General features: G+C 37.4%; 1 protein-coding gene, 4 long non-coding RNA genes and 1 pseudogene across 5 annotated transcripts; 4 read left to right on the top strand and 2 right to left on the bottom strand.

Annotated features, from left to right (window-relative positions):
• Nucleotides 1-9,720: 9,720 nt before the first annotated feature.
• On the top strand, nt 9,721-11,657 carry LOC125193376 (tyrosine N-monooxygenase-like). Its single transcript, XM_048091151.1, has 2 exons — nt 9,721-10,675; nt 10,796-11,657. Exons 1-2 carry the CDS (start codon nt 9,731-9,733, stop codon nt 11,438-11,440), a joined length of 1,590 nt encoding a protein of 529 aa, XP_047947108.1. The 5' UTR covers nt 9,721-9,730; the 3' UTR covers nt 11,441-11,657.
• A 9,769-nt stretch (nt 11,658-21,426) lies between these two features.
• Nucleotides 21,427-22,630, bottom strand: LOC125193267 (uncharacterized). Its single transcript, XR_007171547.2, has 2 exons — nt 22,118-22,630; nt 21,427-21,974 (listed from the first exon to the last, which is right to left on the bottom strand). It is a non-coding gene; the product is annotated as an uncharacterized LOC125193267 (long non-coding RNA).
• A 13,357-nt stretch (nt 22,631-35,987) lies between these two features.
• On the bottom strand, nt 35,988-37,790 carry LOC125193170 (uncharacterized). Its single transcript, XR_007171540.2, has 2 exons — nt 36,386-37,790; nt 35,988-36,276 (listed from the first exon to the last, which is right to left on the bottom strand). It is a non-coding gene; the product is annotated as an uncharacterized LOC125193170 (long non-coding RNA).
• Nucleotides 36,875-39,065, top strand: LOC125193171 (uncharacterized). Its single transcript, XR_007171541.2, has 3 exons — nt 36,875-36,960; nt 38,323-38,389; nt 38,845-39,065. It is a non-coding gene; the product is annotated as an uncharacterized LOC125193171 (long non-coding RNA).
• A 6,285-nt stretch (nt 39,066-45,350) lies between these two features.
• Nucleotides 45,351-64,763, top strand: LOC148928420 (valine N-monooxygenase 1-like; annotated as a pseudogene).
• A 4,090-nt stretch (nt 64,764-68,853) lies between these two features.
• On the top strand, nt 68,854-70,479 carry LOC148928419 (uncharacterized). The gene is made up of 3 exons (XR_016137556.1): nt 68,854-69,106; nt 69,269-70,057; nt 70,134-70,479. It is a non-coding gene; the product is annotated as an uncharacterized LOC148928419 (long non-coding RNA).
• Nucleotides 70,480-72,089: the final 1,610 nt, after the last annotated feature.

Raw genomic sequence — 72,089 nt, 5'->3', positions numbered from 1 at the left:
CAGGTTAAGTATCAACAGCTCCGTCCATACAAAGCTTGTTAGTAAAAAATATTAGCGACGGAAAAATCGGGCACTAAAGTTACAATGACTAAAATCAAAGGAGACCGCCATGGTAAATTCTGATTAGTGACTGACTATTCTGTCACCAATTAGTGACTGACGCTGTTTAGTCACTTATCCGTCACTACTTCTTGATATTTCCGCCGCTGTCACTAATTCTGTCACTAATTTGCAGTTTTTTTGTAGTGAAGTAAGCAGTGTACGTGGATAGTGGACTCCACATCATTAATAGTGTAATGAAATGGTATACGTTGTAAATAAAATAATGTGTATGGGTAATGTGTTGTATAACTATTCCAAAATTAAAAATTCATACTTTTTAGGGACAGATTGATAATGAAATATTTCATACTTGTTTGAGGGATGGGGGAAACAAAATATAAAAAGATCTAGTGGGGTGGCGAATCATGTGTGTTGGGTCGTTATCGGGTCAAACTGTTAACGATCTGACCAAAAGCGGACAAACACGAACACGACATGTTAAGAAAACCCCAAACCCAAACACAAACCTGGCCTGCTACCCCTCAAACCCGAATATGACACGAACCACCTTAGGTCAACACGACACGATAACAACATGTGTGTGACACAACACTATAACAACACAACCTGATAACACGGTTAGAACCTAATAACACGGTAAGAACCTGATAACAACTGCTCTTCATTAACAAAAGTTACAAAACCTTGAATCTGATAATTAAGAATCTAATTAACACCATAAAATCTGATTACACAATCTGATCAGATGAACAATGGCATCATAGATTCATAGCAACAATATCCAACAATAAAAATATCATTTTTAAAACACTAAAATTTAATAATATTACTCCCTCCGTCCCCAAAGAGTATGAACAATGGGTTCGGCACGAGTTTTAATAAATAAGGAAAAATGTAATAGAGAGAGAGAAAGGGTAGTGGAAATAATGTTAGTAGAGGGTGGGATACACATTATTGTAATGATATAATTTGTTAATGGTAATGGTATATGTTGTAAATAAAATTATGTGTAAGGGTAGTATGTTGTTTGAATTTTTCAAAATTAGAAAGTTCATACTTTTAAGGGACGAACAAAAAAGGAAATAGTTCATACTCATTGGAGATGAAGGGAGTATAATATTATTTATTTCTTAACGGATATCCTGAACACGAACACGATACAAAATTTCTTGTTCTTATTGGATTGACCCGATAAGTATACGAACCCAAACCAATTAATTTCGTGCGAATTCATGTAGTCGCAAAAATTGCTAGCACTAAGATCTATCATTCAAACTCCACCATCTCGTTATTTTTACATTGATTTACTAATGATGTTGGTTAGGAAGGATCAATTAACATCGCCAAATGTGAATTACATGTAAAAACATATTTGTATAGCTTATTTGGTCAATCAATCTATATTACTTTAATGAAATCGCTAGGAAAGTGAAAATATAAAGAAAAAATGCACAAGTTGGATAGATGGAATCTCAAATTTTTAATTGGTGGCAATAATGCTGAAGTTGTATATGCATAGTCCTTTTTCATAAATGCCAAAGGCTGATGGGCCAATAAATTAAAACTTGTTTCTAAATAGTTGATTACCAGTTTTCATTGACCAATTATTTCGCCGATTACATCTGTAATTGATATGATTAAGTGACTTCGTACAGATACTAACTATTAACTAAACTACATGGATTTGATTATTGAAGTCTGATGTCACATCATTAATTTTTTGGTACCAAGTCTAAAGCTTATTAAAAAATTACTTAGTTTTCGGCAGATTTTCATGAATTATTAAACACATGTAAACTTCATTCAAAATCCTTCCGTTTACTTAATTAGATATTTCATTAGTCATAAGGAAGGTAATCAAATACAAATTTTAAATATAGTACAAAATTTAAATTATGATTTGAATCATTAGAAAAGGTCAACTAATGACAAAATAACATAAATAAAAAATATCAACACATTGTCAACAGTTGATGTTGTGTTGATATCAAAATCTTGAAATTTTAAAATGTGTTGACATTATGTTGAAGAGTGTAGAGTTTGTATAATATATAGAGTTTGTATTTTATCACTACCCTTAGATATGATAAGTCATGATAAGATTATGTTTTAGGGATGTATTAAGATGACAACGTTGATACACTCATATTTTGCATTATTTTAAGGCCATTTTTTGGTCAGTTTTGAGTGTCAAAGCTGCATTACATGTCCATTATTTGCATATTTTATCCATTTTGGTATTTTGACGTGTTTTGTGAGAAATATGCAAAATACAGCTGAAAAAGGGCATAAAAACGTCAAATCTGGAAGCTGGAACTGAAGCGTAACCTATCGGCTCGCTGGATCCATGCCAGCGATTGCATTCAACGAGTCCAGAGAGTTCTGGAGCTGTCCAGCGGCCCGCTGGGACTGTTTGCACACGACAGTCTCTGTTCAAACTCAATTTTTTGGAGATTCTAAAGTCTGATCAGGGCGTGCTGCATACCATTCTCTTTGCCTTTAAAAGATCTTCACGTTGGTACCTTGATCATATCAATCGGAGTTCTTTAGAGAAAGTTATGGCCGTTCTACCAAAATCGTGCAAAACTGTCAAGTGCAAAATTTAGGCGGAAATACATGGTAGAAAAGAAGACATTTACCTTGTGAAGCCAAATCTTTTCCTTAACCTATGGGGTACGAAAATTCCATATTTACTATTTCTTGGAGGAGACTTTTACCAAATTTAAATCCTTTTCAAGTCTATAAATACCCCATAACCTAATCCATAATATATACCCTTCCATAGCCCCCCAAAAGGGGAGCCTCCAAGGCTCCTCCCTCTCCACTCCTTAACCTAATTCTTCCATCATTCTTGGAGATTGAAGCAAGGCAAGAGGTGCATAAAGACTTTAAGATTCAACCTTGAGATTTGTTTGTTTATTTCATGTCTCGTACGTTAATTATTGTTTTAGTTCATCTGTCTATGGATTACTAAACAATAGAATTTTGAGGTTTGATAGTAATTCATTTTTATGTAGTTCTTTTTATGTTTAATGTTCAGAACTTGTTCCACTTGATTTTTCTTGAGCTTTTGCTTGACTAATTGTCTGTTACCTTGATTATTGTCAATCTTTGATCGGTGGTAGCTTTGATTGGTTTATCTTATATGTTCATACAATAATTGTGACACATGCGTATTGATGCATGATAGGAAGAAATCGTGGTAAAACTTGAGTCGGATGAACGTAAACTAATTAGGATAACTAAAGAGTTAGTGAAATCATTATTTTTGAAATTCCTCTATCTACCTAATTCTATCTTATTTGCTTTGTTTCTTTTATTTTATTTATTTTTGTTTAGTTTGTTCATTGAAAACTCAAAACTCTTGATTCACTAGATAGTATATGACGCTTAGTATATGATGGCTAGTTGCAATTATATTCCTTGTGTTCAATATCCCGGTACTGACCTTTAGCTATACTATTTTTACCATGTATACTTGCAAGTAGTTGTAGTGCTAAAAAATAGTGCATCAAGTTTTTGGCGACGTTGCCAGGGAATATTTTTGCTTTAAGGTGATATTATTGAAAGGTCGATAATACTAATTTAGAGTGTAATATTGTTTAATTTTAGTTTTTATTTTCTTTTGATTTTTTGAGGAGGACAAGGAGCGCAAAAACAGAGGTGTTCCAATATTACTCTAATTTTTTTATAGGTTTTAATCGTTTTTCTAAAAAAAAGTAATTTTTTTTTTGTTTAGTTTATTTTTGTTTTTTTAGAAACAAAAAAATAAAAAAAAAATCTTGTAGCAGCGACTGCTGAACTTCAGCCAGCGACCGCTAAGGCAGACGCGGCATTTTATGTAAGGTATGTTTCCACTCTTCATGCTTTCATTCCTCTTGCTTTCTAACATGCACGCACTTCCGCTCTCTCTTTAAATTCTATTTTCTCCACATTATTCACACACCCACACTTCAATTTCGCTCGCTTACTCAAATTCTTTGGCTCACCTACTCAAATTCTTTGGATTCTATCAAATTGTTCTTGTGCTCAACTGTCAACCAACACAAGGTACATTATTCTTATAATTTCTGAGTGTTGATCTTGAATTCTTTCATTGAATAACTTGTTTGTTGTTATAACTTTTGGTAGTTTAGATTGGAGTTTGATGTGGGATGATTCATTTTTGATAATTTGTTGGTGAATTTGTGAGTTGGATTTATTGGAATTAATTATTGTTGGGTGTGCTTGAATTAACTTCTTTTTGTGGATGAAATTTGAATACCCCGTTGACTTGTTTATTATTGTTGATATGCATAGTTCATGTTCATAGCATTGTGAGGTTATTTTATTTTGCATGACTTGTGTATATTTTTGAGCTTATATTGTTTTGCATGATCTTGGCCTATTATTGAAAATTCTTCCAAATTATTGAGGGATAGAGATCATGATGGGGGGATGATTTTTAAATCAAGGTAGATGAATTGGTCTTGCATATTGGGGGATTGCCAAATATTGTGTTGTATCCTACTATAAGTTTCTTTATTCTATGCTCACATTGTGAAATTGTAGGTACAAAGGCATCCCAATGGAATTCCTACGATGGTGATAAGTCATGAACTTCAAAGAACAACCTAAAGACGAAAAATAAGCACTTTTTGGGAGGTAACCCCCAACCATTTTTTTTCTAGTTTTTAAAGTACTTTTTGTGTTTAATATTTTTTGTTTTGGTTGAAATTTTTCGCAGGTTCTGGACTTCTCCCAGCGACCGTTGTGGTGCACGTAGCGGCCCATTGGGCAATTGCTGAAACATTCTGACTCGTCGTAGCGACCGCTGGCTAGCCACCAGCGACCGATGCCCAACTAAAGTTTTCCAACGGCAATTTTTCAATTTTTTTGAATTTTTGCTCCGTCCAGCCTCTACGCGAAAATTTCAAGGTATGTTTTCTGTTTTTCTAGTTTACTCACGTCCCTACCTACTCTACAAACTTATTTTACACTTTGTTGTAAATAAGTTTGGGGGGATGAAGTGGTGGATCGTGAGTTTAGGTTTTTTTTTTTTTTTTAAAAAACCCAAGGTGAATTGTGTCATGAGCATTACATGGAGAATTTTAGAAACACGCATGTGTAGGGACACATTAGACTGAGTTGCCTTTGATATTTAATTATTTCCATCTATGTTTAGGTATGACTTGACGTTTTGATATGATGATTTGGTGAAAATGTGCATAATTAGTGAATTGTTTGTTCGCCTTGAATCATGTTTATACCTTGTGAGATTTGAGTCTTAAATTCTTTCTTGTGTGATTTATCTGCATGCATGTATATGTTTCTAGAACTTGCTCCTAGTCTGCCTAAGTTTACATAGTGTTTAAGTTGATGAAGAAGGATGTCTTTTCATAGCCTACTTTTATATCCAAAATTTTAAACCATTTCTCAAAAATCTCTTTTATCCTTTGGAGCCAATTTTGAGCCTTTAAGCCTATCCTTTGGAAGTCAAATTAATGGGGACAACTCCTTGGATTAGTTGCTTAGAATTTTTATATCTTTTGTAGAGGAATTGGAGAGAAAATGAGGAAATTTATAAAAAGTAGTGTGCTTAAATGTAGAAAAGTGCATGTTGTAAAATAGAGAAATTCGAAGTATGCTTGAATTAAAAAGAATGCTGTAGTATTAAAAAAACAAGAAGGAAAAAAAAAGAAAAAAAAGAAAGGAAGGTTGAGTAGCAAAGAAAGGAAAATTAAAGGAATTTGGGAAGTGAGAAGAAATATAGACAAAGTCTAGAGTTTACTGAGATTTGAATTGTTGGTTGGGTGCTAAGTTTGATGTGGTAGAAATTGATCACTTTTGCTATGTTTAGGTTTAGTCACTTTTGATGCTTAATCACATCAAGTAGAGGAGGGATTAGACTTTGAGCAAGCCTATGGTAAACTTTGCATGATGCATGATTTGAATGCTTATACATTTTACCTAATACACTTTGAGAGTGAGAGATAAATACACTTCCCATCTTAGGAAGTTTGCCACATGTGATTGCATTAATTCAAGGTGTTCGACGAGTTAGTAATGAAAGTGCACTAATAAGTCTTGCTTGATTTGATTGCGTTAATTCATGCTTAATCTATCTTCTCCATAATTTGAGGCAATTATGGCGTCTAGTCCGTATGCAATCCGTGCGTCTATATATGCTTCTTCTTGTTTTGATTGAGGACAAAAAATATTCAAGTTTAGGGGTATGATACGCTCGGATTTTGCACTATTTTAAAGCATTTTTTGGTCCGTTTTGAGTATCAAAGTTGCATTACATGTCCATTATTTGCATATTTTATTCATTTTGGTATTTTAGTGTGTTTTGTGAGAAATGTGCAAAATAAAGCAGAAAAAGAGCATAAAAAGGTCAAAAGTCAGAACTGAAGCGCAACCATTCCAGAGCGTTCAAGAGCTGTCCAGCGGCCCGCAGGGCCCAGTCGCGCACGACAACCTGTGTTCAAACTCAATTTGCCGGTGATCCTGAAGTCCGATCAGGGCGTGCTACATACCATTCTCTTTGCATTTGAAAGAGCTTCACGTTGGAACCTTGATCATCTCAATCGGAGTTCTATAGAAAACGTTATGGCCGCTCTACCAAAGTCACGCAAAACTGTCAAGTGCAAAATTTAGGCGAAAATTAAAGGAAGGAAAGAAGACATTACCTTGTGAAGCCAAATATTTTCCTTAACCTATGTGGCACGAAAATTCCATATTTACTATTTCTTGGAGGAGACTTTTTAACAAGTTTAAATCGGTTTCAAGTCTATAAATACTCGATAACCTAATTCATAATATTAACCCTTCCATTGCCCCCAAAAGGGGAGCCTCCAAGACTCCTCCCTCTCCACTCCTTAACCTAATTCTTCCATCATTCTTGGTGATTGAAGCAAGACAAGAGGAGCAAGACTTTAAGATTCAACCTTGAGTTTTGTTTGTTTATTTCATGTCTCGTACTTTAATTATTGTTTTAGTTCATCTGTCGATGGATTACTAAACAATAGAATTTTGAGGTTTGATAGTAATTGATTTTTAGTTCATAAATAATTCAATTAATAGTGGGTATTACCAAAACTTGAAGCATTACAACCCTACCTTGTTGTTGACTTGAACTGGACAGTCGTTACACGAATGGAGTGAGGTTTTGACTGTGAAATGGCGGCTAGGGTTTCGAAATGGGGTGGAATTAGGGGAGACGAATTTCAATCGTGGATTTGAGGAGTGAGATGGTTGGAGTGAGAGAGAGAGAGAGAGAGAGAAGGTCTATGAAAATCCAGCATAATTCTCGTTCCTTCCATTTTAATTCATTGTTGTTTTACAATTATACCCATATAATGTACAAAAATGAACCTAATAATGCAACACGGAATGATTTTGTGAGGCTTCATCTAGTCCGTCCATCCTTTTAATCTAATGGTTGATATTAAGAATGAACTTAACACTAAAGGGGGCAATAGGACCTTAATGTTCCCCTACATTTGTGAAATATCTTTTGTTGCTAACTCCCAAAGGAAAAACTATTATGGGAAAAGAGTGCTGATTTTCTACGAAGAGGAACGCACCGAATGCACTGTTGAGCGCACATATTATATGATCCGAGCCCACTTTGAGAATGTCAGTCAACAAATCTCAAACAACTGTGCTATAAGTAACAATTCAGACACTAATGTGGAAGCAGATGGAGCAAGACTAATATACTCGAGGAGGCAACATTGCAATATAAAATGAGGACCCCCCTCAAGTACTGCCTGGTTTGGAAGAAGGTGCAACAATACAAAAGAAATAGGGGGAGCATAAGGTTGAAACAAGTGATCAAAGAGATCATAGATGCTTCCGAAGATGCGTCTAAGGATATGAAGGTGAGCTAAGAGCCAAATAGAAGTCGTCCAACGGGATAGAAGGCAGAGAAAGAAAAGAGAATAGGTAAGTTGATAACCACATTTTTGACTCTGTAGTCCGAGAATATAAGTGTGTAATGACTATGAAAATGAAACGAGCCAATGATTCCAACTTCTGGCTTTGTTATTACTAGGACATGACCATAGACTTATCCAACCTTAACAAATAGCATATGGAGTAACTCAAGAAGTTTGTTATAGAATCAATCACCAGGATAATATTTTAAAATTGTTTAATTTTTTTAAATTTTAGTTTTTATTAATAAATTAATAATATTTTTATAATGCAAAATATAATCAAAATAGTAAATACTCTCTCTGTCCCATTAGAAATGAAACGTTTTCTTTTTTAGTTTGTCTTATTAAAAATGAAACGTTTCTTAAAATGGAAAAATCTCTATCTCTACTTTTTTATCTCTCTTTCCTTACTCTCTCTTCGTTAACTCACAAAACAACACTACATAAAAACCCATACCGATTCTCAAATATTGCATATTTAATGGAACGGAGGGAGTATAAATTAAAAATAATTAAACGTGAATAGCATTAACCATGTAAAATTTAATTTATTTTGCATACTAAGAGCTGTTGAAAATAGAGATAAACACTTGAATAGTAACCGGTAAAGATATACTACTCCCTCCGTCTCAAGGAAGATGACTCATTTCTTGGGCGGCACGGGATTTTATGCAAATTTATTTTGATTGTTGAGACGAGAGAGTAAAGTAAGAGAGAGGGAATAAAGTAGAGATAAATGTGTTTCCATTTTAAGTAATGGATCATCTTAGTTGGGACAAACTAAAAAGAAAAGTGGATTATCTTCAATGGGATGGAGTGGGATGGAGGAAGTACTAGATACTAACTTTTGGCACAAGACGTCAATGACTTTATGAAAGATGATATACATACCCTTATCTACTCGAATTAATAGTACTAATGATTATCCAATACTTCACATTAAAAACAAAATAAGATAGATTTTTTTCAAATCTATTGACATAGTAATTTTTTATTTGTTCTGCAATGACGTATCTAATTCTAGTTAAGAACAATTTTTCTGGTATAGTTATAAGAGGGAGTACAATAGATAAAAACATATCATTTGCCCTGTCATCTTAAATTAAATATACTAGTTATAATAAGGGTTGTGATATACAAAACTCAATCTAATTATTGCATAATATAGAATCAAACCACGGAGATCATTTTTCGATAATACGAAGATTATTTTTTGTTCGTTTTAGAAAAGATGTTTAACGATCTAAATATGATATTTGTATTTTTAAAATCCAAATTATCTAACATGAACTAAAAAGAAGATTTGTGTTATCTAAATAGGATAGTTCGCAATAAGATATGGTTCAACTTTGATCACAAATATAATAAACAGCCCAAATTTATAAAACATTTATAAGGCATGCATATTTTTAACGTGTAATAAAGGTGCATACATATTTAATCCAAGTAGCTTATTTTTTTTAAAAGAGAATACTGATTAAGACGCAATAGTGAGTTAAATAATGGTTACACACTTAACTTACACCTGATCAGGATTCATTATGCAAGTCATAGTATAATACATTGAAAAGGGTCAAACGTTATGATCTACACTATATAATAGGAGTATTATTTTACGCAAGTTGCAATGTGCTCGTGTTTTTTATGGTAGATTATTGAAGTAGATATCTATCAAATTTCCACTATAAAACGCATGAACAGATCAGAAGCTAAACACATCCAAACCAATTCAAACAAACAGAGAAATGGAAACAATATCTAATTTCGGCATCACAACGTTCCTAGCAACATGCTTACTTTCACTAATCTTCTTCAAACTCATATCCATTAAGAAAAGATCGCCAGCGGCGCCGCCACTTCCACCAGGTCCGAGGGCCTTCCCTTTAGTTGGCAGCCTTCCGCAAATGCTGACAAACAAGCCTGTTTCCCGATGGATACACAATCTCATGCAACAACTCAACACAGAGATCGCCTGCATCAAACTCGGCGGCGTCCACGTCATCTCCGTCACTTCTCCAGAACTCTCTAGAGAGTTCTTGAAGAAGCACGACGCCGTCTTCGCCTCCAGGCCAAACGCCCTTGCTGCCCGCCTTGTCAGCGATGGGTACCTGACGTTGGCCCTTTCGCCATCCGGTGATCAGTGGAAGAAAATGAGGAGAGTTATGGCATCAGAGGTGCTCACCTCGGGTGTGTTCAGGCGGCTCCACGCAAAGAGATGTGAGGAGGCCGACCATCTCGTAAAATATGTCTTCAACCAGTGGAAGAATCCAGGCATCAATGGGGTGGTGAACTTGAGAGATGCAACCCAACATTATTGTGGCAATGTGACTAGGAAAATGGTGTTTGGTGAGAGGTTTTTCGGGCCGGGAATGGAGGATGGGGGCCCGGGAATTGAAGAGAGAGAACATGTGGATGGATTGTTCACAATTCTTTCTTGTCTCTATGCGTTCGGTGTTGCTGATTTTGTACCGTGGTTGGAGGTTCTCGATTTGGATGGACACAAAAGGATTGTAAGGAACGCCATTGAGAATGTCAGAAAGTACCAAGATCCGGCGATCGATAAAAGAATGGAAATGTGGAATCTAGGGCTGAAGAGTGAAGGAGATGATATTCTTGATATTCTTATTAACCTCAAGAACTCAGAAAACGAACCCCTCTTGTCAATTCGAGAGATAAAAGCTCTAATTGTGGTAAGTATTTCGTGTTCTAGATGCTAAATTAAATTGTACTGGAGCCTTTGAGTGAAAACTTGTGTGGACTCAAAATTTCATAATAAGTGTTTTGATTGTGTAGTGATATCGGTTTTGCAGGAAATAATGATTGAGGCAGTTGACAATCCATCTAATGCAGCTGAGTGGGCTATGGCAGAGATGATCAATCAACCAGACCTTCTTGCTAAGGCATGTGAAGAGTTAGACCGTGTTGTAGGCAAGAATAGGTTAGTCCAGGAATCGGATATGCCTAAACTAAATTATATCAAAGCTTGTTTGAAAGAGTCGTTCAGGTTACATCCATTAGCACCGTTTAATGTCCCTCACATTTCGAGCAAAGATACTATTGTGGGTGGCTACTCGATCCCAAAGAAGAGCTATGTGGTCCTTAGTCGACGTGGCTTGGGACGGAACCCTAGGATTTGGGATGAGCCTCTCAAATTCAAGCCTGAGCGGCACATTGTTGACGGAGGATCTGAAGTTGTGCTTTCTGATCATGACTTGCGAATCTTATCATTTAGTACTGGAAGGCGCGGATGCCCTGGAATTGTTCTTGGTTCTACCATGAGCACCATACTTCTCGCCAAACTTATTCAGGGTTTTAGCTGGAGGCCACCTATCGGTACAAACAACATTAACTTGGCCGAGTCATCAGGAGACGATGGCGCATTGGCTAAGCCTCTAATTGCTCACGCAACACCTCGGTTGGACCTGCAAATATATTCGCAACTAATGGAATACTAATATCGTATTTATGTGAGTTGAGTTATACTTTCAAACTATATTGTAACCATGAAACATGATGTAGTTAGTAAGATGCTTTCTTTTTAATGAATAGGTTTTGAGGGTTTGAGTCAACTAATTTGGGGGATCGTGGAAGCGTTATTTGTGAATTTATGTATACGTCTTGCTAAATGTTCAATTATTAATTATTAATAATAAATCTTGCATTGTATCTTTATATATGATCATCTTTGCACAATAAAATTTCTACAATGGTTGCCCCATTTTGGAGTAGTTTGTTTTTGTGTAGGGAAATAACGGCCTTCCATACAAGTGCTGGCATTCAGTAACTATGCAAAGTACTATTGTATGAGACCAATAATGTCACGACCGTCCTTTCTAGGGTTAATAAATGCGGGAGGTCGCGACCAATGGGACTTTAAGAAGGGAGAATTTTCTAGGGTTTCAATAAAGAGTTTGACAAAGATAATTAATATTCAAATGTCGAGAGAAAAATCAGAGTAAATGCTTAGGTTCTAAAACCAAAGTCAACAATTATCATAATTTATAATTCAAGAGTAAAAGGGTTCAAAACATAGTTGTGAAAAATAGTATTATCTCAGCAGAAGCATCCAAGAGTGAGAGTGACGACGTGTATGAAGACACGACGACCCTCGGAGTTCAAATAAAATCCAACAATAATTCAGGTTCGACTCAACACCACTTCAAGCTCGTCGCCGCTCAACCTGCACATAAAGAAAACATATGCAGGGTTGAGTACTATAAAATACTCAGTGGACTCATGCCGAAAACAATTTATCAAAAATATTTATATTTATCATGCCATTGTAGGTAACCATCGGGGTTTTAGTGTTTGAAAGGCCCGAGGCACCAAAAATATTTCCATCGTTCAAAAATCGCGGCTGCGCAGCCATTTTTTCATAGACGTTAACCATATCTGCTCATACATGACTTGGAATGTGGCCACAAACCAAGTCACTAGACCGGCCAACCCGTACGCCGACACACAGTCTACCATAGGTGTACACTAATCCAAGTAGGGTTTACAGCCCTACAAGGACCCGAATTCGATTTAAATAATAAATGGCATTTTGCCATTTCAGATAGGCACGTTAAAACAAATTACGACATGATAAACATTTTGCATTTCATTCTCATCGATAAAATAGTTAGGACATTGTCCTTATTTAAAAGAGAGCCCACCTCGTACGCTTAATCCGAAATTATATTCATTCCCTTGCGATCACGATTCACTTGCGAGATATCACCTTTAGAGTTTTAAAATAACACATGGATCAACACAAGGAATCAAGCAATAATAAGATGCATGCATCCTAAAGCTTCGATTATTTTATCGAGTAGATTACAAATTTTTCTCAATTAAAAGCTTAAGGATTTCGATCAATTCCGGCCGCTCATATTGCTGGGGTTTGGATCCCCTTGCACAGCGGAAGACTTGTACAAAACAAATAAATCAGATACAGATCTATTTGACCGATTATGCGATTAATCAATTCACATGTTAAACAGATAGTTGCATGCTAGAACGCAAATAATTCATGCTCAATGAAAGTAAATCCTAAAACATGAATTCTACGGTTTAGAGTTGTCGATTTTGATTCTCCAAAGAATCGTCGATTGCTCGCGCCTTCTCCACGTGATGATCTTCAATACTAGACCACGGATCTTCTCTCTGGTTCCCGAACTGTATCTCGATATCAGGGTGGGTTGATCTTATCAAAATATTAGGACTCGAATAAAGAAGACAGAAGAAATCCTTCTCTAATTAGGAGTGAAATTCGAACTCCTCTAGTATAGAGGGGACGAAATTTTTGCTATCAAAATTATGAGAATAATAATGAATGAATTATGTCTCCTTTATTCTCCTATTTATATTAAGTTCCTATTTGGACCCAGACAGGGATCTATGGAAGGTTTTGGATATGGGCTCCCCCAATTAGCTTTTTACTAATTAAATTGAACCCACAATTTAATACAAGCTTATATTGGAATATTACGAGCAACCAATACAGAAGTAATATTGAACTCTCCCCATCCAAATCCGAAATTACAAGTAATCCGAAATTAATGTCTGCTATGGACTTAATTAATTAACATCTTATTAATTCCAAGAGATGACTTAGCAAAAAACATTTATTTATTATTCATAGAGTAATAAAACTCCAACTGGCCAGTTTTATGAATAATAAAACCTTGTTCGAGCTCCTCTTGAGGACATTATCAAACGAGACTCACCTCGCGCACGTTTCAACATAATAGCAATCCTAGCACCGCTAGATATTAATCACCACTACCCAATATATCAGGATTATTGGGTTGCGAAAAACCCGCACCATTTGATAAGTCAAAGTAGTGCATAATCAATACCGTATGCTCAATGCTAACATATGTTAGATCCGTTCAGTGCTATACCACACCAATGTCATCTTATTTCAGTAAGGCTTAGAAATATGTGGACTGACATTGCAACCTTTCACGATAGGTAGCCAAAGCCTATCTAGGTTGTGAAATTCTTCTTTTTCTTTTGCAAAGCATTGCATAGATCTGACCGTGTTACCTTAAAGTGGACGACGCCCACAACCGTTCTACTAAGCAAAAGACTTAGAATTTGTTTACTTCTTATGCATTTAAATGTTTATAAAACATCTTATAAATTTACAAGCAAACACAATGTAATAATAATAGTGGTTCTATTCGTGCGAGACTGCTCGAATAATACTGAATCGGGTTAAAAGTGGATTGTAGAGTTTTACGTATACAAGCAAGATTCTATTCGCGTGAAACTTGCTCGAAACATGCTTTTCAGTATACCAAACCTAACAATCTCCCATTTATACTCAAAACATGCTTTCGAGTATACCCACTGCCAAAAACTCTCCCACTTATACACAAAGCAGGTATTGATACTAGATATATCGAACTACTATTCATATCACAAGGTGAAAGAAAAATCTGCTTGGTTGTTCTCAGATTATATCTTTTTCACCATAATGTCTTTGCTGCGTACTTGATCTTTAATTAATTTCATCCCCATATGTGATTGCTTAGCTTAATAAAATCGTGTGTCACTCGAGTTAGCCTTCACTAGAGTAATTTAAAATAATACTCATAGGCATACTCAAACTTACGATTAAAGCTATTAGGAAGATATTCCTAAATTAAACACATATTCAGAGGATGACTTACTCAATCACTGATTAGTCATAAAACTAAGACAGTGTAACCCCAAGGACAATACATGAATGACCGGTAACTAGAATATAGTTACTAGTCTTTCTCAAGCACTGGGGTATATTCATTACCTCAATCAAAATCATTTGTCATGGTTAATATGATATATACTTGTTATGCAAAAGCACAACTAATATCAAACTTAGTACACATTATAGCATACATGAGACATCTATCTCCAACACTAGTCTCATTATTCTTAATCTCACTAAGCGTCAAACGACACTTGACTAGAGACAAGACTATTCCATATTGAAAGGTATAAACCTTATCATGGAATTTCTAATGCTTAAATGTTCCAAGCAATGTGTAGATATAGGATTCCTAAGAGAATCTCAATATTCTTTCTAGCGATCTTAAAAGGACTTAGATGCTAAGAATATAATTAGTTTCTCTTAAATCATTTATCTTAAACTGGGTAGACAACCAGTTTCCTACGCCAGATGACAATCTAGGTTGTTTGCAACTTTTGTAGATTTCTTCATTGTAGAGTACCAGTAATACCATATGTAATGCACCTTCAACTTGCTTGTGCTTACAGCACTGTTAAGGACACAAGTCAAATTCCAAATATTTGACAATTTTGATAAAACACATATACTCCGATTTAGATGCTTGCCTAAGACCACGAAGGTCTATAAGCTTCCAATCATGCGTTTCTTGCCCTTAATTACATATCCATTAGAATGTTCTAGTAGATGATTTCCTCAAGACTTCTATTTATAGAAGGCTGTCTTGACAATCATAATACATATATTCTAATTTATATAAGTTCTAATAGACAATATGATCGAATAAATTCTGGCACAACGATAGCGAAAAGATAATTCTCTTTGGGCATAACCCATTGTCATTGTCTAGCCATTTGAGATCCATATTTACACTTGCAAAGATACTTGCTCCCACTGACTGACACAGCCTGTAGGTAGTATTGCAAGTCTTGTAAAACATATTGTTTATCTTAGATTTTAATATGGAATCTATCACCTTTTCAAGGATGATTATCCAAATTAACCAATATTACATTGTTGTTAAAGGGATTATGTTCAAGTTAATCTAAGACTGGGTCTTACGACACTCATAGACCCATGAACTTGTCGTGTTCCAGTGGAACGCTCCCACTACGATATGGTTCTTACAATCTTAGGTACTGAAGTTGATTTTATTAGTGCAAAAGTTTCTAATGGTATGACTTCTTGGTAATGTGGAAAATCCGATATCTCTCTCTTTATTTTGAGAGTTATCACGCTGTTAGGCTTGTAGTTCATCTCTTGATCTTCATACAAGAATTATAACTTTGAAGATTACAGAACTTATAACCTTACATCATTTGGGACAAACCTTAAAACATGCCTCAGTACACAACTCCAATTTCTTGGACACTTTTCCAACACGTGTTGGAACAACATTACACCTTGAGATGTGCTAGACTAGAGACGCTCTAGTCCACAACTCGTGTTTTGTAGAAGGTACAATGTTGGTAGTTTCTTTAATGTTTATCCCATCAATGATAAGATTTTAATGAGTACAACTCATCTCTTAATCAAACTTGTCTTAGAAAGACTTCGATTCCTTCTTACATAACTATCCCATTCATTAGATGAATGCTTGGATTCGTTAATGGAGATTAGACTCCCACTACTGATAACAACACTTTGCTCGTCTCCTTATGGCATAAACTATTGAGACTTGCTAGTCTTTCTATGTTGCACTTCTATAACTATTCTGGATCTCTTGAAAAATCAAATGATTCTAACTCATAGTGCATCAAATAGACTTTCTCAACTCTCAAGCTATTTAACGAACTGTTAAAATCTTGCTAGTCTAGATCAGTTCGAACAATTTCTAAGTATTTTCTTGGCCTTAAGGCTAAGAGCCATAAATACTTTATCATTCAATGATAAAGAAGTTGATGTGTTCAAATACTCAACCTCGTCGCACTTATATTATTTTAATACTATGATGCCTTAAGCATCAACCATAAAACAATAGTTGAGCATTAATAGCTCCCACTGCAACAAAAACCTAACTTGATCAAGATCTTTTACTTAGAAGTTGCATTGTCATGTAAGTCATTGTCCTTCTATAAAATAGGTCAATCCAACTCACAAAGCATCTTTTCTCGCTTTAAACAAACTTTGGTGACAATTCAGGCTCTCCTATTTCCATATCTAGTCTTTTGTTCAAATGAACTAGGACTTAAGAAAAAATGCAGCCTTTATGAATTTGTCATCTATCATGTTACTTTCCTCTAACTGTAATATAACGTTTATAATTCTGAAGATTTTCAACTTTTTAGTTAAACCTTCTTGTAGTCATTTCTTATTACTTTAGGCGATGACTTGTGTCAGAAACTATTTGATTCATCAAAAGATCCTCAAAACATTCTTTCACTCTAGGATATTCCAATCGAATCATCTTGACAGATTCTATTGATATCCATCTTTCATCGTCATTAACCAAGACTTGTCGAGCTACTTAAAGGAAAATAGCTTGACCTTATTCCTCAAAGAGCTTGCCAAGTACATGCATAATGCATTCTCGAACATTCTTCGTGGAATTATGTCGAGGAAATGGAGGACATGAATCATTGAGTATAAACTCCAAGTTTTCAGCGGTGAGAATCTTATCCACTTTCGTTTCCGGTCTACATAATTTAGGCATTCGAGTTTACTTTCTTTAAGGATCGTAGACAAATATTAAATGACATAATGAAGATTTGGCAAATAAACTTATTATCACATACTCATGCTCAATACATAATCACAAATAACCACAAAACAATTATGTATCTTACAACAGCAAAATTAATAAATTGTATCCTCCTCTGGAGGTTAATACGTCTAATGTTGCCTAAGCACGACCATCAGATTTAGCATTACAGAATTTTATTTCTACAACACACTCCCATAACAATGTTCATGTGCTGATAAAAAACCAAGCTATCTCATAAATTCTGATTGAACCCTGAAACTCGCAGTTCCTTAGGATTATTGTCCCCACTCTGCAGGTGGCAATAATATTGGGAACTACTTTCTAGTTCATTCTATTTATTAGTGAGAAGTCTGCCCTTATGAACTTACTGTTTTCGTAGGATTATTGTCCCTACTCTGTAGGTGGCGATAATATTAGAAAATCAGCTTCACAAATTTGGCAGTTCAACCGATGGAGACCATATACAACGCACTTATTGTAATCATCACTTAGATATTTTGTATGGTGTTTGCATAATTATCACATAAGCAGATAAAGCAGATAATCCACTTAAAATAGATAAACACCAAATAAACCGATAAATCCATTTAATGCATGGCATTTAAACACACAGGATAATTAACGACAATTATTTAATCTAGTCAAGAGGGAGAATCAATTAAATAATTAAATTTTATATTGGATAATAATTATCCAAATTTATTTAGGATTTATGAAGATAGAGTTAACCATCTAAATCCATTTAGGATGATTCTAGATTTTATTTCGATAAAATCATATCCTACAATTCAAGATAACGTTGATATAGGATTATCATTATTTAAATCGTACTAGGATATTACTAGATAGAAACAATTCCATCATAATCCATTAGATAAAAATAAAATCCTATCAACCAAGATTTATATCAATCTCAATTCTATTTAGAATAGACATCATGGATATATCAAACATTACTTAGGATTTCTTAGATAAATAAATTTATCTAAATCCAATTAAATAAGGATTTTCTTATATATCATTAACATCCTAATCTATCTAGGATATAAATCCAAAAGATAAGGATAACTTGGATTAATACTTATTTTAATCCATCTAGGATTTGTCTTAATAAAATTAAATCTATTCAAATTCATAGGATAAAATAAATTAATATAAATGTTTATCCTAATTCATCTAGGATATATCTTGGAGTAAATCCATAGAATAAGATAATATTATATTATATTTATTCAAATTTATCTAAGATTTATTTAGGAACAAATCCATATAAATCTATATGATAAGAATAAAATATTATACTATCACTATCCAAATTCATCTAGAATTTATCTATGAATAAATTCACATAAACTCATAGGATAAGCATAAAATAATATTATCATTATATAAATCCAACTAGGAATGTGTAGGGATAAATCCACATTAATCCATAGGATATAGATAAATATTAGATTGTCATTATCCAAATTTAACTAGAATTTTCGTCTAGGAATTAAATCCCTACAAATCTATAAAATAAGGATAAAATCTATAATTAATCCATGATTTAATACAAAATCAAATCATATATAATATATAAAATCCACAAGATATATTCAAATCTAATTTCCAATTAATCTTGACTTATTTCCAAAATTGAATCCAAGGATTTGGAAACCCTATTCAAGTTTGGAAAGTTGACTCCCACTGAACCGCGGACGTTGCCGCTGCATCATCTCCGGCGCTACTGCTATTGCTGCGTCGTCGCTGCTGCGACGTCGCCTTCGCAGCGGCTGCGACAATAGCTTCCTCCGAGCTCGGGAAACTGTCCAAGAAGGGCTCCCACTCGAAAAGCTGTTGCCGCCGGAAACCTGCTGTCTCGCGCCAATCGGGAATCTGCTGACACAGCATGCCGGACAGCGCTGCTGCTGCTGCTGCTGCTGCGTCGTCGTCGCTGTCGCGACGTCGTCATCGCAACTGCCAGCCCTGCTCCGTCGTCGCTGCCGCTGTGTCGTGATCATCGTCATCAGCGTTGCTGCTTCAACGCCGTCAAACCACTGTCACTCCAGCCGCCAGCGCCGCTGCACCTCCGCCGCTGATCTGCCCGCTTCTTCTGCGCAGCCAACTGATCGGTGCTGCCACGTTCACGGTGATTCCAAGAACACATATATGTATGAATTGGAACCATAGCGCATGGAATACTTGTGATCGACGTGATTCCAATTCCAATTATGGAATCCAAGTAACAATTGTATCAATGATTATGAATTGAATTCCCAATAAATCAGTCTACGGCATTACAAAATTTGGAAAACAAATTTGAAGAAAAACACATGCCGATTTGATTAAAACATGGGCTAATTCAAACTATGTCTACTCGTACAAAACGTATAAACATTTAACATGCGTTCAAACAATTCACATAACATGAAATTAATCCACATAATCAGAGCTAAAAATTGGCTCTGATACCAATTGCTGGGGTTTGAATCCCCTTGCACAGCGGAAGACTTGTACAAAACAAATAAATCAGATACGGATCTATTTGACCGATTATGCGATTAATCAATTCACATGTTAAACCGATAATTGCATGCTAGAACGCAAATAATTCATGCTCAATGAAAGTAAATCCTAAAACATGAATTCTACAGTTTAGAGTTGCCGATTTTGATTCTTCAAAGAATCGTCGATTGCTCGCGCCTTCTCCACGTGATGATCTTCAATACTAGATCACGGATCTTCTCTCCGGTTCCCGAACTGTATCTCGATATCAGGGTGGGTTGATCTCATCATAATACTAGGACTCGAATAAAGAAGACACAAAATTCTCACGGAGGAGAGCTGAGAATTTCAACTCCTTCTGTAGTGAGAGAAGATCGAAAATTTCAAGTAAAATAAAATTATATATATGTCTCTCCTTTATTCTCCTATTTATATTAAGTTCTTTTTGGACCCAAATAGGGCTCTATGGAAGGTTTTGGATATGGGCTCCCCCTATTAGCTTTTTATTAATTAAATTGAACCCACAATTTAATACAAGCTTATATTGGAATATTACGAGCAGCCACTACAGAAGTAATATTGAACTCTATCCATCCAAATCCGAAATTACAAGTAATCCGCCGAGTTTCCACTTTGTTTATTATTTATTTCTCGCACTTGAGATATAAATGTCCATTAATTAATTAATGTCTGCTATGGACTTAATTAATTAACATCTTATTAATTCCAAGAGTGGACTTAGCAAGAAACATTTATTTATTATTCATAGAGTAATAAAACTTCAACTGACCAGTTTTCTGAATAATAAAACCTTGTTTGAGCTCCTCTTGAGGACATTATCAAACGAGACTCACCTCGCGCACGTTTCAACATAATAGCAATCCTAGCACCGCTAGATATTAATCACCACTACCCAATATATCAGGATTATTGGATTGCGAAAAACCCGCACCATTTGATAAGTCAAAGTAGTGCATAATCAATACCGTATGCTCAATGCTAACATATGTATATCAAGAAATAGTATTTTATCAAGACCTAGTCTTTCAGTAGATAGCATAAAGACACGTCTTGCTGTTAGATCCGTTCAGTGCTATACCACACCAATGTCATCTTATTTCAGTAAGGCTTAGAAATATGCGGACTGACATTGCAACCTTTCACGATAGGTAGTCAAAGCCTATCTAAGTTGTGAAATTCTTCATTTTCTTTTGCAAAGCATTGCATAGATCTGACCGTGTTACCTTAAAGTGGACGACGCCCACAACCGTTCTACTAAGCAAAAGACTTAGAATTTGTTTACTCCTTATGCATTTAAATATTTATAAAACATCTTATAAATTTACAAGCAAACACAATGTAATAATAATAGTGGTTCTATTCGTGCGAGACTGCTCGAATAATACTGAATCGGGTTAAAAGTGGATTGTAGAGTTTTACGTATACAAGCAAGATTCTATTCGCGGGAAACTTGCTCGAAACATGCTTTTCAGTATACCAAACCTAACCGTTCCCAACAATTTGGCAAAGAGTTATCTCAATTAACATGGATTTAATTAACTTCATAGCCCAGAACAATTACATATACCAGCCCAAAACCAAATTAAAATTCGAAGAGTCCAAGTCCTACAAAAGAAAACACTCATTCAAATAAGATGCAAAATAATATTACTAGCTTTCCAAAACACACGACAGCTCCAAAAAAAAAAAAAAAAAGATCAAAATTGAAAAGAAGAAAAGGAGAAATGTAAACTCCCATTCCAACTCCATCGTAAAACACTTATACTCCATTTTCACCTTAAAACATACACCCCAAATAATTAAAGCATAAACAATTGAGAATCAAATTCCCTTTTCAAAATAAGATACCGTCGGCTCTCTCTCCCAGAATCGCAACACCAAAACACCAGAAAAAAAGTTAGAGCTCCGTTGCTTTCTCCAAATCACCGCTGCACCGGAGTCGACGCCACTGCTGACTCCGATTCGTCGCCCGCACCCACCGCCGTCGCTCGGCGCCGTAGCAGCCGCTGCGTCGCCTCTCCAGCGGTCTCGACTTCATCCGAAGCAGCCTCGTTTCCACCTGATTAGCCCCGCAGATAAGTTCTTATTTCATGAATTAAAGTTCGGTTCTTTGATTTATATTCGAATTATTGATTTGCTTCGGTTACTAGTTCCATGAGATGCACAAGTATGGAATTGGATTTGGGTGGGGAAAGTGTATACCTGCAATAATTTGGGACGAGTTGCTGTAAACAAAAGAGGTTGTGGCTCGGAAGCGGTCGATCCAACTCTCCGCCTTTTCTCTCGGTGGGGTTAGGATTGTGAGGGGGAGGATGATGAACTCTCTCTTCTCTGCCGCCTTGAGGAAATTTTGTGATTCAAAAGTGATTTAGGAGAGACTGCCAAATTGTGTGAGGCGGAGAGATTAGTGTAGAGGGGTGATATAGCAATGTATTGAGTAGTTATTTTGGGTGATTGATTTCAATTGATTGTGGGGAAATAATTGGAAGGATTTCTCTTACAGATTGGGGTGACGAGATGAGGGAGCGTGAGACGTGGGAGAGGAGTAATTTTGGTGTTTGATTTGCTCAATTAATTTGAGGTTAATTGAGTATTGATCGAATAAAGAGGAAAATCACGGTAGAGGGGAAGATACCTGCAATGAGATCTTCTATTTTTCTTGGAATTATTTGGCGTAGGATTTAATTTATTTGGGCCTCAAGACCTTTTGTATTTTATTCAAATTGTGTAGCCCAATATATATATATTTTTTTTACAAGATTGGACTTGTATTAGGTATTTGGCTTATCTAACATGGAATTGAGTCCTATAATTATTCCTCAAGGAAGGAATGAGTATATTTACAAAATTAATTTCGTCAACGCCCATTCAAACCTAAATCAAGTTAGGTCACGAGAATAACAAATAACCGAAATTTACTCGCCAATTAATTCACGGATGCCACGGCGTTAAAAACGTTAAAAGCAAAAATGTTAGGGTTCGAAAATTAGGGTTAAAAAATGTGGGGCGTTACAAATAATCTCCAAGTACAAGAACACTGTCCAAGTTGTCTTTAATTTGGGTGAGACTAATTAAGAATCATTGTATGGAAAATCTATCTATACAAATTAACATAAACATATGAGTGGGCATATGAATAACAAAAAATATTCTCACTTCATTCCATCGAAAATGACTCACTTTTCTTATTCGTTTATCCCAGCAAAGATGACCCGATGGCCTCTTTCTTAGGAATTGTTCAACTACCTTTTCTCTCGTTTGGTCTATTCCTCTCTCATACTTTAAATCATCCATCAATCATCTCTCTTTCTTACTTTATTCATCTTTATTTGGGACGAAGGGAGCAATATGGTAAACAATGTTTAAAACATAAAATAGCCTAAGATCCTCTCTAACCACACACCAAATCTCATTTTTGTAGAAAACTTCTCAATCATGCTACAAACCCAAATCCAAACTCATTTTTGAGTATTTCTATATTCTACTGAACAACACCAAATATTGGTGTATATGGTAGCTACTGCATAATTTTATGAGACATATATATGACCTCCGTCCCTTAAAAGTAGCAACTACTTCCACTTCGGTCTGTCCCTTATAAATAAAAACTTTTTCAAATTTCTACTTCCTCGTCTCATAAAAATATGTGTATTAAAAACGACACAAGGATTAATGCACAATTGGTAAAGTAAGAGAGATGAGGGAAATGAAAGTTAAAGTAGAGTTAATAGGTGGTGGGACCCACATTATTATTAGATGTTATTAATGGAATTTTAATAAAAAAGTATTGACTTTATAATCTGGGGTGGATATAAGAAAAATGATTATTCCCTATTGACTACATTTCAAATTTAATTCTAAATATATAGTAGTTTTACAAATTTGGACCAAAATAATACGATTGAAACCTTTGATGTTTCTAACATATTAGTTTGGTCCGTTTTGTAGATGTTATTCATGGATTTTTAATCAATAAGTATTACAAATATTTGAATATCCTTTCTTACACATTTGCTTACACAGAAATGTTTGAATAATAATCCAAATCGAAATTTAATTTATGGTTGTATTATTGTCCTTCACATTCCTTTTAATTCGTGTATTTGGACTTGAAGTTGATGAGCAAACTCTATGTCTCTCTTCCTCTCTCTCAGTCTTGGTCGCAGGTGGGGTCAGGTGGGGTCGGCTGACCCCACCTCCGCCCCTGGAGTGCCACCGGAAAGCTGTCTTCTACCCTACGGTATCCATGAATCCGCCCTTATTCCACGCAGAGAGAGATGACGACGAGACTGAGCAAGAGATGAGCGGTGAGGCAGTCCCCCTACATCTGGAATTCGGAGACGGCACAGTGGAGGTAGCCACCGTGAATAAAGAGAGGGAAGAAGAAGCTATTTTTCTGATTATGCTTATCGTGGGCGAGGAGAGAGATTAAGATGCAATAATTAGAAGTTATTTCATTTTAATTTTTTCCTTGTACTCCATTTAGGTAAATTTAATACCAGTAGCTTAGTTGGGATCACGTTGACACGTTCTATTAATAGAATAGATAATTAATTATAATTTTAAATTAGTCTCAGAACTTATTTCTTACAACTATTTTTTTTTTTTCAAATAAGCAAAGTAGTAACGTAATTATTTTGATATCTATTTTAGCCAAACAAAATTTTGAATTTGTATCTTATATTTCAATAAGTTATCTTATTTAAACTAATCACATTACTTGAATATAATGATGATAATATAATTATCGTTTTTTTATTTTTGAAAAAAAATTAGTTCTATAATTTAACATTTCAGACATTTTTTTTATATTTTCTAAATTTTGGTAAAAAAAAACTACTCTCTCCGTCCCATAAAAATATGTGAACTTTTCATTTTTTTCCTTCCCATAAAATATGGGCATTTTCATTTAAGAAAAGTAATCCCAATTTAATACTCATATACATCAAGTTATTTACTTCCTCCGTTCCATAGTAATAGGGGCGTTTTTCCATTTCCGTCCGTTCTATAGTAATAGAGTCATTTCCCTTTTTAGTAAAAGTCAACACATTTTTCCACACCTACTTTACTCTCTCTTACTTTTTTCTCTCTTCATCTCTCTACCTTTTTCATTTTCCACTTTATTCTCTCTTTACTTAACTCACCTAACACAATTTTTCTTAATCTCCGTGCCGAAAAGTTTTGCCTCCATTACTATGGAACGGAGGGAGTACAACTTATATCACTATTAGGGATGTCAATTGAGCTAACCCGCTCGGGTTCGGGCCAATCCATTCGGGTTGTCGGGTTATTTGGGTGCGGGTTATTCGGGCTGTGGATTTTTCGAGTTATAAATTTTCGGTCCTAACCCTAAATCTTCGAGTTTCGAGCTAACCCATGGGCTATTCGGGTCAATAGTAATCTTATATTTTACTTTTTTATCCAATCCAATATTCTAAATTATTAAAAAGTAGATTGTCGCAATCAGTAAAGTATTATCAAAGTGATCAAGAGAAATAAAATAATAGCATTTGAAAATTGAAACAAAATCGATAAACATATCGTTTAATTAATATCACACATGAATCTGACTACAATGAAAGGGAAATCATGCATTTCATATAACTCTTACTTTCAATTTGAAAGAGAAGACAAAGAAACAATCGATTGAAACCTTGAGAAACTTGAAGAAACACTATATCTAACTTAACTAAGGCAGATCCAAACACTTGATCAACAAAAATTCACGTAAAACTACCAGATCTATCGAACTAGGCTGATTAAACCCAAGATAAGCCGAAACGTAAATCAAACCCAAGAACTTCATTCCATTGAAGATTATGAAACCCAAAGATGTTCAAACTAAGTAGCTACTGGAATCCAAGTCATATGCGAGTAAAAACAAGTGTTTAAACTAAGAAAGCATAATAAGAAAGCATGTAAAGGGTTGATGGCTCGTTGGAAACTGAATGAACTTCTAGAACTACGGCATCAAACTGGCTGAAACGGATGGTAGACTCCTTCTACCAGCAAATGGCCGGAAACTTCAAGTGAACATTAGCTAAGCTATCTAAGAGAATGCGGTAAAGTTTAACTAAGAAATGGTCTAAGCATGGACAATGTTTCTTCAATGTTGATCTTCTACTTATAGAGAGGTCTGTCCCAATCCCTAGGGTTGCTCCTTCTCTTGAGTTGACAATTTTGCTGGGGTTTGGTGCCCCTTGCACAGCGGAAGACATGTACAAAACAAATAAATCAGATACGGATCTATTTGACCGATTATTCGATTAATCAATTCACATGTTAAACAGATAATTGCATGCTAGAACGCAAAATAATTCATGCTCAAAGAAAGTAAATCCTAAAACATGAATTCTATGGTTTAGGGTTACCGATTTTGATTCTCCAAAGAATCGACGATTGCTTGCGCCTTCTCCACGATGATCATCAATACTAGCCCATGGATCTTCTCTCTGGTTCCCGAACTGTATCTCGATATCAGGGTGGGCTGATCTCATCAAAATACTAGGACTCGAATAAAGAAGACACAAAATTCTCACGGAGGAGAGCTGAGAATTTCGACTCCTTCTGTAGAGAGAGGAGATCGAAAATTTCAAGTAAAATAAAATTATAATGTGTCTCTCCTTTATTCTCCTATTTATATTAAGTTCCTTTTTGGCCCAGACAGGGGTCTATGGAAGGTTTTGGATATGAGCTCCCCCAATTAGCTTTTTATTAATTAAATTGAACCCACAATTTAATACAAGCTTATATTGGAATATTACGAGCAGCCACTACAGAAGTAATAATGAACTCTATCCATCCAAATCCGAAATTACAAGTAATCCGGGTTTCCACTTTGTTTATTATTTATTTCTCGCACTAAAGATATAAATGTCCATTAATTAATTAATGTCTGCTATGGACTTAATTAATTAATATCTTATTAATTCCAAGAGTGGACTTAGCAAGAAACATTTATTTATTATTCATAGAGCGATAAAACTCCAACTGACCAGTTTTCCGAATAATAAAACCTTGTTCGAGCTCCTCTTGAGGACATTATCAAACGAGACTCACCTTGCACACGATTCAACATAATAGCAATCCTAGCACCGCTAGATATTAATCACCACTACCCAATATATCAGGATTATTAAGTTGCGAAAAACTCGCACCATTTGATAAGTCAAAGTAGTGCATAATCAATACCGTATGCTCAATGCCAACATATGTAGATTAAGAAATAGTATTCTATCAAGACCTAGTCTTTCATTAGATAGCATAAAGACACGTCTTGCTGTTAGATCCGTTCAGTGCTATACCACACCAATGTCATCTTATTTCAGTAAGGCTTAGAAATATGCGGACTGGCATTGCAACCTTTCACGATAGGTAGACAAAGCCTATCTAGGTTGTGAAATTCTTCTTTTTTTTTGCAAAGCATTGCATAGATCTGACCGTGTTACCTTAAAGTGGTCGACGCCCACAACCGGTCTACTAAGCAAAAGACTTAGACTTTGTTTGCTTCTTATACATTTAAATGTTTAAAAAACATCTTATAAATGCACAAGCAAACACAATGTAATAATAATAGTGATTCTATTCGTGCGGAACTGCTCGAATAATACTGAATCGGGTTAAAAGTGGATTGTAGAGTTTTACGTATACATGCAAGAGTCTATTCGCTCGAAACTGCTCGAAACATGCTTTTCAGTATACCAAACCTAACAATGTCTCACTTATACTCAAAACATGCTTTCGAGTATACCCACTGCCAAAAACTCTCCCACTTATACTCAAAGTAGGTCTTTGTACTAGATATATTGAACTACCATTCATTTCACTAAGTGAAAGAAAAATCTGCTTGGTAGTTCTCTGATAATATCTTTTTCACTATAATGTCTTTGTGGCGTACTTGATCTTTAATTAATTTCATCCTCATATGTGATTGCTTAGCTTAATAAACTCGTGTGTCCCTTTAGTTAGCCTTCACTAGAGTAATTAAAAATAATACTCATAGGCATACTCAAATTTACGATTAAAGATATTAGGAAGATATTCCTAAGGTAAACACATATTTAGAGGATGACTTACTCGATCACTGATTAGTCATAAAACTAAGACAGTGTAACCCTAAGGACATTACATGAATAACTGGTAAACTAGAATATAGTTACTAGTCTTTCTGAAGCACTAGGGTATATTCATTACCTCAATCAAAATCCTTTGCCATGGTTAATATGATATATACCTGCTATGCTTAGTACACATTGTAGCATACATGAGACATCTATCTCCAAAACTAGTCTCATTATTCTTAATCTCACTAAGCGTCAAACGACACTTGACTAGAAACAAGACAATTCCATATTGAAAGGTATAAACCTTTTCATGGAATTTCTAATGCTAAAATGTTCCAAGCAATGTTTAGATATAGGATTCCTAAGAGAATCTCAACATTCTTTCTAGCAATTTTAAAAGGACTTAGATGCTAAGAATGTAATTAGTTTCTTTTAAATCATTTATCTTAAACTGGGTAGACAACCAGTTTCTTATGCCAGATGTCAATCTTAGTTGTTTGCAAACTTTTGTAGATTCCATCATCGTAGAGTACCAATAATACCATATGTAATACACTTTCAACTTCCTCGTGCTTACAACACTGTTAAGGACATAAGTCAAATTCCAAATATTAGACAATTTTGATAAAACATATATACTCTGATTTAGATGCTTGCCTAAGACCACGAAGGTCTATATAAGCTTCCAATCATGCGTTTCTTGCCCTTAATTACATATCCCATTAGAATGTTCTAGTAGATGATTTCCTCAAGACTTCTATTTATAGAAGGCTGTCTTGACAATCATAATACATACATTCTAATTTATGTAAGTTCTAATAGAAAATATGATCGAATAAATCCTGGCACAACGTTAGCGAGAAGATAATTCTCTTTGGGCATAACCCATTGTCATTGTCTAGCCATTTGAGATCCACATTTACACTTGCAAAGATACTTGCTCCCACTGACTGAGCCTGTAGGTAGTATTGCAAGTCTTGTAAAACATGTTGTCTATATTAGATTGTAATATGGAATCTATCACCTTTTCAAAGATGATTATCCAAATTAACCAATACTACATTGTAGTTAAAGGGATTATGTTCAAGTTAATTTAAGACCGAGTCTTACGACACTCTTAGACCCAAGAACTTGTTGTGTTCCAGTGGAACGCTCCCACTACGATATGGTTCTTACAATCTTAGGTACTGAAGTTGATTTTATTAGTGCAAAAGTTTCTAATGGTATGACTTCTTGGTAATGTGGAAAATCCGATATCTCTCTCTTTATCATGAGAGTTATCACGCTGTTAGGCTTGTAGTTCATCTCTTGATCTTCTTACAAGAATTATATCTTTGAAGATTACAGAACTTATAACCTTTCATCATTTGTGACAAACCTTAAAACATGCCTCAGTACTCAACTCCAATTTCGTGGACACTTTTCCAACATGTGTTGGAACAACATTACACCTTAAGATGTGCTAGACTAGAGACGCTCTAGTCCACAACTCATGTTTTGTAGAAGGTACTGATGTTGGTAGTTTCTTTAATGTTTATCCCACCAATGATAAGATTTTAATGAGTACAACTCATCACATAATCAAACTTGTCTTAGAAAGACTTCGATTCATTCTTACATAACTATCACATTCATTAGATGAATGCTTGGATTCGTTAATGGAGATTAGACTCCCACTACTGATCATAACCATTTGCTCGTCTCCTTGTGGTGTAAACCATTGAAACTTGCTAGTCTTTCTATGTTGCACTTCTATAAGTATTCTGAATCTCTTGAAAAATAAAATGATTATAACTTATAGTGCATCAAATAAACTTTCTCAACTCTCAAGCTATTTAACGAAATGTTAAAATCTTGATAGTCTGGATCAGTTCGAACAATTTCTAAGTATTTTCTTGGCCTTAAGGCTAAGAGCCATAAATACTTTATCATTCAACGTTTAAGAAGTTGATGTGTTGTTGAATACTCAACCTTGTCGCACTTATATTATTTTAATACTATGATGCCTTAAGCATCAACCATAAAACAATGGTTGAGCATTAATAGCTCCCACTGCAACAAAAACCTAACTGGATCAAGATCTCTTACTTAGAAGTTGCATTGTCATGTAAGTCATTGTCCTTCTATAAAATAGGTCAATCCAACTCACAAAGCATCTTTTCTCGCTTTAAACAAACTTTGATGACAATTCAGGCTCTCCCATTTCCATATCTAGACTTTTGTACAAATGAACTAGGACTTAAGAAAAATGCAGCCTTTATGAATTCGTCATCTATCATGTTACTTTCCTCTAACAGTAACATAACGACTATTATTCTGAAGATTTTCAACTTTTCAGTTAAACCTTCTTGTAGTCATTTCTTATTACTTTAGGCGATGACTTGTGTCAGAAACTATTTGATTCATCAAAAGATCCTCAAAACATTCTTTCACTCTAGGATATTCCAATCGAATCATCTTGACAGATTCTATTGATATCCATCTTTCATCGTCATTAACCAAGACTTGTCGAGCTACTTAAAGGAAAATAGCTTGACCTTATTCCTCAAAGAGCTTGCCAAGTACATGCATAATGCATTCTCGAACATTCTTCGTGGAATTATGTCGAGGAAATGGAGGACATGAATCATTGAGTATAAACTCCAAGTTTTCAGCGGTGAGAATCTTATCCACTTTCGTTTCCGGTCTACATAATTTAGGCATTCGAGTTTACTTTCTTTAAGGATCGCAGACAAATATTAAATGACATAATGAAATTTATCTAAATCCAATTAAATAAGGATTTTCTTATATATTATCAATATCCTAATCTATCTAGGATATAAATCCAAAAGATAAGGATAACTTGGATTAATATTTATTTTTAATCCATCTATGATTTGTCTTAATAGAATTAAATATATTCAAATCCATATGATAAAATAAATAAATATAAATGTTTATCCTAATTCATCTAAGATTTATCTTGAAATAAATCCATAAAAATCCATAGAATAAGATAATATTATATTATAATTATTCAAATATATCCAAGATTTATCTAGGAATAAATCCATATAAATCTATAAGATAAGAATAAAATATTATATTATCACTATCCAAATCCGTCTAGAATTTGTCTATGAATAAATTCATATAAACTCATAGGATAAGAATAAAATAATATTATCATTATTTAAATCCAACTAGGATTTGTCTTAGGATGAATCCACATTAATCCATAGGATATAAATAAAAATTAGATTGTCATTATCCAAATTTAACTAGGATTCATCTAGGAATTAAATCCCTATAAATCCACAAAATAAGGATAAAATCTATTTAATCCATGATTTAATTCATAATTAAATCTCATATAATATAGAAAATCCACAAAAGATATATTCAAATATTATTTCCAAATAATCTTGAATACTTTCCAAAATTGATCCAAGGATTTTGAAATCCTAATCAAAATTTGGAAAGCGAAGTGACGAGACGAGACAAAACGAAGTCGCGTGCTCTCGCATCCATCGGCCATCGATTCCGGGAACTGCCCACGAAGGACTCCCACTCGATTCGCGAGCCACTGCTGTTCTGCGTCGCGCAAACTGCCCAGCTTCGAGAGCTTGGGCTGCCGACGATCGAACTTCCGCTGAGCCCGCAGCCGCTGCTGCTCGTCTCTACCCATCGCTGTAGGGCTGCTGCTGCCGTGATCGACCAGTCAGCTATTGCTGCTGTCACGATCCTAGGCCAGCCCGTTACAGCCGCTTTCACGTCGGTGCTACTGCTGCGTTATTTCAAAAACTCCGACGCTGCTGCGGTGTAAACTCCGGCTCTGCAGTGTTGCCTCTTGAACAGCCACCAATTGTGAAAAAATTGCTTAGGCAATCCTCAAACAAAAGAGCGGTGATAGAGGAATTCTCCAATATTTCAATTGTGACAAATTCACGTGAATTATGCAAGCAACAATCCCACGTAATCACAAAAAAAACATTGTAATCATTACATGGGTTTAATGACCAAGTATCATGAATTAGTTGCTAAACGAAGACTAAGCTTAAAAATAAAATCACGCAGCGGACAAAATCAGAGCATAGATAGTTTGTCGTGCGAGAATAATACAACGAATAGAAAAATGCATCCAAGCAATTCACATGACATGAAATTAATACACATAATTAGAGCTAATTTTGGCTTTGATACCAATTGTTGGAGTTTGGTGCACCTTGCACAGCGGAAGACTTGTAGAAAACAAATAAATCAGATACGGATCTATTTGACCGATTATTCGATTAATCAATTCACATGTTAAACAGATAATTGCATGCTAGAATGCAAATAATTCATGCTCAAAGAAAGTAAATCCTAAAACATGATTAGGGTTACCGATTTTGATTCTCCAAAGAATCGACGATTGATTGCGCCTTCTCCACGATGATCTTCAATACTATACCACGGATCTTCTCTCTGGTTCCCGAACTGTATCTCGATATCAGGGTGGACTGATCTTATCAAAATACTATGACTCGAATAAAGAAGACACAAAATTCTCACGGAGGAGAGCTGAAAATTTCGACTCCTTCTGTAGAGAGAGGAGATCGAAAATTTCAAGTAAAATAAAATTATATATATGTCTCTCCTTTATTCTCCTATTTATATTAAGTTCCTTTTGGGCCCAGACAGAGATCTCTGGAAGGTTTTGGATATGGGCTCCCCCAATTAGCTTTTTATTAATTAAATTGAACCCACAATTTAATACAAATTTATATTGGAATATTACGAGCAGCCACTACAGAAGTAATATTGAACTCTCCCCATCCAAATCCGAAATTACAAGTAATCCGGGTTTCCACTTTGTTTATTATTTATTTCTCGCGCTTAAGATATAAATGTCCATTAATTAATTAATGTCTGCTATGAGCTTAATTAATTAATATCTTATTAATTCCAAGAGTGGACTTAGCAAGAAACATTTATTTATTATTCATAGAGCGATAAAACTCCAACTGACCAGTTTTCCGAATAATAAAACTTGTTCGAGCTCCTCTTGAGGACATTATCAAACGAGACTCACCTCGCGCACGATTCAACATAATAGCAATCCTAGCACCACTAGATATTAATCACCACTACCCAATATATCAGGATTATTGGGTTGGGAAAAACCCGCACCATTTAATAAGTCAAAGTAGTGCATAATCAATACCGTATGCTCAATGCTAACATATGTAGATTAAGAAATAGTATTTTATCAAGACCTAGTCTTTCAGTAGATAACATAAAGACACGTCTTGCTGTTAGATCCATTCAGTGCTATACCACACCAATGTCATCTTATTCCAGTAAGGCTTAGAAATATGCGGACTGACATTGCAACCTTTCACGATAGGTAGCCAAAGCCTATCTAGGTTTTGAAAATCTTCTTTTTCTTTTGTAAAGCATTGCATAGATCTGACCGTGTTACCTTAAAGTGGACGACGCCCACAACCAGTCTACTAAGCAAAAGACTTAGAATTTGTTTGCTTATTATACATTTAAATGTTTATAAAACATCTTATAAATGCACAAGCAAACACAATGTAATAATAATAGTGATTCTACTGAATTGGGTTAAAAGTGGATTGTAGAGTTTTACGTATACATGCAAGATTCTATTCGCTCGAAACTGCTCGAAACATGCTTTTCAGTATACCAAACCTAACAAATTCTGCCCCTTCCAGATAGATGATCATTTATAGCAATGCGCTTCATCTTGTGCTCAAGCTTTATGGCATGCATCCTGCTCAGTATTGCACCCTTTCTGTTTTCATTTCACCCGAATTTCTTCGACCCTTTCATGCTGACTTGGTACCTCACCCTGTATCCTTTAGCAACTATTTGCAGATATTATCCAATTAAGCACATTAGCTTGACCAGTAATCAAGGCTTAAAACACGATTCGTCAGATGTCAAACATATTACATATAACGTTAACGGAAAATGTCAACACAACGTCAAACGACTGTCAATGGTAGCGTTGTGTTGACATTTTCTGTTGACGTTATTTGTCATCCGTTGATATCAAATCCTGAAATTTAACGGTATAGATCCTAGTTTAGAGTTCGTGGAATATATAGTACACATTTGATATATATCTATTGTCATCTGATTATCTATCCACACTCAAAAGAATTTAAAAACTTCAACTTAATTTAATTAATGTCTTCAGGGAATAATAATCAGTGTTACTATCACGACTAATATTGATTTATCAGTTATATCCAAATTACATAATTCAGGCTCCTTTATAATTTAATTCATTTATTGTGTTTCATATATTATGTGTATTGTTGACCGAGCCTAGCGCTAGCTCAACTTAACTAATTTCTTTTTTCCAAAGAGTGTTCAGAGTTAAAAAATTATCTTAATAATGTATTGGGATAAATTCCAACTATCTATTTCTATCTAGATTTCTATAAATAGTAAACTTCATTATAACATTACTTGGGGACAATATCAACTTCGACATTGCCGTGACACATTTCTATAAAATATCAATACTAGCCCTTCTCATACGATGATCACCACCATCCAAGATACATGTTATTGGGTGACAAAAATTTGTATATGTTGACAAGTAAAAGTTGCATATGACCAAGGGTGTATACTCAATATTACTTGTATAGATAAAGAAGTAAATAATCACTAAAATCTCGTACTTGGATTAGTCAAGAAAGTCATCTCAATATTATTCTTTCTCTTACTTTACCATTTTTTCACTTTAACTATTTATTATCATTTTTATAAAACGAGTGCACAAAAGTGGCCGGGACTCCTAATGGCGGACGGAGGAAGTATCATTTTATTTAATACATTACATACCTTTTTCTTAATCTCTGTGCCAGAAAGAAATGTCTACACTGCTATGGAACGGATGGAGTATATAATAAGAGTGTGTTTGAATTGAAGTTTATCTTTCATTTAGATAAGAACATAACCATTTTGCACCAATACTTATCTTAGTTTTCCATTTCTTATTTAAAGCTCTATTATAGTAGGAAATTCTAAAACCATCGTCTGACTTTTTCTATATTTCAAAGACTGAGGGTTGTATTAATAATTCCAGGTAATTTAAGATTGAAATAGTGTTGCGTAGATTATTATCACTGAATTTTTCATGATAATAAAATAGTCATTTTCAACCTTAATTCAACGGGCCCTTACCCATTAAACGGATCACACAGAATTTAGTTAAACACTGAATTGGGCTATTAAATGCACTCTAAATGTTTTTATCTACCAATTCAAATGCATCTTATGGGTTATGATATATGCAAAGCTCAATCTAATGTAGAGCACGAAATCAAAATACGGATGTCATTTATAATTAAAAGATGTCGCAAAACGATCTTAACATAACCTCATATTTTCAAAATCCTAATTATCTAACATGAATCAAAAGTGACATATGTGTTATCTAAATAGATGACTATGCTTGTTGCAATAAGATATGATTCAATTGTGATCACAAATATAATAAACCGCCCAAATTTATAAAACATTTATAAGGCATATTTTCAACGTGTAATAAGATGCATACACATGTCATCGTATTAGTATTATTTTAAAAGAGAATACTGATCATAGTCAATTTAATAATGGTTATACACTTACACCTGACTAGGAATCATTATACAAGTCATAGTATAATACATTTAAAATGGTCAAATGTTATGATCTGGACAATATAATAGGTGTATTATTTTATGCAAGTTGTAATGTGCTCATGTTTTTTTATGGTAGATTATCGAAGTAGACATCTATTAATTTTCCACTTAAAAACGCATGAACTGTAATACCCGCTTCTTTCATTATCCTTTCCGTTGATGTTTAACATCGAACTAGAGAATCTTCACTCTCTTGCTTCGTTGAATTAATTAAGAACTCGTTACTTACTGATACTTAGTGTTGATAGTTCGCGAAACAAAACTCTGAAGTGAAAGTTAAACGAACTAAAGCAATTTAAGATATTTATGAAACTTAACAAATGTCGAGAACGCATACGGAGATATCATTCCCGACTAAAGGGTTTGTATACATCCCAAACTACATTTTCACTTGCATAATTAAATGTATGTGGGTTTATGAGTTTAAGAAAAAGGAATTATGGATGCTATTACAAAATACACAAGTATGGGCCTAGAGCTTAAGAAACTATATTGCTATTGCTTGCATTTTGGGCCTCTTCTTTTTCCCAAGCCCAAATCTCAGCCCGTCGGGGCCAGGGCAGCAAGCCCATTTCTGGACAGCAACGTGGCAGCCAAGCTTCTCCCTCACCTGCAAGATAAAACAAGATTTAGCTACTAAAGAACAAGAGGAACTAATGAAGCTCTTAATAGAGGAAAGGAAACAACATCTCTTTAACTATGGAGGACCAAAGACTCACCAAAGATAGCAAGTCAAATCTGCCATCTTGCTCCTCCAAAACAGCCCCTGCGAAGTAGCCTTTCCTAGTCACACAATCAACCAAAATAAGTAAATGAGAAGTCCTATTGTCCTAAGCTAAAAACCAAGTTTCATTAATCAAAAGAAGTGGAGATCAAGAAAGTAAGAGATTTTCTGCAGCATGAAAACAAAGAGGCTGGGCAGCCATTTAAATCCCCCTAGGTGCACCCTACATGCTCCTGCAGCTTACAAACAAATGAGTTATTAACCAAGTACCATGAGGCCATGTGAGGACAAGAATGTTTAATGGGTCAAACACGTACTGTAAATAACACCAAGCCTCTTAAGTAAAAGGGTGTGTTGAAGATCAAAACAGAGAGATATGCTGGGAGTGAAAACAAATGAGGAGTCAGCCCTTTTAATGCAGCAAAGTACCCCAAGTTCTCCTATAAAGATCCCCTTCATACCACATTCGAACTCCCTCCCACACATCTCAAAATAATCAGCAAAAATTTAGAGAGAGTAAGAAAGCTTGGTGCCTTAGGAGCTGATCTCAAGCAGCAACCAGCTCAAGAGGTATTTTCCTCCATTCCCAATCTTTTCTCAAGCATCATGTAGAAACACCATAGAAGTCTCAACAGTAGCTTTCTTAGAGCCTTAACAAATGGAATAAGAGTACAATAGGCTGCCTTAATGCTCAACTTCAGTAGCAAACCCACAAAAGTACCAACACAAAAATATAGAATCGTAGCTATGGGAAATTTCAGCAGTAGCAAAGAATGGAGTAAGCATAAATAGCTGATACCAGTGCTTAGTCAAGTGGAATAAACCTCATATCAGTAAAACCAAGTTATCTAAATCATAGGAGCAAGACTTGGTGTAGCAAAAATGGCAGCAAGCCCTTTCCAGTGAGTTGAGCACCAAAATCAAAGTCTTTAATCACACATAGCTACTGCCTAAGTTTTTTAAAACAAAATACTAAGAAATGAAAGGGGTGGAAGAACTTAGCTTTTAAAATTGTGCTTGGGCTGCCCGATCTGGACGACGACGGAAGGCTGCGAGGCGGCAGCGTCGGCGCTGGTCTGAGAAGCAGACTGAGCAGCGTCGGCGACGGCAACGGGAGGACAGCTGCGGGGACTCCACGGCGAGCCCAAGCTCCAGAGGTGAAGATGGCAACGGCGAATCGCCGGAGAAGAGAGGAAAGGCGGAGATGGCTGGACCGGCGCCGAGCGACGCAGCAGGCGGCAGCCCTGCTTGTCGGGCAGCCGAGGACTTCTCCGAACTCGACGGAGAGAGAGAGACACGTTGGAGAAGGGAGTTCCCACCGACGGAGCTCCGAAATTTCGCCGGGGATGAGAGCGGCGAATGGCGACGAGCGGCGGTGAGAATGAGGCGAAGAGAGAGAAAAGAAATCTGGGGATTTTTCCATTTTAAATTTGGGGTTGAGTTTAATTAAGTGTTGGGCCTTTTCTTTTTAGTTGGGCCTCCTCAATTAAATAAAGGTATGGACTAAGAATTAAATTAGAAGCTTGGGCCTGAAAGTATTTAAAGAAAGGATTGGACTAATTTATTCATTTTCTTAGTTGGACTAAGTGAATAAATTAAATGGACTAGTTTGCTAATTAAATCATGAGCTCCCCTAAATTACTCTATCAAATAATTAATACTAAGTGATGGGTTGCTAATTAAATCCCGGGAGGATAAATTATTTTCAAACGAGATACATGAAAAATAATCCTCCTAAAGATAGTCGAATAATTTCTTAAAACCTCCACAATAAATTAAATCTACTGATTTAATTAATGTTCAAGGATTCTAGAACTTTTTCTAGAAAAATAAGAATAAGGAATAAAAAGAAGCATGCACTTAGGATGCATTCATGTTTAAGCTTAATTGACTTCTTAAGCCTAATTAATTATTATTTCCATGTTACTAAAGGGGCGTCTTCGCGCGTCATCTAAAAATCAAGCTAAGGAGTTTGTTCGGCTAAGAGATAGCCTTTGAGGTGGGCATTTCTTTCAAAACGTGACTTTAGTATGAAAATGTTATTCTTTACTCAAGTATGTTGTCATGCCATGTTTTGTTTTATGCACCTATCTGCTTGGCTATGCCAACTAAGTTAAATCGAATTCGGGTCCCAGTAGGGCCGCAAACCCTACTCGGACTAGTGTACACATAAGGGGACCATGAGCTAACATAAGAGTTGGCCGGTCCAGTGACCGTCGTGGAATGTGGCCACATTCCCGGTTCACACCATGTTCAGATATGGTATAGTTATGTTATGTGATTGCGCAATCAAATCTTAATGAAAAGAAAAGTATTTAGTGACTCGGGTCTTTTAAGTAAAACCCCGTGATCACTCAACTGTGGCATTGACAATTTAAAACAGAACTGTTTTTGGCAATGTGCCCACTGAGTATATCAAATACTCATCCCTGCATGTTATTTTCAAATGTGCAGATTGAACGTGGACGAGGAAGCGAAGGTGTTGGGACAAGAATTTTAAATAAGTAGTTAGGTAGCCCAAAGTAGCATGTCTTCATACGTGCTATTTTGTCTTGGACTCTTCCGCTGCAATCTAAAGTTATGTTCTAGAAAGTTATGAACTTAGTCTTGATACGCTGAATTCATTTGGACTATGTACCCATATGCCTTTGAGACTATTGCTTTAAGTGATTTTACCCCTTTTAAGTTGTCCCTTGATTATTGAAAATTGTTTAGTCGCGAAATAGCTACGCTCACTAGCACTAGGGAGTTGTGGTCGTGACAGAGTGGTATCAGAGCAATTTCTTTCGCTCTGGACCCAAGAACCTTCTTCCAAGCCTTAGTCTAGAATGATAGTACTAGACTAGAATATGACTAAAATGGAAAGTTTAAAAGGGACCCAACACCTCGACTCGTCACGTCCAACCGCAGCAATGAAGTAAAAAAGTTTTTACCAGAAAATTTTCAGTTATTCATGATAGAACTTGATAAATGGAAAAATGATTTCTTTATGAAGATATTTTGAAAATATTCAAGGATTTCAAGGAAAAGCATGTAAATTCCGTTTTTCCTACGAACCATGGAATTTCAAGTTTAAAATGTTAAGCATAAGGATGTCTTTGAGACAAATGCTAAAGTATTATTAGTTACGCATGCTCAATTATGTGAAGTATGATGATAGATTAAGGAAGTTTTTAGAAAGTTACGAAATGACTAGTGCATGCGAACATAGGATGCCTAAGAAGTACGTTAGGCTGAACGCTCTTGAACAGTAATATAAGTTGATGATTCCCAAGCGCTTTTCTAAGCGATAAAACGAACGAGTGTTTGCAAGTTAGGGCAAACCCCTAATTTTGTTTTAAGAATGAGGAAATATAGATGAATGTGTCTAAAAGTGGACTCCACACCTTTTCCTCTACCCTATCTTTTGACGAGACCACGATCCATGATGTGGTAATTGGAACAATTCCAAATGTACAAGAATGAGCCTAACAATTTATAAATAATTCATCTATTTTTAGATGGTAACGATCGCATGAGATACGAAAAACTACCTACGACACATGGGCGTTTGTCCAACGATTTAAATGAGGTGAACAATAGAAAGTTCCATTTGTCTTTATGATCTCAATCGTAACCAAAATGAGTGTACCCTCGATCCAGTAAAGGAGGTGTATCCTTACACGAAAAGATATCGTACCTACGATCTAATTAAGCGATTCAGTCTTGCGTAGCAAGTAAAAGAGGCTACGCGGTCTAGAAACAATACTTATAGCACGCTATGAAGTACGATGGAGAGTGCGATATTTTACGAGAATGACCGTTCTGACTTATTGAGGACATTATGAAAATATGACCTTCAACGACAGCTATTAGTTGTAACACCAAGAATCCTAGCTTGGAATCTATGGTTTCCTAGAACGCTCTGATCATGTTCGAGCTCCGAAAGAACAAACAAGTGTCATATAACTGGAACAGATGATTATGATCAACAGTACTTACTTGGATTCCCATTGATTTCTTTCTATGAACCTACTTAATGAAAATGCCATCGTCTACTTTAGACTTTAGATTGACTTGGATTTATGCAACTAATGCCTCACTTTTTTTCTATCCTATGAAAGTTGTGACTCTCTTTCAGTTTGTTGGCTATAGTAGTTGAGCTCCTTGTTTAGAAAATGTAAAGTGTTGAATTCATAAGCTTCGGTCATAAACCTTCGATTCTAAAGTTGCTTACGACCATGCCCTCTAGAATAATCTCCTTTTGAACATCCTTAAAAGGGTGTCCTGTCGTCTATTTAAGACATTTGATTGACCCGCGTTTTGGCAAGTAATAAGTCACTATCATTTTTTCAACGAAAGTGGTGACTTACTTTCAAATCTTAAATTCAGGAGACTCATATGTTCTCAAACATCTTTGTTGGTTGTTGTCTCCTATGACCCCTCCCCCCCCATTTCCAAGATTAATATCCTGATTTCTTTAACTCTCATGATATAACTGCACCCTTAAGTTGCATATTGTTCAGACATTTCTCCTCTGAGAATGGCACATTAAGTGGGACTTTTGTTCACCTCCTTATTCGGCAACCATATTTATGACTATTTCATTCTTATAGGGGTGAAAACTCTTTTCAGCTCAGTTTCACTACATGCATTGTTTCTAGCTCATGATTTCTTTCTGAAACACTAAGTTAAGGCTAATGTATTGCATTTTCCTTGATGGTAGTTGACTTTTCCAAAAATATTTCTTTCACTTTGGTCGCTACCTGTGAATCCAATGATGTATTTCCATGATTTCCAAATTATAATGTTGGTGAACCATGATCAACGTTAATCCATGGCAATTGTTTACATTTCTAAACCCTCCTGCGACTAATCATCTGAGGTCTTGACATGTTGAAATCATCATCCTTGATGTCCGGATCTAGTCAATTTGAACGGACAATTTAACCATCTTATTTGACAGCCTACTATGGAAATTGAGAGTTCATACAGTATCATCTTATTTTCATGACCTACCTCATGTTCTTTCAATTTCCCATAAGAATTGAATTCACAAATTCGATGGGTTTAATTATTAGAAACCATTTGAACCTTGAAGTTCTTTGAATGGATACGATAAGTTATACTGAACTTAGTACTTGCCTTCAAAATCAATTGTCACGATTTGATGTCGAAAATTCATAGGAGCCGAACAAGAGATGTTATTCTTGTCCCCTTGGATATTGTGGAGCCCTTCAAATTTTCAGTCATGCTTCTTCTATATGATATCAATCCCTATCCAAGTTAAGACTGTTAGATTAATCTTCGAGTTCTTGATACAAGATTCTCGAGAAAGGCATAGCCTTGATTCCTTTCAGATACGTATGATAAGTAAGTCTCTATTAGCACACATGCGGAAAATGATACATCAGCAAGAAGCGTCGCATAACCGACAACACGAAACGTTAAATATTTCACATGTTCGTACCACTTGTAACTAGCTGGGAAAAGATCGAATATTATGCTATGTGGATAGGTAACTAGGCTTAAGAAAAGAAATGTTAAGGAATATATATGGATCAAATGATTTTTGACAATGTAGAAGATCATATATACAAATATTTAATGGATCGAAATGCTTATTAGAAGTAAGATAAGTTAGCCACAAGAAAAGAAGACTCAATCATGGATATGTAGTGAAAATCATGGAGAAAATGCGATTTCATTCGTAGTTTATGTTCGATGAAACTAATTCCATCAACTAGAGAGATTCATCTAATGGTTGGCCAGAAAGAGCCACAGGTTGGAGAGACATTGGAGAAAAAGAACGCGTGATAGCACCACTACCCTCACCATCCCTGCTATGGGAGGAAGGAACCAAATTTTTTTTCTTTAAGGAGTTACCGCGAGAGAACGGATATGGAGTCCTACGAGGTGGAGTAAGAACAAACGTTAGTAACAAAATGCAAAGAAGTATTCTATGATATGGCACACCCCGTTTAAGCGATCCAAAAAGGAAATGGCGATAAGAGTTTTGTGTTACTCTAGACATGATGCCTAGATCATTTTGGAAAGTCATGCTAAATTATTTACCACGAATCGTTCAGTCGAACAAAAGGGCATGAAACCAGCAAGGTATGAAGAAAGAAGCCAATACCTCCGCTATACTATTTAAGTATTCAAGGATAAATATAAGCAAAATGAAGTATGTGCTAAATCAAGACAAAATGGATCGCGCACGAAAGTATCCTAAAGACTGGGAAATGTAGACTACCCCGGCTAAGCGGGGGTTACAAGGTCAAACCCGCTAGCTCAATGGCTACAATTATGACCGATGCAAGTATTAGAGAACTTAGTATGTGACGATGACACTTAAGCTGGGGATGGCTTCACCAATCAGAGAAAATAAATTAATCAATGTATACCTTAGAACTGCCTACTGATGAAATCGAACATAAGATGAGGGTGTCCTCACCCATAGGAGGCCTTATAGATATCTCACGAACTTGCTCGAACGTAGAATTCACTATGGAAACCCTTAAGTTAGTGGCTCACAATTTGCATGTGGTGTTGATGTGGAGCGTCGACATCATATTGGGAATAGATTGGTTAGCCGAAAACTACACTACCATTCTTTGTAAGGAAAGGCAAATCTCTCTGCAATACCTAGGGAAGGAACCCACAATCTTTCACGGAATCTCCATGAGGCGACGAAAGTCCATAATTTCTGCACTACAAGCAACCACTATGATAAGGAAAGGATGCCCTGCATACCTCGTTTATCTGAATGGAGAAGAGAGAGAGGACCGAAAGATAGAGAATGTAGCAGTGGTACATGCCTTGAATATTTGGAGACGTCATCTCTACGGTGATCGATGTGAGATCTTCACGGACCACAAGAGCCTTAAGTACTTCTTCGAGCAGAAGGATTTGAACATGTGACAACGCAGATGGCTCGAATTAGTCAAGGATTATGATTGTGGTATAAATTACCACCCAGGCAAAGCGAATGTAGTGGAAGATGCCTTGAGCAGGAAGGCTACACCCCAAGTGGCCACTTCCCTCACACAGAATGAGGAGCTTATATGCGATTTTGCTAAGATGCGACTGGAAGTAGTGAGAGCACCAGAGATGGTGGAAAGTAGGATCGCCACTTAGGTGATTGAACTAGACTTAAGGGCCAGAATTGTTGAGGCTCAAAGGAGTGATGAAGCATTAGAGAAAATTCGTCTTAAAGTGAGGACGAGAAAAGAGGTGAGCTACCGCGAAGAAGCGGATAACGCCCTCACTTTTGAATGAAGATTGTGTGTGCTCAATGACGAGGCACTCAGAAATGAGATCATAAGCGAAGCGCATGAGACACCCTACACTGCCCACCCAGGAGGTACGAAAATGTATCAAGATATGAAGAAGCAGTTTTGCTGGGATGGCATGAAGAGGAGCATAGCGTCGTTTGTAGAAAGATGCCTAGCATGTCAACAAGTGAAGGCTCTACATTAACGACCCTACGGGAAATTGCAACCCCTAGAAATCCCCGAGTGGAAATGGGAGCACATTGCGATGGACTTCGTGACAGGATTGCCAAAGTCACAACGAGAAAATACGGTCATCTGGGTGATTATAGATCGCCTCACCAAAAGCGCTCACTTCGTACCAATTCGTATCACTTACGGATCAGACAAGTTAGCTCAGATCTATGTGCAAGAGATCATACGATTACATGGAATACCGGTAACAATCACATCAGACCGTGATCCGAAATTTACTTCTAGATTTCGGATAAGCCTGCAGCAAGAGCTGGGCACCAGATTGAAGTTCAGTACTGCATTCCATCCACAGACTGATGGGCAGTCTGAAAGGACAATCCAGACCTTGGAAGAATTGCTAAGAGCCGTAGTGCTCGACCGCGGAGGAAATTGGGAGCCAGTACTACCACTTATAGAGTTTGCTTACAACAACAGTTATCAGGCAACTATAAACATGGCCCCATATTAAGCATTGTATGGAAGGAAATATAGATCACCGCTTTACTAGGATGAAGTCGGTGAGAGAAAGATGCTTGGACCGGATTCTGTAGAGGAGATGATAGAGATCGTCCGTCAGATCCGTGAGAGAATCAAGGAAGCTCAAGATAGGCAAAAGTCTTACGCAGATGCTCGCCGAGCCGATTCTGCAGTTCAAGGCGGGAGACAAATTTTTCTGAAGGTATCCCCGTCTAAAGGGATTGCGAGATTCGGCGTCAAGGGCAAGCTAAGACCGCGCTTCATCGGACCCTATGAAATTCTGGAAGAAGTCGGTCCTGTGGCGTATAAATTGGCAATCCCGCCGAGTTTCGAGAATGTGCACAATGTTTTTCATGTGTCACAAATGAGGAAATGTGTGTTCGACCCCAAAACACATAGTCCACCAAGAGAAGATGGTTTTGGAACCAGACTTAAGCTATGAAGAGAAGCCAGAGGCAATCTTTGACAGGAAGGTCAAAGAATTGAGGAATAAATCTATTGTAACAGTGAAAGTTTTATGGAAGCATCATGGTCACGAGGAAGCTACGTGGGAATTTGAAAGATAAGATGAAGGAAAAGTACCCAGAGCTTTTTGAGTGACATGAACAAAATTTCGGGACGAAATTTTTGTTAAGGAGGGTAGAATGTAATACCCGCTTCTTTCATTATCCTTTCCGTTGATGTTTAACGTCGAACTAGAGAATCTTCACTCTCTTGCTTCGTTGAATTAATTAAGAACTCGTTACTTACTGATACTTTGATACTTAGTGTTGATAGTTCGCGAAACAAAACTCTGAAGTGAAAGTTAAACGAACTAAAGCAATTTAAGATATTTATGAAACTTAACAAATGTCGAGAACGCATACAGAGATATCATTCCCGACTAAAGCGGTTTGTATACATCCCAAACTACATTTTCACTTGCATAATTAAATGTATGTGGGTTTATGAGTTTAAGAAAAAGGAATTATGGATGCTATTACAAAATACACAAGTATGGGCCTAGAGCTTAAGAAACTATATTGCTATTGCTTGCATTTTGGGCCTCTTCTCTTTCCCAAGCCCGAATTTTTCTACCATACCCACCTTATTAGTCAGGGGGAGAGTGATCCAGGTAGTTTCGACTATCTAAGTTGGGTTGTGCCAGTTCCAAGCTCCTCGATTGAGGAACCAACAGATCCAGTTGTCACTTCCGCCGAGCATGTCTCACCACAAGAGCAGTCTCACCCAACCCCTTGTGATCTTCCTCCGACGATATCCGAGGTAATCTCTGAACCGATTATAGCTGAGATTCCAGTTATCACTGACCCCGTTGATACAGAACTCCAAGAGGAGGACAACACAGTAGACGGAGACACGGGGAGATATGTACTTCCTTTTCGGAGTACGCGGGGAGTTCCACCGAAGAGATACTCTCCAGAAAAGATTGGGAAGAAAAGTCGTTATGGAGTGGCAAACTTTGTGCAAGGGAATCTAACCAAGATGGCTCGAGCGTTTGAGTCAGCCGAAGAAGCAATGAAGCATAAGAAGTGGAGGGAAGCCATGTTTATTGAGATGAAGGCACTGATGAAAAACAATACGTGGGTACGAGGAAAACTACCTAAAGGGGTGAAGACAGTAGGATGCAGATGGGTGTTCACAATAAAAAGAAGACCGGATGGTACGATAGAAAGGTACAAGGCACGACTTGTGGCGAAGGGATACACCCAGACATATGGAATAGATTACGATGAGACATTCTCACCAGTGGCTAAAATCAACACTGTAAGGGTGCTATTCTCACTCGCTGCTAATAAGGATTGGCTACTTCATCAGTTCGATGTGACCAATGCATTCCTACACGGAGAGTTGCCGAAGCAAGTATACATGGACCCCCCACCGGGATTCTCTGGAGAGTTTATAGATGGAGAAGTATGTCAACTCAAGAAGACATTATACGGGCAAAAACTGTTAGAGTTTGTATACTAGAAATCACGTTTCGAGTGATTGAATACTGTAAAACTCTTATTTTATTTTCCAATAAATAAAACAGATTATTTTTGTCATAATGTTGTTATGTTTTACATTTAATGGATTTTAATGCATGTTTAAATGTATAAGTTAACTTAACAAAGTCTAAGTCTTTGTTTTAGTAGACCGGTTGTGGGCGTCGTCCACTTTAAGGTAATACGGTCAGTTCTAAACAAAGAAAAAGATGAATTTCACAACCTAGATGGAATTTGACTATCCATCGAGAAAGGTTGCAATGTCAGTCCGCATATTTCTAAGCCTTACTGAAATAAGATGACATTGGTGTGGTATAGTACTGAATGGATCTAACAGCAAGACTTCCCTTAGGCTATCTACTGAAAGGCGAGGTCTTGATAAATATTTGTTTCTTAATCAATGTAGGTTAGCATTGAGCATACGGTATTGATTATGCACTGCTTTGACTTATCAAATGGTGCGGGTTTTTCGTAAACCAATTATCCTGATATATTGGGTAGTGGTGATCGATATCTAGCGGTGCTAGGATTGCTATTATATTGAATCGTGCGCGAGCTGAGTCTCGTTTGATAATGTCCTCAAGAGGAGCGTGAAACAAGGTTTTATTATTCGGAACCTAGCTAGTTGGAGTTTGATTACTCTATGAATAATAAATAAGCGTTTCATGCTAAGTCCACTCTTGGAATTAATAAGAAGTTAATTAATTAAGTCAATAGCAGTCAATAATTAATTAATGGACATTTTAATCTTAAACGCGGGAAATGAAAGTTAAACGGAAACCCGGATTACTTGTAATTTCAGATTTGGATGGGAGTTCAATATTACTTCTGTAGTGGCTGCTCGTAATATTCCAATTATAACTTATATTAAATTGTGGGTTCAATTTAATTAGTAAAAAGTAAATTGGATGAGCCCATATCCAAAACCTTCCATAGATCCCTGTCTAGGCCCAAAAGGAACTTAATATAAATAGGAGAATAAAGGAGACAGAAATATAGAATTTTATTTGCTAAAATTTTCGAAAATATCAGCTCTCACAAGCTGTAGGAATTTTCGAATTCCTCTCCTATTCCAAAAAGGATTTCTTCTGTCTTCTTTATTTAAAAAATCCTAGTATTCTAGTAAGATCAGCCCACACTGATATTGGGATACAGTTCGGGAACCAGAGAGGAGATTTGTGGTCTAGTACTCAAAGCATCACGTGGAGAAGAAGCTAGCCATCTTCAATTCTTTGGAGAATTAATTAGGTATTTTTCTGCTCCGTAGAAAAGCATGTCTTAGGTTTCAATATTCTTAAAGCATGATTGATTCAAGTTATGAGCATGATACATGTGATAATTACGCGAATAGGTTTTGTCTAAATAATCTGCTAAATAGATCTGATTATTATGTGATTGATTTATTGTTTTAAATACGCAACGCTTCCGCTGCCAGTTCCAATAATTGGTATCAGAGCCACTCTTTGGCTCTGATTATTTGGATTTAAATTTCACAAAATTCATGTATGCATGTCTTATTTGATTACGAAGCATGTTCTTGTGTTTTTATTATTTATGTCTTTGCATGATGAACTCAAGAACATTCGAATCATAGAACTTGAATTATTCGAACGTATGAGATGTATGATTCGTCGGCGTTTACGCCGGGACGAATCGCACTACATGCGATCGGAGTAGGGTTGTCGAATTGAGTGGGAGCCGAGGGTCACGGGCAAGGGGCAACGCGCCGGCGAGATTGGACTCGCGCGCGCCACCGGCAGAACCCACAAAACCCTAGGCGGCCCCGATCAAAGCTCGACTATCGCCGACGTAAAAGTGGGAGCCGAAGGACGCGATCACGCGGCGACGCGCCGACGAGCATGGGCTCGTGCGCGTCGCCGGTCGAGACCGCGATCCTTGGCCGGCAGCCTACTACGTCACGCGAAGGAAAACGGAGTGGTGGCTCGTCCAAGAGCTGCCGAGGCGCCAAGAATCCGACGAAACCCTAACCCTAACCCTAGAACCCTAGTCGACCCAGCCCTAACGAGGCGCGACCGAGAGCAGCAACGCCGGCTGGCGGCGGCTGCTGGAGCACGCGAGCTCGTCGGGCAGTGGGAGATCGCCGGAAAGTCGCGGCTCCGGTTGCGTTTTCTGTCTTGACGTCGACGGAGGGAGATGCGGCGATGCAGCGGAAGGGAGGAGGAAGCAGCGCGCCATCGGCGCGAACTACCGGCGGCTGTCGGGCGGCGAACACGCCGCTCCGGCGAGAGTCTCCGGGCGGAATCTTCAAATCTTCGTCGTGATGATTCGTGCAAACCTCGAATCGCAAGATATTGACGAAAGATTATTTTAATGATTATTTAATTGATTAATTAATAGAAATCATTAAAAATAATATTATTTAATGAAATAAAATATTTTGGGAAGATTTCCCTAGATTTTAGGAATATTTGGATTATTTTCTATATCTATGAATATTTTATATCCTAGATGATATAGATAAGAATAATTTAATAGTTTCCTAAATATAATATATCTAGAATCTATAATAAGATAAGATATATGTAAGATTACATTAAATAATATAATTTAATTTTCATCCTAATCTTGAACTTGGAAATTATATGAATTTAATTTTTCATGTCTAATTAAGATTATAAATAATGTACTTTATTTTAGATATATCTTATAGTATGACGTGAATAAGAATTAAATTCTAGAAGAATAATTCCTAAACTAAGATATTAAAGATAATAAAAGTCTTAATTATCCAGTCAATTAAATATCAACAGAATTTAATTTAGTCTTAATCTGTCTTAAGGCTAAAGGATAATTAATTAAAACCATAACTCAAATATCTAAGCGATAATTATGAACTAAAAGTTTATATATGGTCTCCATCGGTTGGACTGCCAAATTTTGTGAAGCTGATTTTCTAATATTATCGCCACCTACAGAGTAGGGACAATAATCCTACGAAAACAGTAAGTTCATAAGGGCGGACTTCTCAAATAATAAATAGAATGAACTAGCAAGTGGTTCCTAATATTATCGCCACCTACAGAGTAGGGACAATAATCTTAAGGAACTACGAGTTTCAGGGTTCAATCAGAATTTATGAGATAGCTTGGTTTTGTTATCAACACATGAACATTGTTATGGGAGTGTGTTGTAGAAATAAAATTATGTAATGCTAAACCTGATGGTCGTGCTTAGGCAGCATTAGATGTGTCGACCTCCAGAGGAGGAAGCTATTGATATGTCGGTGTTGTGACCAGTAAATTGTCAAAATTTTAATGCGTATTAACCTCCAGAGGAGGATACAATTTATTAACTTTGCTGTTGTAAGATTTTGAAAAGTTTTTATGGTTAATCTACTCAATTTCCTTACATAAGTTTATGACAAATAGTAAAATCTTCTGTTCGCAGTGCAATAAAATCCGTCAAGATGTCTTTTAATCCTCTTTCTGCCATTCTCAAAGAAAACAAACTCGAAGGCCAAAATTACATCGAATGGAAACAAAACTTGGATATCGTTCTCACAGCCGAAGAGTACAAATTTGTGCTCACTACTCCACGCCCAGCTGTGTCGGCAGCTAATGCCGCGCAAGCACTGCGAGATGCGCATAGACGGTGGCATAAGGCGAATGAGATGGCTAAGTGCTATATGTTGGCTTCTATGTCATCAGTACTCAAGCATCAGCATTCTGCCATGGAAACTGCCGCCGAGATCATGACAAATCTCGCAAATCATTTTGGTACTCAGAATCGAACGGCTAAGTCTCAAGCCTTTCGGAGTATCACGACGAAGTCTATGAAGGAAGGCTCGTCTGTAAGGCAACACGTCCTCGAGATGATGAGTCACCTCAACCAGATTGAGGTTTTGGGAGGGACGATCGATCCCGAGTCCCAGGTTACTATAATCCTTCAGAGTCTTCCCCCTAGCTTCCAACAGTTCGAGCTCAATTTCGAGATGAACAAGCGGAATTACACTTTGGCAGAGCTGCTGACTGAACTTCAGTCGGCGGAGGACCTTATGGTTCAAGCTAAGGTAGCTATGCTGAGTTTGGCGCCTAATTCCTCTGGCTCTAAGCCTAGAAAAGGAAAGAAAAAGGCACCCAACCCAGTGGCAGCTAAGAATGCTAAGGGAAAGAAGAAACAGCGGGGTGACAAGAAGCCTACTGGAAAGTGCTTCAAATGTGGAGAGAAGGGTCATTGGAAGCCAGATTGTCCTAAAAAGGGCAAGGCTACAGGTATGCACCATGCTCTAGTAGTCGAGTCATGTTTGGCTTCGACATCTACTCATACTTGGGTTATTGATACTGGAGCAACTGATCATATATGTTTTGATCCTGACTTAATGCAGGTGACAAGACGGCTACATGATCGTGAGATCGAAGTCCAGCTGGGCGACGCTACGAAAGTGGCGGCCGTTGCAGTGGGAGACGTTTATTTGCGTTTTTGTAGTGATAGATTTTTTATTTTGAATAATGTTTTGTTGATACCTTCTTTTAGAAGAAATTTAATTTCAGTTTCTAAATTGTCTTTTGATGGATATTCGATTTCTTTTAATGACAATAGCGTTATTAAGAAAGATGGTTCTTATATCTGTCGTGGTATCATGGAAAACAATCTGTACACAATCACTTCTACACAATTTAATCAACGTAAATCAAAACTCAATGCTACATCGAAAATTTCTAAGAAAAGAAAAGAACCTTCAACTTCAATGAATGAAACGTACTTATGGCACCTTAGACTTGGTCATGCCAACGAAAGAAGGATTCATGCGATGGTTGATCAAGATCTTATTAAAGGTCTTGAGAAGGAACCGTTTTCGAAGTGTGAGTCCTGTCTCCAAGGCAAGATGACTAAGAAACCTTTTAGGTCAAAGGAGAATAGGGCCAAGGAAGTACTTGAGCTCATTCATACTGATGTGTGTGGACCAATGTCAACCGAGGCAAGGGGCGGTTTTCGATATTTCGTCACCTTTACAGATGACTACTCGAAAATCGGATACATCTATTTGATGCGCTACAAGTCTGAAACTTTTGACAAGTTCAAGGAGTTTAAGTCTAAAGTAGAGACGCATCATGGTAAGAGTATCAAATGCATGCGATCAGATCGCGGAGGCGAATACCTAAGTGCCGAGTTTTTGGACTATTTATCAGTGGCGGGAATTGAATCCCAAACGACTGCGCCGGGCACACCCCAGCAGAATGGCGTGGCTGAAAGAAGGAATAGGACCTTATTGAATATGGTCCGCTCGATGATGAGTTATGCATGGTTACCTGTTTCGTTTTAGGGTCATGCTTTACTTTCAGCAAACCATCTCTTAGAAAACTTACCCTCTAAATCAGTTCCTACTACCCCATATGAGTTGTGGAATGGCCGAAAGCCTAAGGAACAATAATCCTAAGGAACTACGAGTTTCAGGGTTCAATCAGAATTTATGAGATAGCTTGGTTTTGTTATCAACACATGAACATTGTTATGGGAGTGTGTTGTAGAAATAAAATTATGTAATGCTAAACCTGATGGTCGTGCTTAGGCAGCATTAGATGTGTCGACCTCCAGAGGAGGAAGCTATTGATATGTCGGTGTTGTGACCAGTAAATTGTCAAAATTTTAATGCGTATTAACCTCCAGAGGAGGATACAATTTATTAACTTTGCTGTTGTAAGATTTTGAAAAGTTTTTATGGTTAATCTACTCAATTTCCTTACATAAGTTTATGACAAATAGTAAAATCTTCTGTTTGCAGTGCAATAAAATCCGTCAAGATGTCTTTTAATCCTCTTTCTGCCATTCTCAAAGAAAACAAACTCGAAGGCCAAAATTACATCGAATGGAAACAAAACTTGGATATCGTTCTCACAGCCGAAGAGTACAAATTTGTGCTCACTACTCCACGCCCAGCTGTGTCGGCAGCTAATGCCGCGCAAGCACTGCGAGATGCGCATAGACGGTGGCATAAGGCGAATGAGATGGCTAAGTGCTATATGTTGGCTTCTATGTCATCAGTACTCAAGCATCAGCATTCTGCCATGGAAACTGCCGCTGAGATCATGACAAATCTCGCAAATCATTTTGGTACTCAGAATCGAACGGCTAAGTCTCAAGCCTTTCGGAGTATCATGACGAAGTCTATGAAGGAAGGCTCGTCTGTAAGGCAACACGTCCTCGAGATGATGAGTCACCTCAACCAGATTGAGGTTTTGGGAGGGACGATCGATCCCGAGTCCCAGGTTACTATAATCCTTCAGAGTCTTCCCCCTAGCTTCCAACAGTTCGAGCTCAATTTCGAGATGAACAAGCGGAATTACACTTTGGCAGAGCTGCTGACTGAACTTCAGTCGGCGGAGGACCTTATGGTTCAAGCTAAGGTAGCTATGCTGAGTTTGGCGCCTAATTCCTCTGGCTCTAAGCCTAGAAAAGGAAAGAAAAAGGCACCCAACCCAGTGGCAGCTAAGAATGCTAAGGGAAAGAAGAAACAGCGGGGTGACAAGAAGCCTACTGGAAAGTGCTTCAAATGTGGAGAGAAGGGTCATTGGAAGCCAGATTGTCCTAAAAAGGGCAAGGCTACAGGTATGCACCATGCTCTAGTAGTCGAGTCATGTTTGGCTTCGACATCTACTCATACTTGGGTTATTGATACTGGAGCAACTGATCATATATGTTTTGATCCTGACTTAATGCAGGTGACAAGACGGCTACATGATCGTGAGATCGAAGTCCAGCTGGGCGACGCTACGAAAGTGGCGGCCGTTGCAGTGGGAGACGTTTATTTGCGTTTTTGTAGTGATAGATTTTTTATTTTGAATAATGTTTTGTTGATACCTTCTTTTAGAAGAAATTTAATTTCAGTTTCTAAATTGTCTTTTGATGGATATTCGATTTCTTTTAATGACAATAGCGTTATTAAGAAAGATGGTTCTTATATCTGTCGTGGTATCATGGAAAACAATCTGTACACAATCACTTCTACACAATTTAATCAACGTAAATCAAAACTCAATGCTACATCGAAAATTTCTAAGAAAAGAAAAGAACCTTCAACTTCAATGAATGAAACGTACTTATGGCACCTTAGACTTGGTCATGCCAACGAAAGAAGGATTCATGCGATGGTTGATCAAGATCTTATTAAAGGTCTTGAGAAGGAACCGTTTTCGAAGTGTGAGTCCTGTCTCCAAGGCAAGATGACTAAGAAACCTTTTAGGTCAAAGGAGAATAGGGCCAAGGAAGTACTTGAGCTCATTCATACTGATGTGTGTGGACCAATGTCAACCGAGGCAAGGGGCGGTTTTCGATATTTCGTCACCTTTACAGATGACTACTCGAAAATCGGATACATCTATTTGATGCGCTACAAGTCTGAAACTTTTGACAAGTTCAAGGAGTTTAAGTCTAAAGTAGAGACGCATCATGGTAAGAGTATCAAATGCATGCGATCTGATCGCGGAGGCGAATACCTAAGTGCCGAGTTTTTGGACTATTTATCAGTGGCGGGAATTGAATCCCAAACGACTGCGCCGGGCACACCCCAGCAGAATGGCGTGGCTGAAAGAAGGAATAGGACCTTATTGAATATGGTCCGCTCGATGATGAGTTATGCATGGTTACCTGTTTCGTTTTAGGGTCATGCTTTACTTTCAGCAAACCATCTCTTAGAAAACTTACCCTCTAAATCAGTTCCTACTACCCCATATGAGTTGTGGAATGGCCGAAAGCCTAAGGAACAATAATCCTAAGGAACTACGAGTTTCAGGGTTCAATCAGAATTTATGAGATAGCTTGGTTTTGTTATCAACACATGAACATTGTTATGGGAGTGTGTTGTAGAAATAAAATTATGTAATGCTAAACCTGATGGTCGTGCTTAGGCAGCATTAGATGTGTCGACCTCCAGAGGAGGAAGCTATTGATATGTCGGTGTTGTGACCAGTAAATTGTCAAAATTTTAATGCGTATTAACCTCCAGAGGAGGATACAATTTATTAACTTTGCTGTTGTAAGATTTTGAAAAGTTTTTATGGTTAATCTACTCAATTTCCTTACATAAGTTTATGACAAATAGTAAAATCTTCTGTCTGCAGTGCAATAAAATCCGTCAAGATGTCTTTTAATCCTCTTTCTGCCATTCTCAAAGAAAACAAACTCGAAGGCCAAAATTACATCGAATGGAAACAAAACTTGGATATCGTTCTCACAGCCGAAGAGTACAAATTTGTGCTCACTACTCCACGCCCAGCTGTGTCGGCAGCTAATGCCGCGCAAGCACTGCGAGATGCGCATAGACGGTGGCATAAGGCGAATGAGATGGCTAAGTGCTATATGTTGGCTTCTATGTCATCGGTACTCAAGCATCAGCATTCTGCCATGGAAACTGCCGCTGAGATCATGACAAATCTCGCAAATCATTTTGGTACTCAGAATCGAACGGCTAAGTCTCAAGCCTTTCGGAGTATCATGACGAAGTCTATGAAGGAAGGCTCGTCTGTAAGGCAACACGTCCTCGAGATGATGAGTCACCTCAACCAGATTGAGGTTTTGGGAGGGACGATCGATCCCGAGTCCCAGGTTACTATAATCCTTCAGAGTCTTCCCCCTAGCTTCCAACAGTTCGAGCTCAATTTCGAGATGAACAAGCGGAATTACACTTTGGCAGAGCTGCTGACTGAACTTCAGTCGGCGGAGGACCTTATGGTTCAAGCTAAGGTAGCTATGCTGAGTTTGGCGCCTAATTCCTCTGGCTCTAAGCCTAGAAAAGGAAAGAAAAAGGCACCCAACCCAGTGGCAGCTAAGAATGCTAAGGGAAAGAAGAAACAGCGGGGTGACAAGAAGCCTACTGGAAAGTGCTTCAAATGTGGAGAGAAGGGTCATTGGAAGCCAGATTGTCCTAAAAAGGGCAAGGCTACAGGTATGCACCATGCTCTAGTAGTCGAGTCATGTTTGGCTTCGACATCTACTCATACTTGGGTTATTGATACTGGAGCAACTGATCATATATGTTTTGATCCTGACTTAATGCAGGTGACAAGACGGCTACATGATCGTGAGATCGAAGTCCAGCTGGGCGACGCTACGAAAGTGGCGGCCGTTGCAGTGGGAGACGTTTATTTGCGTTTTTCTAGTGATAGATTTTTGATTTTGAAGAATGTTTTGTTGATACCTTCTTTTAGAAGAAATTTAATTTCAGTTTCTAAATTGTCTTTTGATGGATATTCGATTTCTTTTAATGACAATTTCGTTATTAAGAAAGATGGTTCTTATATCTGTCGTGGTATCATGGAAAACAATCTGTACACAATCACTTCTACACAATTTAATCAACGTAAATCAGAACTCAATGCTACATCGAAAATTTCTAAGAAAAGAAAAGAACCTTCAACTTCAATGAATGAAACGTACTTATGGCACCTTAGACTTGGTCATGCCAACGAAAGAAGGATTCATGCGATGGTTGATCAAGATCTTATTAAAGGTCTTGAGAAGGAACCGTTTTCGAAGTGTGAGTCCTGTCTCCAAGGCAAGATGACTAAGAAACCTTTTAGGTCAAAGGAGAATAGGGCCAAGGAAGTACTTGAGCTCATTCATACTGATGTGTGTGGACCAATGTCAACCGAGGCAAGGGGCGGTTTTCGATATTTCGTCACCTTTACAGATGACTACTCGAAAATCGGATACATCTATTTGATGCGCTACAAGTCTGAAACTTTTGACAAGTTCAAGGAGTTTAAGTCTAAAGTAGAGACGCATCATGGTAAGAGTATCAAATGCATGCGATCAGATCGCGGAGGCGAATACCTAAGTGCCGAGTTTTTGGACTATTTATCAGTGGCGGGAATTGAATCCCAAACGACTGCGCCGGGCACACCCCAGCAGAATGGCGTGGCTGAAAGAAGGAATAGGACCTTATTGAATATGGTCCGCTCGATGATGAGTTATGCATGGTTACCTGTTTCGTTTTAGGGTCATGCTTTACTTTCAGCAAACTATCTCTTAGAAAACTTACCCTCTAAATCAGTTCCTACTACCCCATATGAGTTGTGGAATGGCCGAAAGCCTAAGGCACAATAATCCTAAGGAACTACGAGTTTCAGGGTTCAATCAGAATTTATGAGATAGCTTGGTTTTGTTATCAACACATGAACATTGTTATGGGAGTGTGTTGTAGAAATAAAATTATGTAATGCTAAACCTGATGGTCGTGCTTAGGCAGCATTAGATGTGTCGACCTCCAGAGGAGGAAGCTATTGATATGTCGGTGTTGTGACCAGTAAATTATCAAAATTTTAATGCGTATTAACCTCCAGCGGAGGATACAATTTATTAACTTTGCTGTTGTAAGATTTTGAAAAGTTTTTATGGTTAATCTACTCAATTTCCTTACATAAGTTTATGACAAATAGTAAAATCTTCTGTTTGCAGTGCAATAAAATCCGTCAAGATGTCTTTTAATCCTCTTTCTGCCATTCTCAAAGAAAACAAACTCGAAGGCCAAAATTACATCGAATGGAAACAAAACTTGGATATCGTTCTCACAGCCGAAGAGTACAAATTTGTGCTCACTACTCCACGCCCAGCTGTGTCGGCAGCTAATGCCGCGCAAGCACTGCGAGATGCGCATAGACGGTGGCATAAGGCGAATGAGATGGCTAAGTGCTATATGTTGGCTTCTATGTCATCAGTACTCAAGCATCAGCATTCAGCCATGGAAACTGCCGCTGAGATCATGACAAATCTCGCAAATCATTTTGGTACTCAGAATCGAACGGCTAAGTCTCAAGCCTTTCGGAGTATCATGACGAAGTCTATGAAGGAAGGCTCGTCTGTAAGGCAACACGTCCTCGAGATGATGAGTCACCTCAACCAGATTGAGGTTTTGGGAGGGACGATCGATCCCGAGTCCCAGGTTACTATAATCCTTCAGAGTCTTCCCCCTAGCTTCCAACAGTTCGAGCTCAATTTCGAGATGAACAAGCGGAATTACACTTTGGCAGAGCTGCTGACTGAACTTCAGTCGGCGTAGGACCTTATGGTTCAAGCTAAGGTACCTATGCTGAGTTTGGCGCCTAATTCCTCTGGCTCTAAGACTAGAAAAGGAAAGAAAAAGGAACCCAACCCAGTGGCAGCTAAGAATGCTAAGGGAAAGAAGAAACAGCGGGGTGACAAGAAGCCTACTGGAAAGTGCTTCAAATGTGGAGAGAAGGGTCATTGGAAGCCAGATTGTCCTAAAAAGGGCAAGGCTACAGGTATGCACCATGCTCTAGTAGTCGAGTCATGTTTGGCTTCGACATCTACTCATACTTGGGTTATTGATACTGGAGCAACTGATCATATATGTTTTGATCCTGACTAAATGCAGGTGACAAGACGGCTACATGATCGTGAGATCGAAGTCCAGCTGGGCGACGCTACGAAAGTGGCGGCCGTTGCAGTGGGAGACGTTTATTTGCGTTTTTCTAGTGATAGATTTTTGATTTTGAAGAATGTTTTGTTGATACCTTCTTTTAGAAGAAATTTAATTTCAGTTTCTAAATTGTCTTTTGATGGATATTCGATTTCTTTTAATGACAATAGCGTTATTAAGAAAGATGGTTCTTATATCTGTCGTGGTATCATGGAAAACAATCTGTACACAATCACTTCTACACAATTTAATCAACGTAAATCAGAACTCAATGCTACATCGAAAATTTCTAAGAAAAGAAAAGAACCTTCAACTTCAATGAATGAAACGTACTTATGGCACCTTAGACTTGGTCATGCCAACGAAAGAAGGATTCATGCGATGGTTGATCAAGATCTTATTAAAGGTCTTGAGAAGGAACCGTTTTCGAAGTGTGAGTCCTGTCTCGAAGGCAAGATGACTAAGAGACCTTTTAGGTCAAAGGGGAATAGGGCCAAGGAAGTACTTGAGCTCATTCATACTAATGTGTGTGGACCAATGTCAACCGAGGCAAGAGGCGGTTTTCAATATTTCGTCACCTTTACAGATGACTACTCGAAAATCGGATACATCTATTTGATGCGCTACAAGTCTGAAACTTTTGACAAGTTCAAGGAGTTTAAGTCTAAAGTAGAGACGCATCATGGTAAGAGTATCAAATGCATGCGATCTGATCGCGGAGGCGAATACCTAAGTGCCGAGTTTTGGACTATTTATCAGTGGCGGGAATTGAATCCCAAACGACTGCGCCGGGCACACCCCAGCAGAATGGCGTGGCTGAAAGAAGGAATAGGACCTTATTGAATATGGTCCGCTCGATGATGAGTTATGCACGGTTACCTGTTTCGTTTTGTGGTCATGCTTTACTTTCAGCAAACTATCTCTTAGACAACTTACCCTCTAAATCAGTTCCTACTACCCCATATGAGTTGTGGAATGGGCGAAAGCCCAATCTGGAACATCTCAGAGTATGGGGATGTCCGGCTCATGTATTGGAAAAGGATCCAACTAAGCTGGAATCTAGGACGGAGGTTTGTGTGTTTATAGGATACCCTAGAGGAACGAAAGCTTATGAATTCTATAGTCTCAGAGATCAGAAAGTGATTGTGAGCACTCATGCCACATTCTTAGAGGAAGACTTTGTAATGAATCATAAGCCCAGCAGTGAGATAGCTCTTGAAGAGCTCACTCAAGTTACAACTTCCATTAACCAAGAACAATTACCCAGTATACCAACAATTCCAAAAATTTCAACTAATACTCCAGATATTGTAGTGTCGCGCCGCAGTGGGAGGGTCTCTCATGAGCCCGATAGATACATTGGTTTGGGAGAGTGCATGGATCACTCCTCGGACAGCAATGTACTTGATCCCTGGAATTTTGCAGAGGCGCAGGCAGATGTCGATCATTGCGAATGGGTGAAAGCAATGGATTCGGAACTACAATTAATGGTAGACAAGGACGTCTACGATTTTTCTTTCCTACCCGAAGGCTGTACTGCCATTGGGAGCAAATGGATATACAAACGTAAACGTGGACCCGATGGACGAGTTAAAGTCTTTAAGGCAAGACTAGTGGCTAAGGGGTATACCCAAAAGGAAGGCATCGATTACGATGAGACCTTCTCCCCAGTGGCCATGCTCAAATCGATCCGCATACTTTTGTCTATAGCAGCTTACATGGATTGGGAAGTATGGCAGATGGACGTCAAGACTGCATTTTTAAACGGGAGTCTTGAGGAGACCATCTACATGGAACAACCCGAAGGCTATATGGTAAAGGTCAAGGAACACATGGTTAGGAAGCTTAAGAAGGCCATTTATGGCCTCAAGCAAGCATCTAGATCATGGAACCAGTGTTTCGATCAAACTGTTCAAAAGTTTGGATTCGAAAAATGTCCTAATGAAAGTTGTGTGTATAAGAAGGTTGAAAAGGGAAATGTTGTGTTCTTAGTTTTATATGTAGATGACATTCTTCTAATTGGAAACAATAAAAAGATGTTGTCATCAGTGCGAACTTGGTTGTCCAGCCAGTTCGAGATGAAAGATATGGGTGATGCGGGACACATTCTCGGTATCAAGGTTCTTAGGAACCGAGCTAGGAGAATGTTGTGCTTATCCCAAGAATCTTACATCGATACAGTACTTAGACGCTTTAGCATGCAAGATGCCAAGAAAGGTTTTCTACCTTATAGACATGGCATCCATTTATCTCAAGAGATGTGTCCTAAGACAACATCTGAGATAGCAGAGATGAGAAGAATACCATATACCTCGGCAGTTGGTAGTCTCATGTATGCTATGCTTTGTACTAGACCCGATATCTGCTTTGCTGTTGGCATGATAGCAAGATATCAATCAAATCCCGGCCAAGGACATTGGACTGCCGTAAAGGACATACTCAAGTACCTTAATCGGACTAAGGACTATGTTCTAGTTTACAATGCAGCCGAGCTCTGTCCTTTAGGATATACAGATTCAGATTTTCAATCTGATGTAGATTCGAGGAAGTCAACTTCCGGATATGTGTTTACCTTAGGAGGTGGAGCTGTAATTTGGAAGAGTGTAAAGCAGAAATGCATTGCAGACTCTACCATGGAAGCCGAATATGTGGCCGCTTCGGAGGCTACAAAAGAGGCTGTATGGCGTAAGAACTTCCTTCTGGACTTAGGTGTGGTTACGAATATGCCCAAGAGCATCACCATTTATTGCGATAATTCTGGTGCTGTGGCAAATTCGAGGGAACCACGGGCTCATAAGGCGAGCAAGCACATAGAGAGGAAGTGTCATATCAGTCGAGATATAGTGCAAAGAGGAGACATACAAGTGGGCAAGATTGAGTCAGAGAACAACCTGCCAGATCCTTTCACGAAGGCATTAGCGGTAAAGCCGTATGAAAGCCATGTTGAAGGAATGGGAGTTCGACTAATTCAAGACCTCAATCCGCTTTCAGTATAAGTGGGAGAATATTAGACGTTAGCACATTTTTTTTGTATACTCGAAAGTGTTTTGAGTATAAGTGGGAGATTGTTAGAGTTTGTATACTAGAAATCACGTTTCAAGTGATTGAATACTGTAAAACTCTTATTTTATTTTCCAATAAATAAAACAGATTATTTTTGTCATAATGTTGTTATGTTTTACATTTAATGGATGTTAATGCATGTTTAAATGTATAAGTTAACTTAACAAAGTCTAAGTCTTTGTTTTAGTAGACCGGTTGTGGGCGTCGTCCACTTTAAGGTAATACGGTCAGTTCTAAACAAAGAAAAAGATGAATTTCACAACCTAGATGGAATTTGACTATCTATCGAGAAAGGTTGCAATGTCAGTCCGCATATTTCTAAGCCTTACTGAAATAAGATGACATTGGTGTGGTATAGCACTGAACGGATCTAACAGCAAGACTTGCCTTAGGCTATCTACTGAAAGGCGAGGTCTTGATAAATATTTGTTTCTTAATCAATGTAGGTTAGCATTGAGCATACGGTATTGATTATGCACTGCTTTGACTTATCAAATGGTGCGGGTTTTTCGTAACCCAATTATCCTGATATATTGGGTAGTGGTGATCGATATCTAGCGGTGCTAGGATTGCTATTATATTGAATCGTGCGCGAGCTGAGTCTCGTTTGATAATGTCCTCAAGAGGAGCGTAAAACAAGGTTTTATTATTCGGAACCTAGCTAGTTGGAGTTTGATTACTCTATGATTAATAAATAAGCGTTTCATGCTAAGTCCACTTTTGGAATTAATAAGAAGTTAATTAATTAAGTCAATAGCAGACAATAATTAATTAATGGACATTTTAATCTTAAGCGCGGGAAATGAAAGTTAAACGGAAACCCGGATTACTTGTAATTTCGGATTTGGATGGGGAGAGTTCAATATTACTTCTGTAGTGGCTGCTCGTAATATTCCAATTATAACTTATATTAAATTGTGGGTTCAATTTAATTAGTAAAAAGTAAATTGGATGAGCCCATATCCAAAACCTTCATAGATCCCTGTCTGGGCCCAAAAGGAACTGAATATAAATAGGAGAATAAAGGAGACAGAAATTTCGAATTTTATTTGCTAAAATTTTCGAAAATATCAGCTCTCACAAGCTGTAGGAATTTTCGAATTCCTCTCCTATTCCAAAAAGGATTTCTTCTGTCTTCTTTATTTGAGTCCTAGTATTCTAGTAAGATCAGCCCACACTGATATTGGGATACAGTTCGGGAACCAGAGAGAAGATTTGTGGTCTAGTACTCAAAGCATCACGTGGAGAAGAAGCTAGCCATCTTCAATTCTTTGGAGAATTAATTAGGTATTTTTCTGCTCCGTAGAAAAGCATGTTTTAGGTTTCAATATTCTTAAAGCATGATTGATTCAAGTTATGAGCATGATACATGTGATAATTACGTGAATAGGTTTTGTCTAAATAATCTGCTAAATAGATCTGATTATTATGTGATTGATTTATTGTTTTAAATACGCAACGCTTCCGCTGCCAGTTCCAATAAAAACAATCCCCGAGAGCATGGTTTGGGAGATTTACAGAAGTGATGAAAAGGTACGAGTACAGACAGAGTAACTTGGACCACACACTATTTATCAAGAAAAATGGTGGCAAAATCACGTGTCTGATTATATACGTAGACGACATGATCATTACCGGAGATGATGAAGAGGAGATAGCCGAGCTAAGGAAGAACTTGTTTCATGAATTCGAGATGAAGGATCTCGACCTTCTTAAGTACTTCTTGGGAATCGAAGTGCTAAGATAAAAAAGGGGATCTTCATAAATCAAAGGAAGTATGTACTCGACTTATTGGCAGAAGTCGGGATGGTCGACTGCAAACCCGTGGACACCCCGATGGTGTAGATCATGGACTACAAATAAAGGAAGGTGCAAGGCAGACCGACAGGGGGAGATACCAGAGGCTGGTCGGAAAGCTTATCTATCTATCCCACACAAGACCAGATATTGCTTATGCAGTAGGAGTAGTGAGTCAGTTCATGCACGCACCACAGGAGGAACATTGGGAGGCAGGCCTGAGAATTGTCCGATACTTGAAGGGTACTGCTGAACATGGGCTCATGTTTGAGAAACACGGACACACGGAAATACATGGTTTCACCGACGTTGATTGGGCAGGAAACCCGAATGATAGAAAATCAACTGCCGAATATTCCACCTTTGTAGGAGGGAACCTGGTGACGTGGAGAAGCAAGAAGCAGAAGGTGGTAGCACTGTCTAGCGCAGAGGCAGATTTCAGAGGAATTAAGAGCGGACTGACAGAGATATTATGGTTGCGAAGACTGATGATGTAATTGGATCTTCGACCTGCCCTTCCTTGTAGACTGTTTTGTGACAACAAGGCGGCCATTAGTATCTCTGGGAACCCGGTTCAACATGATAGAACCAAACATGTGGAAGTAGACAGACACTTCATAAAGGAGAATATTGAAGCAAAAGTGGTGGAAATGCCTTATGTCAAATCATAAGATCAGTTGGCGGATATCTTGACAAAGGCAGTAAACTCAAAGTCATTTCAAGAAGTACTATGCAAGCTAAGTATCGGGAATTCCATTACTTAGCTTGAGGGGGAGTGTGAGAATAATATCAAATCAGGGAGAATATATGCGAATTATATGGAAGTATATTGTGCCAAAAATAGTGCAGTAATTATTGTAATTAGGTTTACCATATGTAGAGTTTTCTTAGCCTATATAATCTTGTAACCTCTGTATCACAAATATATTGAATAGAAGATGATTTCTTCCACCGATTTCTAATACCGACCATCTCTAAAATATGTCTTCAACCAGTGGAAGAATCCAGGCATCAATGGGGTGGTGAACTTGAGAGATGCAACCCAACATTATTGCGGCAATGTGACTAGGAAACCCAACATTCTCGGGCCAGGAATGGAGGCTGGGGGACCGAGAATTGAAGAGAGAGAACACGTGGATGGATTGTTCACAATTCTTTCTTGTCTCTATGGGTTTGGTGTTGTTGATTTTATACCGTGGTTGGAGGTTCTCGATTTGGATGGACACAAAAGGATTGTAAAGAACGCTATTGAGAATTTAAGAAAATACCAAGATCCGACAATCGATAAGAGAATGGAAATGTGGAATCCAGGGCTTAAGATTGAAGGAGAAGATATTCTTGATATTCTTATTAACCTCAAGAACTCTGAAAATGTACCCCTCTTGTCGATTCGAGAGATAAAAGCGCTAAATGTGGTAAGTATTTCATGTTCTAGATACTAGATTAAATTGTAGTGGAGCCTGTGACTGAAAACTTGTGTGGACTCAAAATTTCATAAAAAGTGTTTTGATTGTGTAGTGATATCGGTTTTGTATGAAATAATGATTGAGACAGTTGATAATCCATCGAATGCAGCTGAGTGGGCTATGGCAGAGATGATCAATCAAACAGACCTTCTAGCTAAGGCATGCGAAGAATTGGACCGTGTTGTAGGCTAGGTTAGTCCAGGAATCGGATATGCCTAAACTAAATTATGTCAAGGCTTGTTTGATTGAGTCATTTAGGTTACATCCATTTGCATCGTTTAATGTCCCACACATTTCGAGCAAAGATACCATTGTGGGTGGCTACTCAATTCCAGAGAAGAGCTATGTGGTCCTTAGTCGACGTGGCTTGGGACAGAACCATAGGATTTGGGATGAGCCTCTCAAATTCAAGCCTGAGCGGCATATTGTTGACGAAGGATCTGAAGTCGTGCTTTTTGATCATGACTTGCGAATCTTATCATTTAGTACCGGAAGGCGCGGATGCCCTGCCATCGTTCTTGGTTCTACCATGAGCACCATACTTCTAGCTAGACTTATTCAGGGTTTTAGCTGGAAGCCACCTCACGGTACGAACAACATTGACTTGGCCGAGTCATCAGGAGACAACGACGCATTGGCTAAGCCCTTAATTGCTCACGCAACTCCTCGGTTGGACCTGCAAATATATTCGCAACTAATGTGAAACTAATATCGTATTTTGTGTGTGTTAAGTTATACTATCAAACTATATTGTAACCATGAAACATGATGTAGTTAGTAAGATGGTTTCTTTTTAATGAATTGGGTTGAGAGTTTGAGTCAACTAATTTGTATGATCTTGGATGTGTAATTTTGAATGAAAACGTCTTGCTAAATGCTCCATTATTACAGGTTTCACTAGAATTTTGAACGTATACATACGTACGTTGAAGCATAGACAACTTGATGTGCAAAAATTGTCCAAGCATATACTGGCCATTCTAAAAACTCCAACAAATAATACTAGAAGCTATAGCATCATCTGATATTTTGATACATGCCTTTTTCTTGTTGCATCATGAGAAACAACATTTGGAGTGTCAGGTTTCAGAATTGGCACTGGTCACTGTAATCATTGACTAAATTAACAAAATTTTCTCTAATCAACAAATTTGTGAGAGACTCAGAATCATTGTATGGAAACTATATCTACACAAATTAACATGAGCATCTATATGGCCAGACCTCAAATATCATCCAACAAGAATTCCTTTTCACAAGGAATTATATTCACAATTATGATCAAGAATTTTAACCTACCTGTCCATTATAAATGATCATAACAACATGGAAGAATGAGTCAAAAAGGTTAAATTTCTTTTGGTTTTGTTTCCTTCCCATTCCTATTTTTTGCAATACTGCCAGTGTATGGTTTACAAACACAATAAATCAAACTTGGAGTGGAAAAGCAAGGCAGCACCAAGATCCACAATTAACATACGGCATCGAATAAGATTTAACTATATTAGAACATCCAGTACTAAAATGTGTCTGGTTCATTTGAAAGTTGGAAACTCAGGCAAGAGCACCATTTAAGATCTTAGTTGTTTCACACACACACACATTGGAGTAGCCTAACTAGAAATATCACACAGAACTATGAATGTTTGATTAAGATCTACAAAATCAAATTCAGCAACTATAATGTATAGGGGTAAATTAGGTGAATCAGTGAGAGAATCAAATGCCGATTGGTGAAAACAGATTCGATGTATTCAGCAACCTCTTTCAAGTTAAAAGAGTTGCAAATAGAAAATAAGCAAGCAAATGCCGACCAACATTTTGACGGAAATTGTAACAATTAAAGCAGGAAATTCCGTAAGCAAGCCGTGAAAGGAAGGGAGGAATCACCTATTGCAGACGACCGAGTAGGGAAACGAATTCAGTGAGAGGAAAAACGAGAGCGCAGAGGTGATGAGAATTGGGTGAGAATTGAATTAGGGGAGGAGAATTATAATGAGAATACAATTTGACAAGTTTCATAGTAACTTCTCCCGATACAATTAAGTCTATATTTTCATTCATTTTCAATAATATTGGACTTCACAATTGCTTCTCCCTATACAAATAAGTCTATATATTACATTTAATAATTTAATCAACATTAATTAACTATAGTTATCATTTTTAAAATAAAATATTTAATAATTTAGCCCACAACTTTATAAGAATAACTAACACATCAAAATTTTACCTTTCAATAATTGAAAATTTTGATGGGCATGCTTCCCCGCATTTCTCTACTCCCGACTTTCAATAATTGGAAAATATCAAAATTTGATGGGCTTGCTTCCCCGCATTTCTCTACTCCCAATTTTCAATAATTGGAAAATATCAAAATTTGATGAGTTTGCTTCCCCATATTTCTCTACTCCCAACTTTTATGTCACACACAATGTAAATCAAAAAAGCAAAATCAAGATTATTGTGTTAAAATTCTCTATTCTTTTCCTTCAATGCACTCTATGTGGGAAAGGTAACAAATGAGAAAGAAGAAAGAAGAAAGTAGATCTAGATAAGAATTAAAATATTTGCTAGCACCGCTCGCTATTTTTTTTGCACCGTTTTTGCTAGTACCATTTGCTCGAAAACTTGCGAGCATTAAATCTGTGCTCGGAAAACGCCTAATTTTATTCCCCCTCCAGAAATGGGTCGTTTTTTGTGTATTTTGCACCGTTTTTGCTAGTAACTAGTAAATGGGCTTTTTTTTCGCAGGGAGAAGTTAATTATGATTGCCCAAATGCCAAGTTGAGAGAATATGCTAAGCCAGATTAGGAATAAACCATCTGGGTATTTGACGATAAATAATTTAACTCAAAACACAGACAACAGTGAACATACAACACACTAATTATAAAAGAAATTTAAAAAATTAAGTAATCTGCGAGTAAAAAAAAACAACTAATTTTACCAGGGAATACGTTAGAGCTGGAACACTTATCATTTTATCGTCTCGACTCTCGATGGGGAACATTTTACCAGTAAACGACCGACTCTGCAACTGATTCTTTTAATATTGTTGAGATTAAAAATAAACTATAATTAATTAGGTTTGATTATTGCAATTAGTTAGATAGATTAATTGTTTTTTTTCTTTTACCGAGCCTATATATAAGGCCCCTCATTGTAATTTGTAGTCACCAATTAACAAAAGGCTTATTTGCCTATAAATGCATGAACTTTAACATTTTTTTGATTTTTCTCCTAAACTTTAAAATTTGAATACAAATACATCAACTTTTAATTTTTCTGATTTTCCCCTAGATCTAAAATCAAAACACACAAGGCAAATTAAAGCTTATGTGGCAATTAAAACTGCACCAATATATTTATATTAATTAAAAAATATATATTTGAATTACACATCGACCACACCTTTCTACTCTTTCTTGTCGAGCTCATCCAGAAGGCTCAGCCGTCGCCGCCGTCGAGACAGCACCAGAGATCTTTGCGTCTCCATCAGCCGTCTCCTTGCTCCCAGATAGAAGCTCGCGCCCTTCATCCTCAGCTCCTGCACGCACCGCACGAGCGCACGCTCCCTCCGCAGCTGCCCCTCCACCTTCGAGAACCTCCATAGCTTTTAGTGCGCCATGAACACGATCGCCGCCGACAGCATCAAAGGAAACCTCCACTCGCCTCACCGCTTCGTCTGTGACGGGGATAATGATGCGAAGAGGATCATGAAGAATACGCCGTGGAAAAGGAAGAATTGAGTGCAAATGTAGAAAATCTCTCGCCGGATCGAGTTCATTCGCGATTCTTTTTAGACATTCTCCTCCCGAACAGATCCTTCTCTCTCTGCCACAACTTTAGCAGGAGGAAATGCCCCCGGGCTGCGCGAGATGGCTCCGCATCGCCGCTGTACAAGCCGATATGTGGTGCTTCTCCTCGTCCACCACCGGAATTTCCATCACGTGAGTGTCTTTTACCTTCCGCCATTGATGTAATCTTCCACCAAGATGGAGAGGCGGCAAGTTGGAAATTGAGACGCAAACATCTCTGACGGCGGCGGCAGAGCCTTCCCGAATGGCTCGAGAAGAAAGAGCAAGGATGGTGTGGTCTACAAGAGATGGCTGATGTGGAATTCAAATATATATTTTTTTAATTAATATAAATATATTGGTGTAGTTTTAATTGCCAAATAAGCTTTAATTTGCCATGTGTGTTTTGATTTTAGATATGAGGGAAAAATCAAAAAAATTAAAAGTTCATGTATTTGTATTCAAATTTTAAAGTTTTGGGATAAAACCTAAAAAATGTTAAAGTTCATGCATTTATAGGCAAATAACCTTAACAAAACTAGTATTAACACCCGTGCTATGCACGGGTCATGTGATTTTCACTTAATCATACAAAATCTAAAATTTAAACAATTCAACAGAAGTAAGAACTAATGTAATTGTGTACACTTGAAAAAAGACATTCTCAATCTTAATTTGTGCCACGTTGGATAAGTTTTTGCCGGAAAACAATCGGGTTGGATCGGATGGGAAATTTACACAACCCGATAAAGTTCGTGATTTTTGGTGCAACATTTGAAGTTGATGGGAAATATCAAACTTTTTGCAAGGTTCATGTTTTTTGGAGCAGGGATCCCATAAATTAACAATAGTTTGAACCTATTATTTAAATGAATTAAACCTAATGAGCAAAACAGAAAATAAATTAAATAATTAAGCTTTTGTCATTAAAAAGCATATATACAAATTGTGCACCAAAAAAGACGTACTCCAAACCACAAAATCACAATTCTCTTCTTCGACCCACTGCCACATCTTTTTCTCACTCTTCGACTGTGTCAATTCTGCCATGCCTGGCGAGACCTCTCAGATTCCACCATCGCTCAGCTCGCTGACCTTACAAGCAAATCCCCTTCGCTGTCACTGTGCACGACACTATCCCCTTCTAAGATCGCGGCGGCACTTCAACTCGTCATCGGTTATATTATATGGATCCCTTGATCTTTGCTATATTCATCCAGGCTAGTGGCTACATACTCGGTTTAAGGTTAGCTGTTGAACCCGTCTACAAAACTAATGAGATCATAGATTTATGAAATAATGTAATTTCTCACCACAGCAAAATGCCATGTTTAAGGAATTACTTGCCTGAAGATTTGCTTTCTTCATACGACATTACTAATAAATTCCTTGTATCTTTCTGTTGCAGCATCAAGGGAGAAAGAACTTCAAAGGATTACCGATTACAAATAGATAACAGTATAAATGGAAAACAACACACATACGTAAGCATAAAGAGTAAAACAATAAAATCAATTGAGAAGAAAACGAAAAAAGCAGAGTAAAGAATTCAAATTGTATTGAACTTTGGAAACTAAGAAATGGTGGTTGGTATTTATAGAAAAACTTTTGGTGTTGTTGGCTCTATTTATTTTTAAAATTTGTGTTTAAATTTATTATGTCACGAGAGGCTGGTGAATGGGTGTATCAAGTGAACACCAAATTCAATGAGCAGTTCGTGGTCGATGTACGGGATCGGAGCTGCAGCTATAGGCGTTGGATGTTGACCGGGTTACCGTGCCAACACGCAATTGCTGCTATTGAGATGACTGGCTAGGATGTGGACTCCTTTGTAGCTAAATGCTACTCAACGGAGACGTTGCAATTGGTGTACGCGTGCATCATCTACCCGGTACATGGACCATATATGTGGCCGAGGACTCCCCATCCCGATATCGTTCCACTAGACCTTACCCGATTGCCCGGACGTCCGAAGGGAGCAAGGCAAAAAACGACTGAAGAACTAGCTACAAGAAGCAAGGTCAAAGCAAAGGCAACAAGGATAGCCCATCAAGTTATCACAGTCCGGGATGAGGAGGATGAACGCCAGAGAATGTCGAGGAAGGGGCTAATGCCTGAGTACAAGTGTCGGCTTTGTGGTGAAAAGGACACAACAAAAGGAGATGTCCCCAAAGCATTCAATTGGGCAAATTGAAAGGTATAACTTTTTTTTTGAATTATTCATTTAACTGTAAATCATAATCAATGAAACTTCTTTTCTAAACTATTTGTAGGGTCAACGGTTAGGAAGGAGCGTAATCGTGATAAAGAACAACCGACTTGTACATTGTGCCACCAACCCGGCCACAATAGGGCAAGTTGTTCAAGTATGGTTGCGGAAATGTTTGGAAAACCCGGCTCCTCAAATGCTGCTGCCTCCTCTATTCCCGCGAAGAAGAAAACACCCAGCAAGGAGAAGGGTGGTTGATGTTGGCATTTTATTTTAAAAATCGTGTCATGTTGTGTAACAAATTCAATGAATATTTGGTGTTGATGGTTTTTGGGTTCTGATGGTGTTAAGGTTGATACATTGTCTTATGACAATATTTTTTTGTGGATGTAACTGTGGTTGTTTTTTAGCGTGTATCAGGTAGGTGTAAATGGCTTATGACAATAGGACTCTGTTGTTTTTGATGCAGTACCTTATGACTATGGCTTTTTGATCATGTAAATGTTCATGATCAATTCGAAGTTAAAAATGAATATGAAGGATCGCTTTCTATTGTATTTTGTTGTCCATTTATTGGTTCAATTTGGTGTCAGTTTATTGACATAGTCGACGAAGAAACAATCTCATAACGTACGAAACCAACATCACTTACAAAATTTTGTACATGAAAGTCTGCAATTGGTGTGCGTAAATGTTCAGGACCAAACGGAAGTAAAAAATTTATATGAAGGACTACTTTGTCTTATATTTTAGGATTGTCCAATTAGGGCTTTCTGGCGATTTTTCTAAGAAGAATATGAACGATTCACTTCAAAATTCAAACACGAACAACAGTGTTAAAACAACAATAAATTCAAATTATTTATCTACTTCAAAATTCAAATACGATTCACTTTGCAAACACTACATCAAATTACTTGAATATACACAAAAGTATTGCAACAACAACGAAACAAAGAACAAAGCTCAAAACATTCACTAATTTCTGCATTTTTTTCTTAATTTCGGTAAAATTCAAAGCCAGCTCCTCAAAAATCGGCACCACCGACTGAGGCTAACGAAGAAGAGGCCCGAGCTTCGGCATCACGATTTGGCTCGCACATACGAAGTAAAGCTTCCCTCTCGATGGTTTGCCTTTTCCGGTGACAATACGGAGCGCCTCCGTCTTCTTACAATAGCAGAAAGCGTAGCTAAATCGGAGGTCTCCGAAGTCACGAACACGGTCGCGGTCAACGTCGACGGAGTTCCGGTTACACGTCGAACGATCCATGTTCGAAGGTGTTTGGTTGTTACAGAGATGGAGAAAAAGAATTAGGGTTTTTGGGGAGGAAGAAGAAAAAGAAGGAGCGGGAGAAAAGGGGGGGGGGAGAAATTTGAATGAAATGAGTGTTGAATTTTGTGTTTAAAATTAGAGTATTTTCACTATTTTCATTTAGGATTTAAAAATGTAAAATCCAAAAAAAAAGTAAATTAGCTACAGTAATTAAAATAACCTAATGGGGTCAAATTTTCGCTAGTTGATGGTTGACCGTCGAGAATTGACGGAACCATCAAAAAAGGACCTATTCGTGAGCGTTTTTGTATGTTTTGGACTTACTTTTTAAAAAGTGAATGTTATGTACTAAATGTTGGGGTTTGTATACTAAAAGATGCTTCGAGCGTACATGCCTTTGTACAGTCAGCTTGTGCATGTATACGAGAAACGTCACGTCCACTTGTTTACCTAATTATGAGAATAAATAATATAATATAATGGTTTATTATTGAAATATGATAAACAAGTCTAAGGCTTTTTACTAAGAAGGTCAAGTAGGGAAATTCGATGAATCTCCTCATGAGTTTTCCAGTAGGGGACTTGGCCAGATCTAGTAAGAAGAAAAACGTATTCACAACCTAGATAGGCTTTGGCTACCTATTGGTACGGTTGCGGTGTTTGTGATAATTCTCTCTTACCTAAGAAGAGATTAGTAACACCGGTGTGGTAAAGCACTGAAAGGATCTAATCCGAAATGTATTATTT

The sequence above is a fragment of the Salvia hispanica genome, chromosome 4, assembly GCF_029641045.1.
Source record: "Salvia hispanica isolate PSC_SH4W2 chromosome 4, Shi_PSC_v1, whole genome shotgun sequence".
In the NCBI taxonomy this organism is placed as follows: Eukaryota; Viridiplantae; Streptophyta; class Magnoliopsida; order Lamiales; family Lamiaceae; genus Salvia; species Salvia hispanica.
Note: the sequence above shows the minus strand (reverse complement) of the source record. Positions and strands in the feature narration are given on the sequence as shown.

What these genes read in the sequence shown, in the direction of transcription:
- LOC125193376 (XM_048091151.1), top strand. Translation starts at nt 9,731, where the DNA reads ATGGAAACAATATCTAATTTCGGCATCACAACGTTCCTAGCAACATGC. An exon ending in AGATAAAAGCTCTAATTGTG is followed by an intron (nt 10,676 to 10,795) that starts GTAAGTATTTCG and finishes TCGGTTTTGCAG; the next exon opens with GAAATAATGATTGAGGCAGT.